This window comes from Euphorbia lathyris, chromosome 1, assembly GCF_963576675.1.
Source record: "Euphorbia lathyris chromosome 1, ddEupLath1.1, whole genome shotgun sequence".
Taxonomy (NCBI): Eukaryota; Viridiplantae; Streptophyta; class Magnoliopsida; order Malpighiales; family Euphorbiaceae; genus Euphorbia; species Euphorbia lathyris.
In genome coordinates, this window is record NC_088910.1 from 141735601 (window position 1) to 141807689 (window position 72089).

The 72089-nt window shown below is 34.8% G+C and overlaps 3 protein-coding genes and 4 long non-coding RNA genes across 8 annotated transcripts; all 7 read left to right on the forward strand.

Annotated features, from left to right (window-relative positions):
• Positions 1-5791: 5791 nt before the first annotated feature.
• Positions 5792-8020, forward strand: LOC136216383 (F-box protein At5g03100-like). 2 transcript variants are annotated; one of them, XM_066002984.1, is made up of 4 exons: positions 5792-6814; positions 6958-6991; positions 7074-7123; positions 7193-8020. In XM_066002984.1, the coding sequence occupies exons 1-3, from the start codon at positions 5861-5863 to the stop codon at positions 7106-7108; spliced, it is 1023 nt and encodes a 340-aa protein (XP_065859056.1). In that variant the 5' UTR covers positions 5792-5860; the 3' UTR covers positions 7109-7123; positions 7193-8020. The 2 variants fall into 2 exon arrangements, with proteins under 2 accessions (XP_065859056.1, XP_065859055.1); XM_066002983.1 differs by having other exon boundaries at positions 6958-7123.
• Positions 8021-9286: 1266 nt separating this feature from the next.
• LOC136216409 (uncharacterized) lies at positions 9287-13281 on the forward strand. The gene is made up of 3 exons (XR_010683312.1): positions 9287-9438; positions 9717-9864; positions 13223-13281. It is a non-coding gene; the product is annotated as an uncharacterized lncRNA (long non-coding RNA).
• A 23020-nt stretch (positions 13282-36301) lies between these two features.
• Positions 36302-37573, forward strand: LOC136216436 (uncharacterized). The gene is made up of 3 exons (XR_010683313.1): positions 36302-36626; positions 37268-37324; positions 37468-37573. It is a non-coding gene; the product is annotated as an uncharacterized lncRNA (long non-coding RNA).
• A 14-nt stretch (positions 37574-37587) lies between these two features.
• Positions 37588-38533, forward strand: LOC136216420 (F-box/LRR-repeat protein At5g02910-like). Its single transcript, XM_066002986.1, has 2 exons — positions 37588-37633; positions 37703-38533. Exon 2 carries the CDS (start codon positions 37897-37899, stop codon positions 38362-38364), a length of 468 nt encoding a protein of 155 aa, XP_065859058.1. The 5' UTR covers positions 37588-37633; positions 37703-37896; the 3' UTR covers positions 38365-38533.
• A 671-nt stretch (positions 38534-39204) lies between these two features.
• On the forward strand, positions 39205-39748 carry LOC136216458 (uncharacterized). Its single transcript, XR_010683315.1, has 3 exons — positions 39205-39452; positions 39524-39615; positions 39718-39748. It is a non-coding gene; the product is annotated as an uncharacterized lncRNA (long non-coding RNA).
• Positions 39745-41345, forward strand: LOC136216447 (uncharacterized). Its single transcript, XR_010683314.1, has 3 exons — positions 39745-39763; positions 40845-40963; positions 41242-41345. It is a non-coding gene; the product is annotated as an uncharacterized lncRNA (long non-coding RNA).
• Positions 41346-64332: 22987 nt separating this feature from the next.
• Positions 64333-66584, forward strand: LOC136219766 (F-box/FBD/LRR-repeat protein At1g16930-like). Its single transcript, XM_066007302.1, has 3 exons — positions 64333-65304; positions 65439-65619; positions 65689-66584. Exons 1-3 carry the CDS (start codon positions 64333-64335, stop codon positions 66489-66491), a joined length of 1956 nt encoding a protein of 651 aa, XP_065863374.1. The 3' UTR covers positions 66492-66584.
• The last annotated feature ends 5505 nt before the right edge of the window (positions 66585-72089 follow it).

Below are 72089 nucleotides of genomic sequence, written 5' to 3' on the forward strand. Positions count from 1 at the left end.
CACTAAATCTGCTTTTTGAGGCCCTAGACGGAGGAATTAGGCCAAAAGAGGGTGGGGCCCACCGCCCATTGGGCCGTGGGTTTTTACCGTTGGCCCGTTTCCGATGAAACTAGGGTTCCGGGACCCTAACCCTAATTCGACGCTTCTCGCTTTTTATTTAAGACGTTTTTTTCCCCCCTTTTCCGTATCAAGTGAATTTTGATCCTCTAATGTTTAGAGCTTATTATTGTTACATTTTAACAATTAATTAATTAGGTCGATAAGTAAAAATAATCATTAATTTGATCAAACAAAAATAAATAAATAATAATGCATTGAAAATTAGGTTAAAACCGCGCGAAAATCACTAAATCGCGTTTTTGACACCCTAGACGTCCGAATTTGGCCAAACGGGGGCGGGGCCCACAGCTTTGCTGTGGGTTTTGACCGTCGGTCCGTTTCCCAAGAGAATGGAACCCCGGAACGCCGAAACCGTAACCCTAATTTGCCGCTTTTTCGGCTTTTTCGAACGTTTTTCGGCGTTTCGAGTGAATTTGGATCCGCTAAATATTAGAGCTTATTATTACGTTTCAAGGATTAATTATTTAGGTCATGAAAATTAAATTTAATTGGTCGAAATCCATGCAAAATTAGGTTAAAAAAAAATAATCCATGCAAAATTAGGTTAAAAGCGCGCACGAAAATCACTAAATCTGCTTTTTGAGGCCCTAGACGGAGGGATTAGGCCAAAAGAGGGTGGGGCCCACTGCCCATTGGGCTGTGGGTTTTTACCGTTGGCCCGTTTCCGATGAAACTAGGGTTCCGGGACCCTAACCCTAATTCGACGCTTCTCGCTTTTTATTTAAGACGTTTTTTCCCCCCTTTTCCGTATCAAGTGAATTTTGATCCTCTAATGTTTAGAGCTTATTATTGTTACATTTTAACAATTAATTAATTAGGTCGATAAGTAAAAATAATCATTAATTTGATCAAACAAAAATAAATAAATAATAATGCATTGAAAATTAGGTTAAAACCGCGCGAAAATCACTAAATCGCGTTTTTGACACCCTAGACGTCCGAATTTGGCCAAACGGGGGCGGGGCCCACAGCCTTGCTGTGGGTTTTGACCGTCGGTCCGTTTCCCAAGAGAATGGAACCCCGGAACGCCGAAACCGTAACCCTTATTTGCCGCTTTTCGGCTTTTTCGAACGTTTTTCGGCGTTTCGAGTGAATTTGGATCCGCTAAATATTAGAGCTTATTATTACGTTTCAAGGATTAATTATTTAGGTCATGAAAATTAAATTTAATTGGTCGAAATCCATGCAAAATTAGGTTAAAAAAAAATAATCCATGCAAAATTAGGTTAAAAGCGCGCACGAAAATCACTAAATCTGCTTTTTGAGGCCCTAGACGGAGGAATTAGGCCAAAAGAGGATGGGGCCCACTGCCCATTGGGCTGTGGGTTTTTACCGTTGGCCCGTTTCCGATGAAACTAGGGTTCCGGGGCCTACAGCCTTGCTGTGGATTTTGACCGTCGGTCCGTTTCCCAAGGGAATGGAACCCCGGAACGCCGAAACCCTAACCCTAATTTGCCGCTTTTTCGGCTTTTTCGAACGTTTTTCGGCGTTTCAAGTGAATTTGGATCCGCTAAATATTAGAGCTTATTATTATGTTTCAAGGATTAATTATTTAGGTCAAGAAAATAAAATTTAATTGGTCGAAATCCATGCAAAACTAGGTTAAAAAAAATAACCTATGCAAAATTAGGTTAAAAGCACGCGCGTAAATCACTAAATCTGCTTTTTGAGGCCCTAGACGGAGGAATTAGGCCAAACGAGGGTGGAGCCCACCGCCATTTGGGATGTGGGTTTTTACCGTTGGCCCGTTTCCAATGAAACTAGGGTTCCGGGACCCTAACCCTAATTCGACGCTTCTGGCTTTTTATTTAAGACGTTTTTTTCCGCCCTTTTCCGTATCAAGTGAATTTTGATCCTCTAATGTTTAGAGCTTATTATTGTTACATTTTAACAATTAATTAATTAGGTCGATAAGTAAAAATAATCATTAATTTGATCAAACAAAAATAAATAAATAATAATGCATTGAAAATTAGGTTAAAACCGCGCGAAAATCACTAAATCGCGTTTTTGACACCCTAGACGTCCGAATTTGGCCAAACGGGTGCGGGGCTCACAGTCCTGCTGTGGGTTTTGACCGTCGGTCCGTTTCCCAAGGGACTGGAACCCCGGAACGCCGAAACCCTAACCCTAATTTGCCGCTTTTCGGCTTTTTCGAAAGTTTTTCGGCGTTTCGAGTGAATTTGGATCCGCTAAATATTAGAGCTTATTATTATGTTTCAAGGATTAATTATTTAGGTCAACAAAATAAAATTTAATTGGTCGAAATCCATGCAAAACTAGGTTAAAAAAAAATAACCTATGCAAAATTAGGTTAAAAGCGCGCGCGTAAATAACTAAATCTGCTTTTTGAGGCCCTAGACGGAGGAATTAGGCCAAACGATGGTGGGGCCCACCACCCTTTGGGATGTGGGTTTTTACCGTTGGCCCGTTTCCAATGAAACTAGGGTTCCGGGACCCTAACCCTAATTCGACTCTTCTCACTTTTTATTTAAGACGTTTTCCCCCCCTTTTCCGTATCAAGTGAATTTTGATCCTCTAATGTTTAGAGCTTATTATTGTTACATTTTAACAATTAATTAATTAGGTCGATAAGTAAAAATAATCATTAATTTGATCAAACAAAAATAAATAAATAATAATGCATTGAAAATTAGGTTAAAACCGCGCGAAAATCACTAAATCGCGTTTTTGACACCCTAGACGTCCGAATTTGGCCAAACGGGGGCGGGGCCCATAGTCCTGCTGTGGGTTTTGACCGTCGGTCCGTTTCCCAAGGGAATGGAACCCCGGAACGCCGAAACCCTAACCCTAATTTGCCGCTTTTCGGCTTTTTCGAAAGTTTTTCGGCGTTTCGAGTGAATTTGGATCCGCTAAATATTAGAGCTTATTATTACGTTTCAAGGATTAATTATTTAGGTCAAGAAAATAAAATTTAATTGGTCGAAATCCATGCAAAATTAGGTTAAAAAAAAATAATCCATGCAAAATTAGGTTAAAAGCGCGCGCAAAAATCACTAAATCTGCTTTTTGAGGCCCTAGACGGAGGAATTAGGCCAAAAGAGGGTGGGGCCCACCGCCCATTGGGCTGTGGGTTTTTACCGTTGGCCCGTTTCCGATGAAACTAGGGTTCCGGGACCCTAACCCTAATTCGACGCTTCTCGCTTTTTATTTAAGACGTTTTTTCCCCCCTTTTCCGTATCAAGTGAATTTTGATCCTCTAATGTTTAGAGCTTATTATTGTTACATTTTAACAATTAATTAATTAGGTCGATAAGTAAAAATAATCATTAATTTGATCAAACAAAAATAAATAAATAATAATGCATTGAAAATTAGGTTAAAACCGCGCAAAAATCACTAAATCGCGTTTTTGACACCCTAGACGTCCGAATTTGGCCAAACGGGGGCGGGGCCCACAGCCTTGCTGTGGGTTTTGACCGTCGGTCCGTTTCCCAAGAGAATGGAACCCCGGAACGCCGAAACCGTAACCCTTATTTGCCGCTTTTCGGCTTTTTCGAACGTTTTTCGGCGTTTCGAGTGAATTTGGATCCGCTAAATATTAGAGCTTATTATTACGTTTCAAGGATTAATTATTTAGGTCATGAAAATTAAATTTAATTGGTCGAAATCCATGCAAAATTAGGTTAAAAAAAAATAATCCATGCAAAATTAGGTTAAAAGCGCGCACGAAAATCACTAAATCTGCTTTTTGAGGCCCTAGACGGAGGAATTAGGCCAAAAGAGGATGGGGCCCACTGCCCATTGGGCTGTGGGTTTTTACCGTTGGCCCGTTTCCGATGAAACTAGGGTTCCGGGGCCTACAGCCTTGCTGTGGATTTTGACCGTCGGTCCGTTTCCCAAGGGAATGGAACCCCGGAACGCCGAAACCCTAACCCTAATTTGCCGCTTTTCGGCTTTTTCGAACGTTTTTCGGCGTTTCAAGTGAATTTGGATCCGCTAAATATTAGAGCTTATTATTATGTTTCAAGGATTAATTATTTAGGTCAAGAAAATAAAATTTAATTGGTCGAAATCCATGCAAAACTAGGTTAAAAAAAATAACCTATGCAAAATTAGGTTAAAAGCACGCGCGTAAATCACTAAATCTGCTTTTTGAGGCCCTAGACGGAGAAATTAGGCCAAACGAGGGTGGAGCCCACCGCCCTTTGGGATGTGGGTTTTTACCGTTGGCCCGTTTCCAATGAAACTAGGGTTCCGGGACCCTAACCCTAATTCGACGCTTCTGGCTTTTTATTTAAGACGTTTTTTTCCGCCCTTTTCCGTATCAAGTGAATTTTGATCCTCTAATGTTTAGAGCTTATTATTGTTACATTTTAACAATTAATTAATTAGGTCGATAAGTAAAAATAATCATTAATTTGATCAAACAAAAATAAATAAATAATAATGCATTGAAAATTAGGTTAAAACCGCGCGAAAATCACTAAATCGCGTTTTTGACACCCTAGACGTCCGAATTTGGCCAAACGGGGGCGGGGCCCACAGCCTTGCTGTGGGTTTTGACCGTCGGTCCGTTTCCCAAGAGAATGGAACCCCGGAACGCCGAAACCGTAACCCTAATTTGCCGCTTTTCGGCTTTTTCGAACGTTTTTTCGGCGTTTCGAGTGAATTTGGATCCGCTAAATATTAGAGCTTATTATTACGTTTCAAGGATTAATTATTTAGGTCATGAAAATTAAATTTAATTGGTCGAAATCCATGCAAAATTAGGTTAAAAAAAATAATCCATGCAAAATTAGGTTAAAAGCGCGCACGAAAATCACTAAATCTGCTTTTTGAGGCCCTAGACGGAGGAATTAGGCCAAAAGAGGGTGGGGCCCACTGCCCATTGGGCTGTGGGTTTTTACCGTTGGCCCGTTTCCGATGAAACTAGGGTTCCAGGACCCTAACCCTAATTCGACGCTTCTCGCTTTTTATTTAAGACGTTTTTTTCCCCCCTTTTCCGTATCAAGTGAATTTTGATCCTCTAATGTTTAGAGCTTATTATTGTTACATTTTAACAATTAATTAATTAGGTCGATAAGTAAAAATAATCATTAATTTGATCAAACAAAAATAAATAAATAATAATGCATTGAAAATTAGGTTAAAACCGCGCGAAAATCACTAAATCGCGTTTTTGACACCCTAGACGTCCGAATTTGGCCAAACGGGGGCGGGGCCCACAGCCTTGCTGTGGGTTTTGACCGTCGGTCCGTTTCCCAAGAGAATGGAACCCCGGAACGCCGAAACCGTAACCCTAATTTGCCGCTTTTCGGCTTTTTCGAACGTTTTTCGGCGATTCGAGTGAATTTGGATCCGCTAAATATTAGAGCTTATTATTACGTTTCAAGGATTAATTATTTAGGTCATGAAAATTAAATTTAATTGGTCGAAATCCATGCAAAATTAGGTTAAAAAAAAATAATCCATGCAAAATTAGGTTAAAAGCGCGCACGAAAATCACTAAATCTGCTTTTTGAGGCCCTAGACGGAGGAATTAGGCCAAAAGAGGGTGGGGCCCACCGCCCATTGGAGTGGGATGATCCGATCTTTGGCGTGATACGAATCCAGGGAAACATTTTTACGGTTGCTCCAAATAGGAGTGAAAGGAAATATAAATACCGTTTTCTTACAATATAAATACGGGATAATACGGTGAAAGGAAATTGCCACCTCTGCTCCAAAATATCCCGTTTACAACCCTACTCTAGTCTCAGCTTTTGATTGCTTGTTTATGGCGGAAACTGGCGGAGCTTCCATGGTGGAAACCGAAGGAAGGTGTGATTCAGAAAATGAAATTAATAGAATCAAATCGGGCGAAGAAAATGAAGACCGCATTAGTGCCTTACCGGATGTCCTGATTCACCGCATCCTCTCCCTTCTGCCGACAACCGATTCAGTGAAGACTATGGTTTTATCCAAATCGTGGAAGTATCGATGGACTCGTGTATCAGTTCTCAAATTCGTCTATAACACGTGTATTTATAATGGTATGTCTATCGATCAATTTTCCAATTTCATCGATAAAACCCTAAATCTCCATGATGATTGCTCCAATATCGACAAATTCGTCATCAAAATGACAAGTTACTCTGAAAGAATTCCTAACAAGGATCGGTGGATACGTTTTGCTGTGAAAAAGCATGTAAAGGAACTCATTGTGTTTCTCACTATCAACTCCCCGTATCCCTTGCCAGAATTTCTTTTCAACAATTCTTCATTAGTTAAATTGAAGTTACTTTATTGTGATCTTATGCCGATTGGAAATGTAAATTGGGGATCTGTCAAGATTTTGCGTTTATATGATTGTGCACTGCAAAAGGGAGGGATTGAGAATGTTTTATCCGGTACTCCTATGCTTGAATACTTGGAATTACACCGCTGCAATTTGTTTGATGCTGTTGTTATTGCTTCTAAAAGTGTGAAAATTCTTCTTTTGGATTCATTTAATTCTAATAACATTGAAATCTCATGTCCCAATGTTGAGAGATTGAGAATTTCAGGTCTAATAGGGCTTACATCTCCTAAATTAATGAATTTGCGGTCTTCAGTTTATGTTACTTTTGATTTTTTCTACGATTACGACCGAAACGACTACAATGTACAACACTGCATAAATTTGGTTAGTCAGACTATTATGCAGGTTCATCATGTTGAGAAGCTAGATATTGGGCCTTACTTGATGAATGTAAGTTTTTGATCAAATATTTTAATGTTTAATATTAGAAATTCAGTCTCAATGAAAGTTGTTTTAAGTTTAATTTCCTTTTAATAGATAAATAATAGCATTTTAAATTTGAATTATTCATTAGCATTTTTTGTACTTTGAAGGTTCTATCATTGTATTCTAAAGATTGCATAGAAGGTTTGCCAGATTCTCTGACTCAGCGAATCCTCTCCTTTATACCGTCAACAAAAGAGGCCTTTAAGTCTAATTTTTATTATAGGTGGGAGTGTAAATGGACCGACGTCTCTATCCTAAATTTCATTTCAAACGGTACGTTTGTCTGATAATTCATCAATTTGATTGACAATATACTAATTCTCTATGATTGCTTGACTGCAGAGAAACTTGTTATCGACTCCAAAGATATCCCTTTGTGTAAGCTGTATTCTAGATTGTCATTGTGGATTCGTTTCGCTGCCAAAAAACATGTAAAGGAGCTCATTTTAGACTGTGATGGTTTTAATTTGGAATCATGGGACAAGTACGAATTGTGGTCTTCTTTTTTCAACAATCCTTCATTAGTTAAGCTGAAGATGTGTGCTTAAAACTTTATGCCGAACGTGAAAGTAAATTGGGAATCTCTTAAGAGTTTGCAGTTAGATCATTCTGAGTTGGGTAATCAAGCGATTGAGCATATATTATCTGGTAGTCCTTTGCTTGAATGCTTAGAATTATGTTATTGTGGCTTTCAAGGGGCGCTTGTTGTTGCTTCTGAGCATTTGAAAACAATTCTTCTAAGGGAATTTGGCAAGAACTGTCCTCTCCTAGAAATTTTATGTCCGAATCTGGAGAGCTTGAAAATAAGGGGAAACGTGGGTTCTACATCTCTTAAATTGACGAACTTGCCTTCTTCACTTCATGCTAATTTGGATTTGTATGTCTTAGAATCAGATGATATCAGTCTTGATGACTCTGCGGATTTAGTTGAGGAGATCAGGAAGCAGATTCTCCATGTTGAGGAGCTAGAAATCGAGTTGAATAGGTTGAAGATAACTGTTTGAGAATTATTTTATTACATCTTTGCATTCGCCAGGATCAGAAATCCACCTGATTTCTTAATATAACTATCTAGAGCTAATATTAGAATTTAATCTCATTTCTTAATCCACCTGAAGTTGTTTAGTGGATGCTTAGCTGCAAATGAATGAATGATTCAATCTGATACTATTTTGGTGCAAATGAATGAATGATTCAATGTGTTGAACTAATTTGGTGCAAGACTTGATTACTTGCTTTTATTTTGGTTACAGTTTTTGAGATAGTAAATCTCTTGCTTCTTTCTTTAATGATTGTGAGTTTATGTTCCTTAGAAAATTGGCTACCTGTAAATGAGCCGAACCGCTCATGAGCGGTTCAATGTTCGGTTCGATAAAAGCTCGATTGATTTATAAACGAGCCAAGCTTGGGCACACCAAAACTTGGCTCAAAAGAGCGCGAGCAGCTTAGGTTATCTATTACAATTTCTGAATTTTTTTATTACTATTTTTTTCCAATCTTAGATTACACAAATCTGCTTCCGATTTTTTTTTCTCAGAGGTTGAAATATTGTAGAATGTTACCGTATTAATACTGATATGAGATCGGCAGCAGCGACCCGATACCTGCATTAATCTTCTTTCATCAAATTCATTATTTTAATCTCACCTACATGCCATTGATACAGCGTCAGTTTATGGCATTTCATATAATGCTTACGGGTCCTATTTTAGCTGATGTGGTTCATGTTTGGTGTATGTAATAAAATACTATAAGTTATAGAATGTGATAACTTTTGGGTGAAGATTGTTAGGCCCGTCTAATTGATTTGTAATGTAGAGCTGGAAATTTCTCAGAAGCAAAGTCTATGATGGAAGAAATGCCTTGTGAGCCTGGTGCTCCTATTTGGTAGGCTGTGTGATGGAAGAAATGCCTTGTGAGCCTGGTGCTCATATTTGGGAGGCTCTGCTCACTGGCTGCAGAATACATTGGAACATTGATCTCGTGGTTCAAGTTGCTGAACAACTTTTCGAGCTAAATCAACAGCATGACGGAACCTATAAACAGTTGTCAAACATGTATGCTGCAGCAGGTGGATGATGTGGCAAAAGCGCGAAAGTTAATGAAGGATCGAGGGGTGAAGAAGGAGCCTGGTTGTATTGTAGCTGTAGATTTAAGGCTTTTCGAATGAGGTTATGGAGTTTATTCTTGATTCAATTTGCATCCAATGATGATTTTCCAGGTTTGCGAGACGCTCAATGTAAAAATTCAGGAAGCTGTTTGAAATCTTCTTACTGAATCCTTATGTGACAGATTTACTACCAATGAGGGACGACATTCCTGAAAACGTTACCTCCTAAAAATGTTATGTGTTCCCAATTCGTTATGGTTTTGTTTTTGTCTGGTCATAAGCAAGGGTGTTTTTTTGGTTTATTCTTTAACTAGTAAAAGAGTATATATATATTTTTTTCTACGTCTCGTGTTCCTCAGGTTCGCGCCTTACGTTGCTCCTTGAGCCTAGGTTCCAAGACCTCTTAGCGACTTATTGCACCTTGCGCCTTTAAGAACTATGCTCAAAATCTTTTGCAGCTTTTGGTTCACTCATTTCGGTAAGGATTTATTTTTATCTACTTCTTGAGCTTTTTTATGATTCAAGTTTCAGTTTCAATTAAATTTGCCTATTTTTTCCCCAAGTTTTATACCTTTTTGCATTTCAAGAATCATCAACAACAAAAGAATATATTGTTCTAATGATTCAAATGATTCTTATTACTCTATCGATACTGTTTTTTTGCATTTTTAGTTCCATATTTTTTTATCTGTTGAGTGTCTTTGAATGAGCCAATTTCAAATTTACACAGCTCAGCTTCATATTTTTTTTCTTCAGAAGGACAAGAAGTTTAAGGACGGAGAAGTGCAGTATATGCGAACAGGCCAGTTGTTACTGAAACCTATAGAGCATGAATCCCCTGATACTCAAACTGCATGATTCTTCCGATGATAAAGGAATTCGGACATTCTGGGAAATCATTCAAGTAAGTACTCCTGTTAACCCTTTCCATCAATTATTATTTTATTTTTTATTTTACTTTTTTGACCTAATTAATTTTACCCTTTGACCTGATTAATTTTACTCATTGACCTAATTAAATTAATTATTCTCTTTGACCTAATTAATTTTACTTATTCACCTAATTAATTAAACGACATGCAATAACTAATAAACTCGCTTTTAGTGTCAAATTAGGGTTAGGATTTCGGGTCCGTATTCCCATCGGAAACGCGCCAACGGGTCTGTATTCCCATTAGACCTAATTAATTTGACTTCTTCACCTAATTATTTAATTAATTAAATATTGATTTGCAATAATTAATAAATTTGCTTTCAGAGCATGCAAATTCATTTCATATATCGAAAAGAAACGTTTATCAAATTTATTCTTATTTAAAAAAAATTACATTAATATATTAAGTACCATCTTCTTAATTTAATCCTCATTTATTATCAAAAGTACCATCCCTACTTTAAGTCACACATCATCTCCACAATTCTCAATCATTAGCTAGTAATCTTCTCAATCATTACCAATCATTTCAAGTGGATCCCTTTTTCATCAAGTACACCAAACTTTAGCTTCGCATATGGGAACTAAATATTCATCAAGTAAACCAAACTTTAACTTCGCATGCTTCGCATAATATCGAATCTGCGAAGTCAAACGGGAGGGGGCGAGACGCGCGTAAATATTGAGGGTATTATGGGAAAGTCACACAAAATCAGTCTAAATATATAGTAGGTTGAGTAAATGGGTTAAATATGTAAAGGAACCTCCAATTTGACCTACTTTTGTAATTTTCCCATATATTTAATTAGTTATTACCTTAATCAGAATAGGGGATTTCTATAATCCCCTCTTAATCTTTATCCTAGTATAGTTAAATAATAAAATAAAATAACATTTGATGGCAATTAAATATAATTAAATTACACAAATAATAAAATAAAATATTGCATGAAAATACCAATTCCAATTCATCCCTTTACGGAACTTTTCTCTCTCCTTTTTTGTGCCACTTCCGCTAACTTTGGAAAAACCTGCAACAACAGACAACATTGACACAGTTCCCCAAAGTTATAATTAAAACACATTTAATCCCACCAATCAATCATTGATTTCATATTTTAATTTCTTAGGTCCTTTCCCTAATTCAGTGTCTAATCATTGTGAGGTTCTCTATATGAAAATCTTTTTCAGTAGTAACACATCAATCAAATCCATGAAATGAGTGGGTTAGGCTCAATTAAATTAATTATAGTTGAGTTGAAATAAAGCCCGACAAATAAAAGTGTCACGTGTCAAATTAAGGTTTATAGTTTTTAGGGTTTCAGAACTTTATTTCGATTAGAAACATGTCAACAGTTAAAACCCCTAAATTTATTGTGGGTCTCATCCTCTTTTGGCCTAATTCAGGCGTTTAGGATATCGAAAATGCGATTTAGTTATTTTCACGTCCTTTTAACAATTCGGAATCAATTATAAACGGTCTAGATAAATGAGTTCAAGAATTAAAGTTGTTTAGAACCGTATTTTGTATGAAACTACTATTTTTTATTTTTCGAATCACAATTTCCAGAACTTTTTATATTTACTGATGACTTAAAAAACGTTAAAAATTAAAGATTCTTACAATAAAGAGTTACCTAATATATAAGCGGTGATTTTAATCATCTAAAATAATTTGTGATTTAATTGGAAAAGGAAATGGGACAGAGATTGTCCTATGTATAGTAATTTATTTATACTTTAAACTTGTACATAACGTGCACAAAATCATACCATTAATTTATATTTAATAGGAATAAGGTACCAAAATAGACATATGGTTTTTGGAAAGTATTAATTTAAGCTCCACGTACAAAATAACACCAATATATGCTTAACGTTTAGAAAAGGGTATCAATTTAGGTCTCAACAACAGACACGCCATTCCTATTACTCCGTTAAGTTTTGATTTCTCCCTCTACTTACAATTAGCAGAACTTAACGGAGTAATAGAAATGACGTATCTAATCTGTTGTTGATACCTAAATTGATACCTTTTTCTAAACGTTAAACCTATATTAGTGTTATTTTGTATGTGGAGCCTAAATTGATACTTCCCAAAAACTATAGACCTATATAGGATTGCTAATTAATATAGGATTCTTTTATTTCAACTCAATTATAATTAATTGAATTCAACTGAGCCCAACATTAGTCCATGTAGTTGATTAATGTGCTAATACTAAAAAAAAAGAAGCATGGATTCACATCCATTTTCAATATTTAAATTACACTATAAATACAGATTATAGTTAGAAATAAAATAAGTGCACTTTAACTTTTCATAAATCTGGTATTTTTTTAAACTCTTTAAAATTCCCTTTGAGAAAGTGGGGTCCCTAACCCTAATTTGACGCTTTTTGCTTTTTCTTTAAGACGTTTTTTTCCCTTTTTTTCCGTATCAAGTGAATTTTGTTTTTAGAGCTTATTAATGCATGCAAAATTAGGTTAAAACCGCACGAAAATCCGTAAATCGCATTTTTGAGACCCTAGACGCCCGAATTTGCCCAAACGGGGGTGGGCCCACAACTTTTTTGTAGGTTTTGACCGATGGTCCGTTTTCGATGGAAATGGAATCCCAGAAAACCGAAACCCTAATTTGTCACTTTTCGGCTTTTTCAAACGTTTTTTCAGTTTCAAGTGAATAAGACAATGCTAAATATTAGAGCTTATTATTATATTTCAACAATTAATTAATTAGTTCAAGACGTAAAATTTAATTGGTCGAAATCCATGCAAAATTAGGTTAAAAAAATAATCCATGCAAAATTAGATTAAATACGAGCGTGAAAATCACTAAATCGGCCTTTTGAGGCCCTAGACGGCGGAATCAGGCCAAAAAAGGGTGGGGCCCATTGCCCTTTGGGCTGTGGGTTTTTACCGTTGGCCCGTTTCCGATGAAAGTGGGTCCCGAGACCCTAACCCTAATTTGACGCTTTTCGTTTTTTCTTTAAGACGTTTTTTCCCTTTTTTCCGTATCAAGTGAATTTGGTTTTTAGAGCTTATTATTACATTTGAACAATTAATTAATTAGGTCAAGAAGTAAAAATAAAAATTAATTAGGTCAAAGAAAAATAAATAAATAATATTGAATGGAAAATTAGGTTAAAACCGCGTGAAAATCCGTAAATCGCATTTTTGAGACCCTAGATGTCCGAATTTGGCCAAACGGGGTTGGGGCCCATGGATGGTAGGAATTTGGACACATGTGATGAATTGTGGGAAAAGACTTGTTTGGGTATATACTTTATTGATGATTATGATTAATTGTGTTGTCCATGGATGGCAGGAATTTGGACACATGTGTCATAAAGCATTGCATATCGTCTGCCGCTGTAGGAATAATTCTGAAATTTATGAAGTTTCAATTAAAGGATTATGAGATTTTGTGAAGTTTGAGATCTCTGATTACTTCTTTTTTTGTCAAATAATAATAATAATAATTTGTAAAGCAAGAATTTATATAAAGGATACTTTATAAAATCAGTTTTTTTCGTTGTTCTAGATTGCTCTTTTTTCGCGTTAATGTCACGATAATATAATTTTTAAACTACACAAAGCAAATACCTCTTTTTGTAAATTTTTGGGATAAGGTACAAAAATACCCCTAACGTTTACATCTAGGATCAATTTTACCCCTAACGTTTAAAATGGTGCAATTTTACCCATAACGTTGGCAGTCAAGAGTAATTTTACCATTAGCGTTGTCAAGTTGGATCAATTTTAGAAATAATTCATCAAAATGTCTCATTGGTCGTGAATCTTGTCATCTAAATTTCATATATGAGTCATTTTATCATTCATTAGTGACAGATCATAAACATATTATTATATGTGGAAAAAAATTAAAAAATATACTATCTACTTTAGGAGTTGGATAAAAAAAAATTCAAAATATTTCGCTAAATTAATAAATGTTAACCTACAATGTTTTTATTAAATCCCAAAAATATGAAATCTTTTTTTAAAACAAACTGATATATAATTGGCGCAGAATAAAGAACAAAATATCTGTGTTTTTCAATAATGTTTGAAATTGACTCAACTTGTCAAACTTTAGAGTAAAATTGCACCATTTTAGACGTTAGAGGTAAAATTGCTCCTAGCTGTAAACATTAGGGGTATTTTTGTATGTCAGAAGACGTCTTTTTATAAGTAATTTTATATTTTTTTCGGTATCATGCATGAATTTGGATCCTCTAAAAATTAGCTTATTATTATATTTCAACCATTGATTAATTAGGTCAAGAAGTAAAACTAACTATTAATTAGATAAAAAATAATTCATGAAAAATAATTCATAAATAAAACTAATGATTTTTATTGAATTTTTTTATGAATTATGTTTGAATTTTTTTACCTAATTAATAGATTTCAACTATTAATCCTAGTGGTTGATTTGACCTAATTAATTCATGACTTTTACATTAAAAAGACAACTAATCATTATACACCCATCATCCTTTTCTCTCTCTTTCACTTCACTATCATTACTTAAAAGTTAGTAATAAATGCATTGTAATTATAAAAAGACAAACTCAATCATTGACAAATAGAAAAAGTCAAATTATACTTTTTAAAGATAAACTAACTATGTCTTTTATTGCTTAATTTGATTTTTATTATTACTTAATTTTTTTGTTATTAAAAAAAGGATAAAATCCCAAAATAGGCCTAAAATTTTTAGGGAAGTACCAATTTAGACCCAACGTTCAAAATAGCACCAATATAGGCTTAATGTTTACAACATAATATCAATTTAAGCTTAACGTTTACAATATAGCATCAATTTAGGCCTCACGTATAAAATAGCACCAATATAAGCTTAACGTTTACAAAATAATACGAATTTAAACTTAACGTTTTACAAAATATATACAATTTAAGCTAAACGTCATAATTAAATTAATCATACTACATTCTTTCATCGCAAACCTTTTTCTAAAATAGGAGAGGGAGAAGTACATGATTGTAATTTTTTAAAATAAGAATAAATTTTATTAATAAAATGTATTTTTTAGAAGAGTTTAACAAAATGTATATATTAAAAAAAAGTAACAGCGTGCAACTTTGATCTGAGGATAAATTCAATCCTCAATAAAAAATAAATAGTCATTATCCATTAAATCGTTGTTTGGATATATTTTTTTTTTTTTTTTTTGGTAGAAAAGGAAAAGAAAAACGAATAACAACAAACTACCCAGGAATTAGCCTAGGGAAGCTAACCCCAATCCTATCTTCTAAGAGAAGATGAGAGATGAAACTAGGGGAAACAGGAAGGGTAGTAACGTCTAACGTCCCTTCATGGCCCGCCGCCGCCAAGCGATCAGCAACACGATTCTGCTCTCTAAAAATGTGTCTGAACTCTACGAACTCAAAGGAGGAGCAAAGCCTTATAATAGCTTTGATGAGGTTGCGACTGTTAAGACCCATAGAATGATTCTCAGAAATCATTTTGATTGCTTCCAAATTATCAGACTCCACAGAGAGCCTCTTAACACCCAGCCTTTTAGCAAGATTGATTCCAGTAAGAATAGCCCAGAGCTCCGCAGAAAAGGAAGAACCCAACCCTAAATTCTGGGAGAACCCAGAAAGCCAGACGCTCCCTACATCTCTAAGCACACCTCCAGCCGCAATCTTACCGTTACTGAGGCAGGAACCATCAGTATTCAGCTTCACAATCTTACCGTTGTTTGGATATATAATTTATCATTGTAATTATAAAATATTTATCCTTTTTTTTCCATAAATATTTAGGAAAATCTATGTTTTTAATAACTGAAATTAATTTACAGTTAAAATTATATTTGGCTAAGTGATGAAATGGAAAACCCTGAGCAATGGATTAAGTTCCTAAATGGTCTCTGAGATATGCAATAATTAACTGGGATTAATATATAATGCGACTTTTTAAGTAAATTTTCTAGTTTTTTATTTTGATTTTATAGCAACGGTGAAAGTGAAAATTTAGGAGCTTTCCTGAAATATTTTTAAAAGAGAGGATCCAATTTAGTACTAATTTAGGTCCAACGTTTAAAATAGCACCAATATAGGCTTAACGTTTACAATATAGCATCAATTTAGGCCTCACGTACAAAATAACACCAATATAGGCTTAACGTTTACAAAATAATATTCTTTCTCTATTAACTTTATATGTTATCTTTTTATTTAGTTCTATATTCTTATTTATTATAATACAATTAATTAGTATTCTTGCCCATTAAAATCTTATATTCGTTTTTCATAAATGATTCTATGACTACTAAATTTCATTGCTCATGTAATATATGCAAACTAAAAGTAATTAAATAAACACTAACATATATCAATATTATTTTAACTAGTGTTCAAAATATTGTGGATATTCAATTACTTTTAGTTTGCATATATTACATGAGCCATGGAATTTAAGAGAGTTGATGAAAAACAAATATAAGGTTTTAATGGGCAAGAAAACTAATTAATTGTATTATAATAAATAAGAAAATAGAACTAAATAAAAAGATAACATATAAAGTTAATAGGAAAAGAATATAATATGGTTAATTTAATTGTGTTGTTTATCTTAAATTGGATATATTTTGTAAACGTTAAGCTTAAATTCGTATTATTTTGTAAACGTTAAACCTATATTGGTGCTATTTTGTAGGTGAGGCCTAAATTGATGCTGTATTGCAAACGTTAAGCCTAAATTGATATTATGTTATAAACGTTAAGCCTATATTGGTGTTATTTTGAACGTTGAACCTAAATTGGTACTTCTCCAAAAACTTTAGGCCTATTTTGGTACCTTATCCCTTAAAAAAATGATACGAGAAATGCATTAAATTAATAAAATAAATTTGTTTTGTAAAGTAATAAATAAAAATTATTGATTTTGGTTAACTATTAAGAAATGGTTAAAAATCGTTAACCAAAATTATCGATTAACAGTTAATTGATATGTTTGGATCGATTTTTATTTTACTAATTAAAAAACAGATAGTTTCGGTTCGGTTCATATAATTATCCAATAGACTAGTTCATCGAAATGTGTCCACCCTAAGACAACCAGTTAGTTCTTGCTCTCCATTCTTTCATTTTATAAGACTCGTTTTTTTCAAACGCCTAAAACTCTGTCTTTTAAAGTGAAAATGCAAACATGAGGAGAAAAATGTGTAATAATGAGTTTTCTTTTGTAGCCCTGTTTGAGACGACTCGTTTGACCCGATTATCTTTTTTTTTGTGTTATTTATATCATATATAATCACGTGGAATAAGTAGATGCATATAACATAATTATAACACGATAACTCATTTTGACACCTCTAATTTTTCAGGATATTGATTTTATTTTGAGTCCATAAAGTGTAAACTGTCACATTAGACCTTTGAAACATTAATAATATCTAAAATATTTACTATATTATTAACACCGTCAAACAAAACTACCAAAGTGTCTAAAATATCTATTCTGTTGGTCACACAATTATAAGCAAATCCGTCAAAATGTACGAAACCTTTTCGTTTTATTGATAAACTTATTTGAAATGTTTGATATTGCAGTCAAATAACAATCAAACTAGTTTATTCAAATACCATTAGGTAGGGATACAATTGATAATATTTGGAAACACTATGGATAAATTTTTACCATTTGGTGACGTTGTAGTTAATTTTCACTTATCATAGTACATTTTTTTCATAAATTACTATTTATTTCTAGGGGTGTGCATCGGTTCAGATTGAACTGTATACTGAACCGAACCGAACCAATTGAATTCAGGTTTTTTAACAATTCGGTTTGACATCGATTTTAATTTTAAATGTATTTTGGTTTTCGGTTCAGTTTGGAAAAAATGTAAAAAAACGAACTGCACCGAATTACACATATTTTACATTCTTATATATACATATATATATATATATATATATTATTTTACAATATTTTTTATTATTATTGTTGAGATAATAGCAATATAGATATATATTTTGGAAGTATTTCAATTTTTGTTGTTATTGAAGTAAATTTAATAAGAAAATATAGTGATTTTTATTTAATTTGGTTTGTTCGGTTTAAACTGAACTGCATATTTCGGTTCGGTTTTAATTCATTTTTATCTATTATTCGGTTCGGTATGAATTATTTTAATCAGTTCAGTATTCCGTTTTTCGATTCTGTTCGGTTTTGTACCGATGCAAACCCCAATCTATTTTTAAGATACATCTAATTTTCACTTATATGTGCATTTAAATTTTATAAATCACTCTTATTTTTGCTTTTGGGAATTGAAAATCTCATTTTCCCCTTTTTGCCTTGCCGCACATTTTTTTGCATTTCACCTTTTGGTTGCAGCTCAATTTTGGGAAAGTAGCTTTTCCATCTTCCGCTTCAATTTTGGTGAATTTGAAGAGTCCAGATTTGGCAACTGGCAAAAGATCCCGTCGCTCCGCCTCACTTCGATCTCGATTTCCACTTATCTGCAATCCATTATTCTCCAGATGCTTTTAGAATATGTGGTAGAGAAGCTGATTTTTGTATCTTCCCATCTCTCCAAACCTGATGCTATCTATCGGAATTTTGTATGCCTCTTCTCTAAATTCATACTCTGTAATCAATTTTATTAAGTCTGTTCTTAAATTACCGATTTTCTAATTTTTACCTTGCAGGACCAAAGGACTGGCGGCTTAGAGAGTAGTAGAAGAAGAAGAAGCCTCACGAGAAAACCTTTGATCGGCTTATCTCTTACTTGGTGAGTTTTTTCATCTCTAACCTAACCATATCGATTAACAATGTCTGTGGCTTGATTTCTCAATTGGAACAAATTGATTGTTTTACGTTAGTGAATCAGAGATAATATTAAGGAACTAGAGGCTATATTTGTTGCCCAGTGATTGTGTTGCAGAATATAGTGAAGTGATTGGAGAATGGTTAAGAATCAAATTAGGAATAAGATATGGTTGGTCTTTAAATGATGTCAGATTTGTAATATCATATTGTAATATCAGATTTGTAGATTTAGCCTCTTAATTGAAATGAAGATGCAAATGTTGTTTGCCTATTTCCACTTGTAGAGCTTTTGAATTAGAAACCATTGTTTTTGGTCTCTTCCTCATATTCATATTCCATATACTCAAGGTTCTTTGTTTCATTTTTACCAAAATGTAAAAGAACATGAAAGACATTAAAATGAAAGACATTAATGTGAAATTTTGGCAGATGATCCAATTGTAGTTTTCTATCTAATGTTGTTTTTTGGCTGTGTACTTGATCATAAAGGGATTTCTGGTTACAGCTGTAGTTACTTCTACATCTGGATTTCTCTCCAACCTATGTTGTACTGCTTCTTTATTGTTTTCTAGTTGGCCTTGGTTTGGGAGGCTATCCTAGGTTTCATGGAAAGTTGGGGATAAATTTATTAATTAGTTTTCATTTCATACTTGTCTATTGTCTTCGAAGTGATTCATGCTGCATATTCGGTTTAATGCTCTTTTCCATGAGTTGATTTGGTTAGTAATTTCATATTGCTAGAGGTTGAGTATGACATTGTGATGAGTAAAATGTTATCATTGGTGTTAATGCCTGCCTTCCACCCCAATTGAATATAACATATTATCTATGACAATTGGTGGTAAGAATGTTGTATAAAACTTGTGGTTTTAGCACTGCCACTTCTATGCTCTTGCATATTGTCGGATATTGAAGGTATTGCAATGTTGAATTGCCTAAATGTACCCCCATCTATGAAGTTAATTTGAAAGATGCTTAACTTGTAGTCAGAGTTCGCATGCGCCCCATCAGACAATATGTTATGTGAAGCAGAATATTGTCTTCCATTTATTACTTAATGTCATTTACATGCTCTCAATGGCAATTGGTAGGTAGTGACCTTCTGGGAAGGTGAGATTGTTGATTGGAAGAATTACACATTCTTTACCAGCAAATGGGAACCATAGTATGCCTCTTTCCTCTGTTTCTTGAGTATTGATCTTATATGTATCGTTTTGGAGGTGGATGCATCCCGGCTTTTAGTCTGTTGTAGAAATTCTTAACATACCAGAAGATGATATGAAGCAATATCTGTACATTGGCTGACTTTGTCCTTTATAGGGCCAAATGGAGATTGATGATGGCAAATCTTTGGATTTGAGTAATTGGCCATACATATTTATGGTAATCAGTTCTCAATCACTACTTCAATTGTGGCAGAAGCTTTTCGTTTCATAAACTTTAACTCTTTTGCGATATGTTCTCCTGCAGAGCATTAACCACAAGTTTTAATGAGGCTTTACCTTAAGTTCCACTCCACTATTCATTGCCATTATGGATGATGTTATCAGGTAGTTGACATTTTTTCCTTTTATGGTGAAAGTGGTCGTGATGATGCAAAAGTATCAATTCCAGCCACTGTTGTTCTCTCTTACTGAAATGATGTTATATGGTAGTAAGACCGAACTCTATGCTGTTTCATCATGTTTTTTTACCATAAGTGTAAAAACGTATTTGGTCTGCTCACATGCTGATTATTGCAATTGCTCATGTCATGTGTCATTGTGTCTCTAAATGATAAGTATGTAGAAGCTTGTGCACATTTTTGTCAAATTTCATTTACTTGACTTGACATAGAATTATAACCTTTTATTAAGAAAAGCTAATTGTATCAGTTTCCTTGTTGGTAGATTTGTCTAGAGAAAAGTTCATCAAATCTTTCCTTGTATACCATATGTCAATAAGAGATAAATTTAAGAGCTATCAAACATAAATTTTATGGAGAGCTCCTTAGGCTGCATTTATATTTACGGTGAATTAAGGGTCAAAATTGACCTTAAAGTTGGTAGTCAGGCTAAATTTAGCCTGTTATCTTATGCATTAGATATCAACTTAGCTTTCAAGTTGGCAATTTTTGTCAAATTGGCCTATATTTATAAATTGTCTGTTAAAAGTGATGATTTTGGATTAATCTGTCAAGATTTACCGATTCAAGACTGAAGTTGAAGTCCAAAGTTCAATTTGGATTGAATTGATCTTAGCTTATAAGGGTCACCCTTAATTTCTTCCTCAATCCTGGATAACTTTCCGATATTTGTATATATTGTATCTGTCCTAGTTTATCATGTATCGTACCGGACAAAGGAATAGTTTTTTTAGACTTAAACCACTGCAATTTAAGATCCTTCATTGATTTCTCAATCTTTTATTGACATCCATCATTTAAAATCCATTAAAACATCTTTTACTCATCTTTAGGATCCTTGATCAATTAGACAGGGATTTAAATTGGTTTTGGAGAAAATGGATTTTGTCATTCACCTTCCAACTTGAAAATGGAAGTTAAAAGCATTGACATCCATCATTTTGGTGTTTAAATTTTAGTTTTATGCATCTGAAGTTGTTATTATGATTTGGTAAAATTAGTTTTTATCATGAGATGCTTCTGCAATATCATATATCTTTTTCAGTCCTGCTGTTATACCATGTATGTTTAATGTTGCTTTAGTTAGTAAAAAATTTATTTTACGTATACATCTTGCTTTATTGTTGATTCCAATGTGGACATGAAGAGTTTTGTCCTTTAGGTTTATTGTTGATTCCAATGTGGACATGAAGAGTTTTGTCCTTTAGGCACCTATAATAATATTGAAGTCTGAATGGAACATAATACCATTTCTGGGTAAATCAATTGGGCTATTGAGATTCTGATTTTGTGTTTTGCTGCTCATTTGTTTGGGGTATTGGAAGAAACAGAAAGAGATAGCTGCATTTGTTCAAGCTGTGAAGAGACCTCGTGCACTTAGGGGACGTCTTATGAATTCATTTTTTTGTTCATTAAGTTAGAACACCTTATGCATCTATCACACATAATTAGAGACAATCCCACTGTTGCGACAAGTTTTTAACTATATGAGTTAGGAGATCATTCGTCTTGGACAACATTTAATATTTTTTGCAGGGAAAAAACAGTTAATTGGATAGGTTAACGGATCCACCCCTTGATGGGGACTTCTGGCTCGAATCTGGATTTAACTGGATGGTAATAAACACAAATTTGTTAAAAATTTGTTTAAGCACTTTACTCCATTTGACACCAACTTCCATTTTGAAGTCATAGGATAATAACAAGATTTGACCGTGACTGTATTTTTTTTTTCCTTATCATCACAATAATTTAGCTGCTCAAGGAAATTCTTTTAACACATCAATGTTCAAATTGATTTTACCGTTTGATTATTCGAATTGGTATATTCCTTAAGTCTATAATAAAAATTTGATTTATTCCTTTATCTAAATTTGTAAGTCAGCTTCCTTATTATTCAAGGAAAGACACAATATAATATAAACATAGATTTCTAGAGTACAAAAGAAAAGGAGAAGACTATGAATAAAACTGAAGTTAAATAATAAAAAGGTGAAGATAAAGAAGCAGCAGAATAGTTGTGATTGGGCTGATATACATAAGGATATGGAGGAGGGGGGATAAATGCAGCACTGTGTGCAATTGGCTTGATTTGATGGAGGATTATTAGGATTTTTAACCCCGATAATTAGATTTAAATGTTGTAGAAAAATCTGGGATTTTTAACCGACTTTAAAAGTGTGGTTTAATGATTTTCATGTTTTTTTATATAATTTTCTTCTGTTGTGTTTTCCTTTTCTTCATTGGAAATATATTTGGACCCCTCACAAATAAAATTACTCATTTTTCATTCCTGCATGCATTATGCAAAAATCCACTTAATTTTAATTAATAAGTAATAACTAATATTACTTTGTACTCTATCCAATCCTTCTTAATGTCCCCATCAACTTTCCTAATTCTCATAGGTTTGTCTTCCATAAATCAATCTCTATTTTTAAGAAAAGACAAGTTCATCGTTACTAGTTTTGTCTCCCATAAATCAATCTCTACTTTTACAAGTTCATCATTACTCTAATCATTGGATACTAATTTTAAGGAAGTGTCACATCAATCAATAACTTTTTCAATTTGGATCCATTGAACAATTAAATATTTAAACATTAATTAATTAATGTATCATGTAATAAATCCGCACTTTCCTTGAAAATTTAGAGTTAAATTTGCCCTTATCCTTAAATTTGCCAATTTATCACAATGTAAAGAATAATATCATTTCACTCTCAACGTTTATGAAACAGTACCAATTTAATCGGTAACAATTTAATTCTAGATAATAGAACTTGATATATCAACGTTTGTGAAATGGTACCAAATTAGTCCACAGCTTGTTACCCATAACAAAATTAATACCAATTTACAAAGGTTGAGTCTGAAATAGTACTATTTTATACGTTAGGCTAAATTGATACTTTCCTACAAATTTTAAGATCATTTTAATACCTTATAGAAGCAACAAATAAAACACAGAATTTAGTTAAAAACAGAAGCAACAATGAATTATGGGAATTTAGGATCTAGGTACGCCAAAGGGATATCTTTGAAGTTGACAACAAATTTCTCTGTATAGACCTAATTGATGCTTTTGATAGTTTAGTGTCCTAATTGACTTTAAAGCTTCAGTTTGAGGATCTAAATGGAATGTAAAATGCCATTAAACTAGAAAATACCAATCACAATTCACCCCTTTATAACGTTCCCATCTCTCTTTTTGTGCCAGTTCTGCTAAAAAGTTAATTTTGAAAAAAAGGTACTGCAAGACATGGACACAGCTGCCCAAAATTATGACTGAAACACACATTTAATCTGACCAATCAATTATTAATTTCATGTTTTAATTTCTGTGACTTGCTCTATTGTTTATATCATTGTTATTCTTTTCAGCAATATTTTTTAACTTGTACAGATATGACTATCTTTTTCATTATTAACACATTAATCAAATGCATGAAGTGGGTGGATTAGGTTCAATTAAATTATGCACAAATTGATTTCATTTATAGATGAAAATTGCAATAAACAGATCTAAATAAATGTAATAAATTATTCCAAATAAAATTTAGGCACAATACTCATTTTAACTCTTAAACTAAATCATCAAACTTAATTAGTACCTTAAACTATCAAAATCATCAATTAAGCTCTCGAGTTAAGCAAAAATCATCAATTGAGTCCTTATGTTATCCTAAAATAGAAACTCTGATTATTTGATATGGACTATAATGATATCTGTGTTGGTTTAAATTGAATTTAGGGAAGAAAGTCTGAAACTGTTCAACTTAATTATTTTCGAGAGGACTCAAATGATAATTTTTGCTTAAAATAAGGATTTAATTAATGATTTTTACTTAGTTCAGAGTCTGATTGATGATTTTGATAGTTTAAGGTCATAATTAACTTTTAAGCTTCAGTTTGGATATTCAAATGTGTATTATACCTAAAATTTAATGTTTGATCCAGTGGGAAAAAATCTACTACTGCATAATTGGTGAGAAAGGAATATAAAAATAAAGTTGTCCCTGAAAGCAAGGCCATTTATTTACTTTAGCAGCTTTTAATCTGCTAGGATCAGGTTTTTCCGTATATACTTAATTAATATTAAAATATAAACATACGGAGAACAAAGTCTGAAGAATGTTACTTTTATGTTGGGATAAAGTTTTAAAAAGTTAAAACTATATATACATATATATACCTATTAATTTCGATTTTGACTATAAGCACATTCCAATCATACAATTTTATAATAAGTTCCAAATTAAAAAAATAAAATTTCCGAAACAATAAAAAATTTAACATTCCGAGACATCGAAATCCTACTTCGAATTTGACACTTTTCATTTTTTTTTTATATTCCTAAAAAGTTCATTTTTTTACTGTTTTGATCTCAAACCAAATATTCAAAACCTGAACTTTAAACATTTCAAATTAATGGTTCAAAATTAAACCCTAATTGCACATGCGTTGCTTTTTTTAACGTAATGCTTGATCGGATGATTTTTTTTAAATGTTTTAATTTCGGTATCAAGTGAATTTGGATCCTCTAAGAGCAAGCTTATTATTACATTTCAACCATTAATCAGGTCAAAAAGTAAAACTAATGGTTGAAATCCATTCATTAGGTCAAAGAAAACTAAATCTGATTTTTGAGGCCCTAGACGGAGGAATTAGGCCAAATGAGGGTGGGGCCCACCGCCCTTTGGGCGGTGGGTTTTTACCGTTGGCCCGTTTCCGATGAAACTAGGGTTCCGGGACCCTAAACCTAATTCGACGCTTCTCGCTTTTTATTTATGACGTTTTTTCCCCCCTTTTCCGTATCAAGTGAATTTTGATCCTCTAATGTTTAGAGCCTATTATTATTACATTTTAACAGTTAATTAATTAGGTCGATAAGTAAAAATAATCATTAATTTGATCAAACAAAAATAAATAAATAATAATGCATTGAAAATTAGGTTAAAACCGCGCGAAAATCACTAAATCGCGTTTTTGACACCCTAGACGTCCGAATTTGGCCAAATGGGGGCGGGGACCACAGCTTTTTTGTGGGTTTTGACCGTCGGTCCGTTTCCCATGGGAATGGAACACCGGAACGCCGAATCCCTAACCCTAATTTGCCGCTTTTCGGCTTTTTCGAACGTTTTTCGGCGTTTCGAGTGAATTTGGATCCGCTAAATATTAGAGCTTATTATTACATTTCAAGGATTAATTAATTAGGTCAAGAAAATAAAATTTAATTGGTCGAAATCCATGCAAAATTAGGTTAAAAAAAATAATCCATGCAAAATTAGGTTAAAAGCGCGCGCGAAAATCACTAAATCGGCTTTTTGAGGCCCTAGACGGAGGAATTAGGCCAAAAGAGGGTGGGGCCCACTGCCCTATGGGCGTGGGTTTTTACCGTTGGCCCGTTTCCGAGGAAACTAGGGTTCCGGGACCCTAAACCTAATTCGACGCTTCTCGCTTTTTATTTAAGACGTTTTTCCCCCCTTTTCCGTATCAAGTGAATTTTGATCCTCTAATGTTTAGAGCCTATTATTATTACATTTTAACAGTTAATTAATTAAGTCGATAAGTAAAAATAATCATTAATTTGATCAAACAAAAATAAATAAATAATAATGCATTAAAAATTAGGTTAAAACCGCGCGAAAATCACTAAATCGCGTTTTTGACACCCTAGACGTCCGAATTTGGCCAAACGGGGGTGGGGCCCACAGCTTTTTTGTGGGTTTTGACCATCGGTCAGTTTCCCATGGGAATGGAACACCGGAACGCCGAATCCCTAACCCTAATTTGCCGCTTTTCGGCTTTGTCGAACGTTTTTCGGCGTTTCGAGTGAATTTGGATCCGCTAAATATTAGAGCTTATTATTACATTTCAAGGATTAATTAATTAGGTCAAGAAAATAAAATTTAATTGGTCGAAATCCATGCAAAATGAGGTATATGTACGCTCTCCTTGAGAGATATGGCGGGTCTCTGCTACTTGCTCTTATTGGGCGTATCTCGTTATGGCGTATCTCGCCATGGCCCACGTGGCGTGGCATAGTGCTAGAAACTCCTTTTTTTCCTCATTATTTACATATTCTCCCCTGCATTAATTATCATTAATGCCACATTAATCATGTATAAATATCTCTTTTAGAAGGAATAATGGTTTGTCATTATTTCTATTAATTTTCCCTTATTCTTTATTCAAGAATAATTTGGGTTGTTATCAGAAGCCCCCCTAAAGGTATAAAAAGCTATTTAGGGCTGTCTAATCGTATTCCATGCTATTGATCTTTTAAGTGTTCAAACTTCTTCTGAATTTTCTCAAGGTTTCAAACTTGTTATGTCTCGAGGTAGGTGGCCAGCCATATCCTTGTATGAAAACCTTTGTGAAGGCTTGAACCTTGGTGAAGGTTTGTGTGCTTGGTATTCCTTTTGAGGGAATCAAGCTACCGTAAGCGTTTGATCTGCTTCCTCTCTTTGAGGTGGATCCATCTGCCATAGGTGTAGAAAACTCCTCTTTTTGAGAGAAGTTTTTGAAGGATGTAAAGATCTCACGTCTGAGAAATGTTTTAATCCTGGCGGTGATCAGGGCTTGATCCGCCGTGTTTTATTTTTCTATCTTGGAGGAAAGTGGACCTGCCCTAGATGGGGCCATTTGTTCCTACCGCATAGGATTATGATTCGCCTTAGGGACTTCTTTTCTTCAGTTCTGCCATATTGAGGAGAATGACCCGCCCTTAGGGATCAGTAAGAATGATCAGCCATTTAGGGACTTTTGTGCATTTTGTGGAGGCGAGACTTTGTTATTTCTATGATGAAGATGCGGATTCATTAATTTGATGAAAACGAGACTTCATTAATTGGATAAAGACGAGGCTTTATGAATTGGATGAAGACGAGGCTTCATTAATTGAATTGGATGAAGACGAGGCTTCATTAATTGAATTGGATGAAGGCAAGGCTTCATTAATTGAATTGGATGAAGACGAGGCTTCATTAATTGAATTGGATGAAGACGAGGCTTCATTACTTGGAGATGAAGACGAGGCTTCATTACTTGGAGATGAAGACGAGGCTTCATTACTTGGAGATGAAGACGAGGCTTCATTACTTGGTGATGAAGACGATACTTCATTACTTGGTGATGAAGACGAGGCTTCATTACTTGGTGATGAAGACGAGGCTTCATTATTTGGAGATGAAGACGAGGCTTCATTACTTGGAGATGAAGACGAGGCTTCATTACTTGGTGATGAAGACGAGGCTTCATTACTTGGTGATGAAGACGAGGCTTCATTACTTGGTGATGAAGACGAGGCTTCATTACTTGGAGATGAAGACGAGGCTTCATTACTTGGAGATGAAGACGAGGCTTCATTATTTGGAGATGAATCCTTTTGCTTTCCAGAACTATTTTTACTAATGCATTATATCTTTTAGCAAGTAATTTTCTAGAATCTGGTTTACGATTTCTCCGATTGTTTAGGGTAGGTGGCCAGCCATACCCCAATGTGTGAACCTTTATGAAGGTTTAGAAGCTGTTCTATTCCTTCTAGAGGAAGTAAAGCTGCCCAGGGGATTAACTTGCTACCTATCTTTGAGGTGAAGCGATCCGCCCGTAGGACTTGTGAACCCTTCTTTGGGAAGGGAGTGAGAGAGTGTAAAGTCCTTGCGTCCAAGGAATGTTTTAACTCGTTTATGGTGTCCGACCGAATGGTGTCCGACCGAATAGTGTCCGACCGAATGGTGATCATCTAAAGATGGATCCGCCCATGAGAGTGTTCTCCTATCTTTGAGGAGAAAGTTGAGGGTGTAATGATCTCATGTTTGATTTTAACCCGCTTTTGATGGTGGTCAATCCTTTTCCTGTCTTTGAGGAGAGAGTTGAGCTCATTTGAAAGCTCCTGAGGGTCTGTGCTTCTTACCTTTATGGAAAGGGGATCCGCCCGTGATGGGATCAATTGTCCTATCTTTGAGGTAATTGATCCACCTGTGGAACTTATGATTCGCCAGCCACTGGACGTATATCAGCACTAAAAGCTAGGCAAGTGAATATAAGAAGTATGGCGAGAAAGAATAAATTATAAAATATAGGATACTATAACAGTTTAATGCACATATAAGAATATGTAAAAATACTGATTTTTAGGCCCATGGTTTCGCACATCCTTAATGATGTTTAACTTATGAGTGATCACATCTGGGCTTATTCTTGTACGGATCTCATTCTCCTATGCAAATAGGCTTTCAGACTCAATGATGTTTAATCCTTTGGCGATTCGTACCCGCTTTCCATCAGCAATAAGGAGCGTTTCTGTGTCGCCCAAAGCTGTAGTGATAAGTTAATATTTCTCACCTTCGTCCTCTTTGGATTGTGGGCGAATTGATAGTGACGCTGAGTAGGTCTCTTGAACCGTCTTTTGGTTCCCGCTAATCATTACTCCTCCTTTGTTGGTGAGAATGTACCTATGGTGATGATATTGCAAGAACTGCCCGTGTCTATCATTACCCGCCTCATTTCATCTTCCATCCTTCAATTGTCAACGCATCTGTATGTGGAGAGATTACTGGACCTGTTTCTGCAAAAGGAGCAATGGAGGGATGTTTTATCTAGAGCGGATATTTTTTGCTTTTTCCACGGGTGGCCGATACCCTGGTCCATCCGCCATGACATTAATGACACTTTTGAATTTGTTTTTGGGATCTGTCTTCTGCTTGTCATCTTGTTATTTGTTATTCTGGACAAAGCTATCTAGTTTGCCAGCTCCCAGCAAGCTTCAGCGTGGTGGCCAACCAAAGGGTGGTAATAATCTTAGATTGGGTACCCCCTCAAATTTGACCACTGGAATATTTATATTACTTGTACTAAAGTCCTGTTTATGGAGGAAGAACCCCGATTTTTGTCTTTCTCACGATCTCGATTGTGAGATTCGCCTTTGGTTTTATGTGATGGAGATAACGATTCGCGGCGTATGTCATCTACCTCCATGAATGCTTTGCATCGTTCAATTAGATTCGCCATATTGCGGGGTTTTCTCCGGATCAGATCCTCCTGTAAGCTTTTACAGGTTGTATTTTTGGCCAATGCTTCTGCAGCTGATCCACCGCCGCCTGAACCGCCTATATGTAATCGGTCATGACCTCCCTGGTTTTCTACGGGGACATGACCAATGTCTCCTGGTCGGGAGGATGATGGTGGTGGGCCGGTACTCCGGGGTGTATCAATAGGCCTCTTACTACGTCAGCGTATTGGAGAGGGAGGTGACCTACCTCTGTGAGAAGAGCCTTGTCTTCGTGGCGAAGATGTTTTACGATGCTTCTCATTCGAAACTGACATTTGCACAGTTTTGTAGTTAGCTCAAGACATGAAAGTTTTGTTTATCCAATTTGGCAATTCATCAACCCATAATGACCTTAATAGTTAGGGACAGTTACATGATGATCACAAATTGATTTAATATGTTCAATTCTCTTACGTCGGTAAAAGAAATTCTAATAATGTCAGATAAACAGTTTTTATATGAATAAACACATCCTTGTAAAAAAGGGAATGAAATAACTGTTTGACAAAACAATATTCAAAAATATGAATTTTTGATATTAAAAGTACTAAATAGGAGAAAAGCCATATATAGATGGTGAATTGTACAAGGAAAACCAAATATGATTTTTTTTGCAATTTCTTCTAATAGTTATATGCATGTTCACCCAAAAGACCGACCAGATCTAAATCCTTTGCAATTACATGAGCAATTTTATGATACTTTAATATCAAATGACAAAATCACATTGAATGGATGATTTTTTCCTTTTGTAAATCCCAAGATCACGGGTCTTATACATGCGTTTGTACTGATTCAATGATAATATCATATTACACTTGTCATGCATAAAAATATGAGGGCATAGTAAGCATGCAAGGTTTAATGAAAGATTTGCGTCTATGACTTCATCTTTTACAATTTATTAGATTTATCATAATAACATGTAACGATATTCATAGCACTTTATAAGAGTGAGGGATCTCAATTTTCTTTAATAAAAAATGGAATAAGAAATGGGAGGAAACTTATCTTTTTCATCATAAAATTCCAGATTTAATGTAGAAAACTCTTTCCCACCAATAAATGGAGAACCGTATCTTTGGATAGATTTGTTGTACTGATTGAGCCAAAGTTGGAGATTGTGATTTCTATTCTGTTGACTCCATTATTTTGTTCTTTGTGAAACTCTATACAATCAAGATTTTGTGATCTTCTGTTTGTTAGAGATCCACGTTCACCGCACCAATTGATAACACGGGAAAAAATCCTTGATCAGAGCACGTCCCTGTGAGGCGCCGTTGGGATCGGCCGGGGACACTCCGATGCCAAAGTCAGTAAGGAAGATCAAGAGAGCAAACTGAATTGACAAAGAATAAGTGAATGTGTGTACCTTGATAGCCTAGGGATGTAGGCTATATATAGTTGGGGAATTCGTAACCTCTAGGTAACTAGAAAGTCTCCATTAATGCTCATTTAATGGCGGTTACAAGTTACTCTTAACCTGGTGGTTTAAGACTATTAATGATTCATTTAATGATCTTTATGGCCGAGTTGGCGGTTAGCCGTTACTGTGATGAATCATGTGAAAGAGGAGATTCGCCTCATAGGTTCGCCAGCGGATCTCACTGAGCTGAATCGTGGAGATCCGCCATCTGGTTCTTCTTGCGGCGTTCTCAAGGTGAATATCCCTTTTGGTCCTTGGGATAATATTCTTTGATCCGTCAAGGCATATGTACGCTCTCCTTGAGAGATATGGCGGGTCTCTGCTACTTGCTCTTATTGGGCGTATCTCGTTATGGCGTATCTCGCCATGGTCCACGTGGCGTGGCATAGTGCTAGAAACTCCTTCTTTTTCCTCATTATTTGCATATTCTCCCCTGCATTAATTATCATTAATGCCACATTAATCATGTATAAATATCTCTTTTAGAAGGAATAATGGTTTGCCATTATTTCTATTAATTTTCCCTTATTCTTTATTCAAGAATAATTTGGGTTGTTATCATACTCTATCCAATCCTTCTTAATGTCCCCATCAACTTTCCTAATTCTCATAGGTTTGTCTTCCATAAATCAATCTCTATTTTTAAGAAAAGACAAGTTCATCGTTACTAGTTTTGTCTCCCATAAATCAATCTCTACTTTTACAAGTTCATCATTACTCTAATCATTGGATACTAATTTTAAGGAAGTGTCACATCAATCAATAACTTTTTCAATTTGGATCCATTGAACAATTAAATATTTAAACATTAATTAATTAATGTATCATGTAATAAATCAGCACTTTCCTTGAAAATTTAGAGTTAAATTTGCCCTTATCCTTAAATTTGCCAATTTATCACAATGTAAAGAATAATATCATTTCACTCTCAACGTTTATGAAACAGTACCAATTTAATCGGTAACAATTTAATTCTAGATAATAGAACTTGATATATCAACGTTTGTGAAATGGTACCAATTTAGTCCACAGCTTGTTACCCATAACAAAATTAATACCAATTTACAAAGGTTGAGTCTGAAATAGTACTATTTTATACGTTAGGCTAAATTGATACTTTCCTACAAATTTTAAGATCATTTTAATACCTTATAGAAGCAACAAATAAAACACAGAATTTAGTTAAAAACAGAAGCAACAATGAATTATGGGAATTTAGGATCTAGGTACGCCAAAGGGATATCTTTGGAGTTGACAACAAATTTCTCTGTATAGACCTAATTGATGCTTTTGATAGTTTAGTGTCCTAATTGACTTTAAAGCTTCAGTTTGAGGATCTAAATGGAATGTAAAATGCCATTAAACTAGAAAATACCAATCACAATTCACCCCTTTATAACGTTCCCATCTCTCTTTTTATGCCAGTTCTGCTAAAAAGTTAATTTTGAAAAAAAGGTACTGCAAGACATGGACACAGCTGCCCAAAATTATGACTGAAACACACCGTTTAATCTGACCAATCAATTATTAATTTCATGTTTTAATTTCTGTGACTTGCTCTATTGTTTATATCATTGTTATTCTTTTCAGCAATATTTTTTAACTTGTACAGATATGACTATCTTTTTCATTATTAACACATTAATCAAATGCATGAAGTGGGTGGATTAGGTTCAATTAAATTATGCACAAATTGATTTCATTTATAGATGAAAATTGCAATAAACAGATCTAAATAAATGTAATAAATTATTCCAAATAAAATTTAGGCACAATACTCATTTTAACTCTTAAACTAAATCATCAAACTTAATTAGTACCTTAAACTATCAAAATCATCAATTAAGCTCTCGAGTTAAGCAAAAATCATCAATTGAGTCCTTATGTTATCCTAAAATAGAAACTCTGATTATTTGATATGGACTATAATGATATCTGTGTTGGTTTAAATTGAATTTAGGGAAGAAAGTCTGAAACTGTTCAACTTAATTATTTTCGAGAGGACTCAAATGATAATTTTTGCTTAAAATAAGGATTTAATTAATGATTTTTACTTAGTTCAGAGTCTGATTGATGATTTTGATAGTTTAAGGTCATAATTAACTTTTAAGCTTCAGTTTGGATATTCAAATGTGTATTATACTTAAAATTTAATGTTTGATCCAGTGGGAAAAAATCTACTACTGCATAATTGGTGAGAAAGGAATATAAAAATAAAGTTGTCCCTGAAAGCAAGGCCATTTATTTACTTTAGCAGCTTTTAATCTGCTAGGATCAGCTTTTTCCGTATATACTTAATTAATATTAAAATATAAACATACGGAGAACAAAGTCTGAAGAATGTTACTTTTATGTTGGGATAAAGTTTTAAAAAGTTAAAACTATATATACATATATATACCTATTAATTTCGATTTTGACTATAAGCACATTCCAATCATACAATTTTATAATAAGTTCCAAATTAAAAAAATAAAATTTCCGAAACAATAAAAAATTTAACATTCCGAGACATCGAAATCCTAATTCGAATTTGACACTTTTCGTTTTTTTTTTATATTCCTAAAAAGTTCATTTTTTTACTGTTTTGATCTCAAACCAAATATTCAAAACCTGAACTTTAAACATTTCAAATTAATGGTTCAAAATTAAACCCTAATTGCACATGCGTTGCTTTTTTTAACGTAATGCTTGATCAGATGATTTTTTTTAAATGTTTTAATTTCGGTATCAAGTGAATTTGGATCCTCTAAGAGCAAGCTTATTATTACATTTCAACCATTAATCAGGTCAAAAAGTAAAACTAATGGTTTAAATCCATTCATTAGGTCAAAGAAAACTAAATCTGCTTTTTGAGGCCCTAGCCGGAGGAATTAGGCCAAACGAGGGTGGGGCCCAGTGGGTTTTTACCGTTGGCCCGTTTCCGATGAAACTAGGGTTCCGGGACCCTAAACCTAATTCGACGCTTCTCGCTTTTTATTTATGACGTTTTTCTCCCCTTTTCCGTATCAAGTGAATTTTGATCCTCTAATGTTTAGAGCCTATTATTATTACATTTTAACAGTTAATTAATTAGGTCGATAAGTAAAAATAATCATTAATTTGATCAAACAAAAATAAATAAATAATAATGCATTGAAAATTAGGTTAAAACCGCGCAAAAATCACTAAATCGCGTTTTTGACACCCTAGACGTCCGAATTTGGCCAAACGGGGGCGGGGCCCACAGCTTTTTTGTGGGTTTTGACCGTCGGTCCGTTTCCCATGGGAATGGAACACCGGAACGCCGAATCCCTAACCCTAATTTGCCGTTTTTTCGGCTTTTTCGAACGTTTTTCGGCGTTTCGAGTGAATTTGGATCCGCTAAATATTAGAGCTTATTATTACATTTCAAGGATTAATTAATTAGGTCAAGAAAATAAAATTTAATTGGTCAAAATCCATGCAAAATTAGGTTAAAAAAAATAATCCATGCAAAATAAGGTTAAAAGCGCGCGCGAAAATAACTAAATCGGCTTTTTGAGGCCCTAGACGGAGGAATTAGGCCAAAAGAGGGTGGGACCCACTGCCCTATGGGCCGTGGGTTTTTACCGTTGGCCCGTTTCCGATGAAATTAGGGTTCCGGGACCCTAAACCTAATTCGACGCTTCTCGCTTTTTATTTAAGACGTTTTTTCCCCCCTTTTCCGTATCAAGTGAATTTTGATCCTCTAATGTTTAGAGCCTATTATTATTACATTTTAACAGTTAATTAATTAGGTCGATAAGTAAAAATAATCATTAATTTGATCAAACAAAAATAAATAAATAATAATGCATTGAAAATTAGGTTAAAACCGCGCGAAAATCACTAAATCGCGTTTTTGACACCCTAGACGTCCGAATTTGGCCAAACGGGGGCGGGGCCCACAGCTTTTCTGTGGGTTTTGACCGTCGGTCCGTTTCCCATGGGAATGGAACACCGGAACGCCGAATCCCTAACCCTAATTTGCCGGTTTTCGGCTTTTTCGAACGTTTTTCGGCGTTTCGAGTGAATTTGGATCCGCTAAATATTAGAGCTTATTATTACATTTCAAGGATTAATTAATTAGGTCAAGAAAATAAAATTTAATTGGTCGAAATCCATGCAAAATTAGGTTAAAAAAAATAATCCATGCAAAATTAGGTTAAAAGCGCGCGCGAAAATCACTAAATCGGCTTTTTAAGGTCCTAAAACGTTTTTCTCTCAACGAATTCAACAATTTATTCATTTAATGAAAAATTAATCTTAGTGAATCCATGTTAATAACAATTAAAACCATTGGAACCACTAAGCTATTTTACAAAATTAATGACGAACATTACTTCAATTTAATTCTCAAGTAATTATCATTGAGAATTTAATACGAATTTTCACAGCTTCATTAATATTGCACCAGAAAAATCTGTTATCATGTAATATTCTTGCAAGATCAAGATATAGTCAAGCAATAATATAGAATTAGTATATTATCAATCAAATTGATGAATTATTCGACAAACATAACGTTGGAAATGAAATTTAGGATCGAGAAACCATTTACACCCATGCTTATGGTAAAGGTTAGTCTTAAAGCCCTTGAGTTTTTTTTTTTCAATTAGATCACTGGTTAAAAAGGCATCAGAATGATGACATAGCTTACACGTTAGCATGAGTTAACTCGGTTTTGTTTTGTTTTGTTTTCATAAAAATAACGGACATGTGACTCCTAGGTGACGCATATCTGGATGTCACTTATCGGTTCGGTCTGAGATCTGAGTTGACTCATACTAACATATCACTCATGTCATTATTTTTATGTCTTTTAATCACTGAAATCGTAAGAGTGACTTGATTGAAACAAATTGAAATTAAGTGACTATTTTGAGACAATCATGTAAGTTCAGTGACTAATAGTGCATCACAATTGAATTGTAGTTGGATGAAACAATTACCGACTTAAAACTAATTGAAACCATCGTGACTGAAATTTATTCTAGTATTAAATTAATGGTGATTAAAGCAACTTAAAGTTTACTTTGTTTATAATAAAGTAACAGTATATAAATTTAATTTAAACATTAAATATTAGTACTTCTTAATTTTTCAACTAATAAATATTAAGAAAAAGAAATTTGGAGAATGCAGGGACTGATAAAGATTTTGTTGAAATAATAAATATATAATGGCTTAATACATAAATAACTCCTGAACTTGGTCAAATATTGCAATTGCCCCCTTCAACCTTCAATTGTAACAACTTACCCTTTAAATTTGTCCAATTGTAAAACATACCCTAAATTGCTGACATGGACTGCAATTGAAGAAACACATAAAATACAAAAGCTGCAACATTCGTGGAGTGGGATGATCCGATCTTTGGCGTGATACGAATCTAGGGAAACATTTTTACGGTTGCTCCAAATAGGAGTGAAAGGAAATATAAATACCGTTTTCTTACAATATAAATACGGGATAATACGGTGAAAGGAAATTGCCACCTCTGCTCCAAAATATCCCGTTTACAACCCTACTCTAGTCTCAGCTTTTGATTGCTTGTTTATGGCGGAAACTGGCGGAGCTTCCATGGTGGAAACCGAAGGAAGGTGTGATTCAGAAAATGAAATTAATAGAATCAAATCGGGCGAAGAAAATGAAGACCGCATTAGTGCCTTACCGGATGTCCTGATTCACCGCATCCTCTCCCTTCTGCCGACAACCGATTCAGTGAAGACTATGGTTTTATCCAAATCGTGGAAGTATCGATGGACTCGTGTATCAGTTCTCAAATTCGTCTATAACACGTGTATTTATAATGGTATGTCTATCGATCAATTTTCCAATTTCATCGATAAAACCCTAAATCTCCATGATGATTGCTCCAATATCGACAAATTCGTCATCAAAATGACAAGTTACTCTGAAAGAATTCCTAACAAGGATCGGTGGATACGTTTTGCTGTGAAAAAGCATGTAAAGGAACTCATTGTGTTTCTCACTATCAACTCCCCGTATCCCTTGCCAGAATTTCTTTTCAACAATTCTTCATTAGTTAAATTGAAGTTACTTTATTGTGATCTTATGCCGATTGGAAATGTAAATTGGGGATCTGTCAAGATTTTGCGTTTATATGATTGTGCACTGCAAAAGGGAGGGATTGAGAATGTTTTATCCGGTACTCCTATGCTTGAATACTTGGAATTACACCGCTGCAATTTGTTTGATGCTGTTGTTATTGCTTCTAAAAGTGTGAAAATTCTTCTTTTGGATTCATTTAATTCTAATAACATTGAAATCTCATGTCCCAATGTTGAGAGATTGAGAATTTCAGGTCTAATAGGGCTTACATCTCCTAAATTAATGAATTTGCGGTCTTCAGTTTATGTTACTTTTGATTTTTTCTACGATTACGACCGAAACGACTACAATGTACAACACTGCATAAATTTGGTTAGTCAGACTATTATGCAGGTTCATCATGTTGAGAAGCTAGATATTGGGCCTTACTTGATGAATGTAAGTTTTTGAGCAAATATTTTAATGTTTAATATTAGAAATTCAGTCTCAATGAAAGTTGTTTTAAGTTTAATTTCCTTTTAATAGATAAATAATAGCATTTTAAATTTGAATTATTCATTAGCATTTTTTTTACTTTGAAGGTTCTATCATTGTATTCTAAAGATTGCATAGAAGGTTTGCCAGATTGTCTGACTCAGCGAATCCTCTCCTTTATACCGTCAACAAAAGAGGCCTTTAAGCCTAATTTTTATTATAGGTGGGAGTGTAAATGGACCGACGTCTCTATCCTAAATTTCATTTCAAACGGTACGTTTGTCTGATAATTCATCAATTTGATTGACAATATACTAATTCTCTATGATTGCTTGACTGCAGAGAAACTTGTTATCGACTCCAAAGATATCCCTTTGTGTAAGCTGTATTCTAGATTGTCATTGTGGATTCGTTTCGGTGCCAAAAAACATGTAAAGGAGCTCATTTTAGACTGTGATGGTTTTAATTTGGAATCATGGGACAAGTACGAATTGTGGTCTTCTTTTTTCAACAATCCTTCATTAGTTAAGCTGAAGATGTGTGCTTGTGAGTTTATGCCGAACGTGAAAGTAAATTGGGAATCTCTTAAGAGTTTGCAGTTAGATCATTCTGAGTTGGGTAATCAAGCGATTGAGCATGTATTATCTGGTAGTCCTTTGCTTGAATGCTTAGAATTATGTTATTGTGGCTTTCAAGGGGCGCTTGTTGTTGCTTCTGAGCATTTGAAAACAATTCTTCTAAGGGAATTTGGCAAGAACTGTCCTCTCCTAGAAATTTTATGTCTGAATCTGGAGAGCTTGAAAATAAGGGGAAACGTGGGTTCTACATCTCTTAAATTGACGAACTTGCCTTCTTCACTTCATGCTAATTTGGATTTGTATGTCTTAGAATCAGATGATATCAGTCTTGATGACTCTGCGGATTTAGTTGAGGAGATCAGGAAGCACATTCTCCATGTTGAGGAGCTAGAAATCGAGTTGAATAGGTTGAAGATAACTGTTTGAGAATTATTTTATTACATCTTTGCATTCGCCAGGATCAGAAATCCACCTGATTTCTTAATATAACTATCTAGAGCTAATATTAGAATTTAATCTCATTTCTTAATCCACCTGAAGTTGTTTAGTGGATGCTTAGCTGCAAATGTATGAATGATTCAATCTGATACTATTTTGGTGCAAATGAATGAATGATTCAATGTGTTGAACTAATTTGGTGCAAGACTTGATTTCTTGCTTTTACTTTGGTTACAGTTTTTAAGATAGTAAATCTCTTGCTTCTTTCTTTAATGATTGTGAGTTTATGTTCCTTAGAAAATCGGCTAACTGTAAATGAGCCGAACCGCTCATGAGCGGCTCAATGTTCGGTTCGGTAAAAGCTCGATTGATTTATAAACGAGCCAAGCTTGAGCACACCAAAACTTGGCTCAAAAGAGCGCGAGCAGCTTCCGTTATCTATTACAATTTCTGAATTTTTTTATTACTATTTTTTTTCCAATCTTAGATTACACAAATCTGGTTCCGATTTTTTTTTCTCAGAGGTTGAAATATTGTAGAATGTTACCGTATTAATACTGATATGAGATCGGCAGCAGCGACCCGATACCTGCATTAATCTTCTTTCATCAAATTCATTATTTTAATCTCACCTACATGCCATTGATACAGCGTCAGTTTATGGCATTTCATATAATGCTTACGGGTTCTATTTTAGCTGATGTGGTTCATGTTTGGTGTATGTAATAAAATACTATAAGTTATAGAATGTGATAACTTTTGGGTGAAGATTGTTAGGCCCGTCTAATTGATTTGTAATGTAGAGCTGGAAATTTCTCAGAAGCAAAGTCTATTTCTCGTGGTTCAAGTTGCTGAACAACTTTTCGAGCTAAATCAACAGCATGACGGAACCTATAAACAGTTGTCAAACATGTATGCTGCAGCAGGTGGATGATGTGGCAAAAGCGCGAAAGTTAATGAAGGATCGAGGGGTGAAGAAGGAGCCTGGTTGTATTGTAGCTGTAGATTTATGGCTTTTCGAATGAGGTTATGGAGTTCATTCTTGATTCAATTTGCATCCAATGATGATTTTCCAGGTTTGCGAGACGCTCAATGTAAAAATTTAGGAAGCTGTTTGAAATCTTCTTACTGAATCCTTATGTGACAGATTTACTACCAATGAGGGACGGCATTCCTGAAAACGTTACCTCCTAAAAATGTTCTGTGTTCCCAATTCGTTGCTTCCTGAAAACGTTTAAGGTTTATTTCTTTTCTCACATTCTTTAACCCTCCCTTCTCTCATTGGTGATTCTCTTTCTTTAATGGCTCTTTATTTCTTTTAATTGTTTTCTTTTCTATTAGAATTAGGTTTGGACGAAGGATTCTGCTGTGAGCTTTCTTTTCAAAGGTAATCTTCTTTCTAATGTTCATTGTCATTATGCAGTATACTTTTAGAAGTCTGATCTTATTCTCTCTTTTTTTCCTAATTGCAAAATGAAAATACATTTATTCTTTCGCTCACTATTTCATGTTGAATTCTGTTTTTTTATGTTAAATTTTGAAACATGCTAAATTTTGGGATTAATTCTGTAAACTTTATGATTTTAGCTACTCATTTACAGTGGATCTGTTCTGTTTATCTGAATTATGGATTGACAGGAATTGTTTATCTGTCTTATACTATTCCCAGAAGATGAGTTGTTAGTGTTTAATTGTATCATAAGCATTTCATGCCAAGCGTTTCACCGTTTCCGGCAGATGTGGGAAATGGAAATTCTTACCACACGTTTCTGGACACGTTCCGTAATTATACAAAATATGAAATACGTCTCTCCGTTTTTAAACGGGTTCCTTTGCCTATTTCGATTAAGATTAGGGAAATTGGAACTTTCTATTTGACTGATAATTTCTTCATTGTATCCTTCAATTTAAAGAAGGTCTAATGCTCTTCGATCCCCCTTAACTTGTCCAAATTGGTCATTTTACCCCTCCAACTCATCGAATGTCCTATTTAGCCCCTTAACTCATGGTTTTTGGGAAAGTATCAATTTGGGTTCCACGTACAAAATAGCACCAATATAAGTTTAACCTTTAAAAAAGGTATCAATTTAGGCCTCAATAACGGATTGTAAGGGACGAGAAATACCACTTTTATGGAGTTAAGGGGTCAATAAGACATTCTATGAGTTAGGGGGTAAATGGACAAGTTGATGGGGTGAGAAATACCACTTTTATGGAGTTAAGGGGGTAAATAGAACATTCGATGAGTTGGAGGGGTAAAATGACCAATTTGGACAAGTTAAAGGAGCTGGGAAGCATTAAGCCTTTAAAGAACTTATCTATATTTCATTCTTTGTTCTTGTGGTTTATTATCATGTTTTTATATTGGTTTTGTTTTTGTCTGGTCATAAGCAAGGGTGTTTTTTTGGTTTATTCTTTAACTAGTAAAAGAGTATATATATATTTTTTCTACGTCTCCTGTTCCTCAGGCCCGCGCCTTACGTTGCTCCTTGAGCCTAGGTTCCAAGACCTCTTAGCGACTTATTGCACCTTGCGCCTTTAAGAACTATGCTCAAAATCTTTTGCAGCTTTTGGTTTACTCATTTCGGTAAGGATTTATTTTTATCTACTTCTTGAGCTTTTTTATGATTCAAGTTTCAGTTTCAATTAAATTTGCCTATTTTTTCCCCAAGTTTTATACCTTTTTGCATTTCAAGAATCATCAACAACAAAAGAATATATTGTTCTAATAATTCAAATGATTCTTATTCCTCTATCGATACTGTTTTTTTTGCATTTTTAGTTCCATTTTTTTTATCTGTTGAGTGTCTTTGAATGAGCCAATTTCAAATTTACAGAGCTCAGCTTCATATTTTTTTTCTTCAGAAGGACAAGAAGTTTAAGGACGGAGAAGTGCAGTATATGCGAACACGCCAGTTGTTGCTGAAACCTGTAGAGCATGAATACCCTGATACTCAAACTGCATGATTCTTCCGATGATAAAGGAATTCGGACATTCTGGGAAATCATTCAAGTAAGTACTCATGTTAACCCTTTCTATCAATTATTATTTTTTTTTTTTTTTACTTTTTTGAACTAATTAATTTTACCCTTTGACCTGATTAATTTTACTCATTGACCTAATTAAATTAATTATTCTCTTTGACCTAATTAATTTTACTTATTCACCTAATTAATTAAACGTTGACATGCAATAGCTAATAAACTCGCTTTTAGTGTCAAATTAGGGTCAGGATTTCGGGTCCGTATTCCCATCAGAAACGCGCCAACGGGTCCGTATTCCCATTAGACCTAATTAATTTGACTTCTTCACCTAATTATTTAATTAATTAAATATTGATATGCAATAATTAATAAATTCGCTTTCAGAGCATGCAAATTCACTTCATATATCGAAAAGAAACGTTTATCAAATTTATTCTTATTTAAAAAAATTACATTAATATATTAAGTACCATCTTCTTAATTTAATCCTCATTTATTATCAAAAGTACCATCCCTACTTTAAGTCACACATCATCTCCACAATTCTCAATCATTAGCTCGTAATCTTCTCAATCATTACCAATCATTTCAAGTGGATCCATTTTTCATCAAGTACACCAAACTTTAGTTTCGCATATGCGAACTAAATATTCATCAAGTAAACCAAACTTTAACTTCGCATGCTTCGCATAATATCGAATCTGCGAAGTCAGACGGGAGGGGGCGAGACGCGCGTAAATATTGAGGGTATTATGAGAAAGTCACACAAAATCAGTCTAAATATATAGTAGGTTGAGTAAATGGGTTAAATATGTAAATGGACCTCCAATTTGACCTACTTTTGTAATTTTCCCATATATTTAATTAGTTATTACCTTAATCAGTCAAATAGCGGATTTCTATAATCCCCTCTCAATCTTAATCCTAGTATAGTGAAATAATAAAATAAAATAACATTTGATGGCAATTAAATATAATTAAATTACACAAATAATAAAATAAAATATTGCATGAAAATACCAATTCCAATTCATCCCTTTACGGAACTTTTCTCTCTCCTTTTTTGTGCCACTTCCGCTAACTTTGGAAAAACCTGCAACAACAGACAATATTGACACAGTTCCCCAAAGTTATAATTAAAACACATTTAATCCCACCAATCAATCATTGATTTCATATTTTAATTTCTTAGGTCCTTCCCTAATTCAGTGTCTAATCATTGTGAGTTTCTCTATATGAAAATCTTTTTTAGTAGTAACACATCTATCAAATCCATGAAATGAGTGGGTTAGGCTCAATTAAATTAATTATAGTTGAGTTGAAATAAAGCCCGGCAAATAAAAGTGTCACGTGTCAAATTAAGGTTTATAGTTTTTAGGGTTTCAGAACTTTATTTCGATTAGAAACATGTCAACAGTTAAAACCCCTAAATTTATTGTGGGTCTCATCCTCTTTTGGCCTAATTCAGGCGTTTAGGATATCGAAAATGCGATTTAGTTATTTTCACGTCCTTTTAACGATTCGGAATCAATTATAAACGGGTCTAGATAAATGAGTTCAAGAATTAAAGTTGTTTAGAACCGTATTTTGTATGAAACTACTATTTTTTATTTTCCGAATCACAATTTCCAGAACTTTTTATATTTACTGATGACTTAAAAAACGTTAAAAATTAAAGATTCTATACAATAAAGAGTTACCTAATATATAAGCGGTGATTTTAGTTATCTAAAATAATTTATGATTTAATTGGAAAAGGAAATGGGACAGAGATTGTCCTATGTATAGTAATTTATTTATACTTTAAACTTGTACATAACGCGCACAAAATCATACCATTAATTTATATTTAATAGGAATAAGGTACCAAAATAGACATATGGTTTTTGGAAAGTATTAATTTAGGCTCCACGTACAAAATAACACCAATATATGCTTAACGTTTAGAAAAGGGTATCAATTTAGGTCTCAACAACAAACACGCCATTCCTATTACTCCGTTAAGTTTTGATTTCTCCCTCTACTTACAATTAGCAGAACTTAACTGAGTAATAGAAATGACGTATCCAATCTGTTGTTGATACCTAAATTGATACCTTTTTCTAAACGTTAAACCTATATTAGTGTTATTTTGTACGTGGAGCCTAAATTGATACTTCCCAAAAACTATAGACCTATATAGGATTGCTAATTAATATAGGATTCTTTTATTTCAACTCAATTATAATTAATTGAATTCAACTGAGCCCAACATTAGTCCATGTAGTTGATTAATGTGCTAATACTAAAAAAAAATGCATGGATTCACATCCATTTTCAATATTTAAATTACACTATAAATACAGATTACAGTTAGAAATAAAATAAGTGCACTTTAACTTTTCATAAATCTGGTATTTTTTGAAACTCTTTAAAATTCCCTTTGAGAAAGTGGGGTCCCTAACCCTAATTTGACGCTTTTTGCTTTTTCTTTAAGACGTTTTTTTCCCTTTTTTTCCGTATCAAATGAATTTTGTTTTTAGAGCTTATTAATGCATGCAAAATTAGGTTAAACTGCACGAAAATCCGTAAATCGCATTTTTGAGACCCTAGACGTCCGAATTTGGCCAAACGGGGGTGGGCCCACAACTTTTTTGTGGGTTTTGACCGTTGGTCCGTTTTTGATGGAAATGGAATCCCAGAAAACCGAAACCCTAATTTGTCACTTTTCGGCTTTTTCAAACGTTTTTTCAGTTTCAAGCGAATAAGACAATGCTAAATATTAGAGCTTATTATTATATTTCAACAATTAATTAATTAGTTCAAGACGTAAAATTTAATTGGTCGAAATCCATGCAAAATTAGGTTAAAAAAATAATCCATGCAAAATTAGATTAAATACGAGCGTGAAAATCACTAAATCGGCCTTTTGAGGCCCTAGACGGCGGAATCAGGCCAAAAAAGGGTGGGGCCCATTGCCCTTTGGGTTGTGGATTTTTACCGTTGGCCCGTTTCCGATGAAAGTGGGGTCCCGAGACCCTAACCCTAATTTGACGCTTTTCGCTTTTTCTTTAAGACGTTTTTTCCCTTTTTTCCGTATCAAGTGAATTTGGTTTTTAGAGCTTATTATTACATTTGAACAATTAATTAATTAGGTCAAGAAGTAAAAATAAAAATTAATTAGGTCAATCAAAAATAAATAAATAATATTGAATGGAAAATTAGGTTAAAGCCGGGCGAAAATCCGTAAATCGCATTTTTGAGACCCTAGATGTCCGAATTTGGCCAAACGGGGGTGGGGCCCACATCTAAGCTATGGGTTTTGACCGTCGGTCTGTTTCCGATGGAAATGGAATCCCAGAACGCCGAAACCCTAACCCTAATTTGTCGCTTTTCGGCTTTTTCGAACATTTTTTCGGTTTCAAGTGAATTTGGATCCGCTAAATATTAGAGCTTGTTATTACATTTCAAGAATTAATTAATTAGGTCAAAACGTAAAATTTAATTGGTTGAAATCCATGCAAAATTAGGTTAAAAGCGCGCGTGAAAATCACTAAATCGGCTTTTTGATGCCCTAAACGGCGGAATTAGGCCAAAAGAGGGTGGAGTCCACCGCCCTTTGGATGTGATCTATTACTAATTTGTGATGAAAGGACGCATATGTGAAGTGTAGACAATAAGATTAATGACAGAAAAGACAGTTTGATGAATTATTTCTCAAATTGACCCAATTTATCAATGTTATGGGATAAAATGGTTTTTTATTACCAACGTTAGAGGTAAAATTGCTCCTGATACACCTTATCCCTTGTATTATTTATTATATTTATTGGATGAATGGAATATCCTCTATTTAGTTTTCCCTAAAAATGAGCTATAAATGGGATAATCATATTGTATTTGTATAAATAGAAAAAAAAAGGACAAAATGTGATGAATTGTGGGAAAAGACTTGGTTGGGTATGTACTTTATTGATGATTATGATTAACTGTGTTGTCCATGGATGGCAGGAATTTGGACACATGTGTCATAAAGAATTGCATATCGTCTGCCGTTGTAGGAATAATTCTGAAATTTATGAAGTTTCAATTAAAGGATTATGAGATTTTGTGAAGTTTGAGATCTCTAGTTACTTTTTTTTTTGTCAAATAATAATAATAATAATTTGTAAAGCAAGAATTTATATAAAGGATAATTTATAAAATCAGTTTTATTTCGTTGTTCTACATTCGAAAGATTCCTGATGTAGTAGAATGACTGATACGAAATGATTCTTTCTTTTGTTTTGCTATTTGATATCATGTTGTTTCCTCGAGAGATTCAATCTATCTGAAGATAAATGTCCTAGTCTTGAGTATCAAATATTATCTTTATGGGATAAGGATAACGTTTTTGGGAAGTGCAGATTTAGCCTTGACTTATGAAATGATGCAAATTTAACCCTAACATTTCCAACTAAGATCAATTTTAGCTCTACATTACCAAAAATTTGAAAAAAAAATGGTTTGCCTGTTATTTAACTGTCACATCAGACCTTCCAAACAAGTTGTTCAATTGCTTGAAGCAGTTTTATTTGGTTATTGGTTGTAACTATATCACTAACATAGTAAAACGTTTTAGATACTTTGACAATTTTGAGTGTGATTAACTTATATGTTGCTGACTTAGTTGTTTGCATAAGAGGTTTTTTTGTAACTGTGTTAGTAACAAATTTAATATTTTAGACATAATTGATGTTTGGAAGGTTTGTTATGACAGTTAAATAACAGTTAAGCCATCGTTTTCAATTTTTGATGGAGAATTCCTTTTCAACCACATGTTGAAATAAGGTTGAATTGTTACTTTGAAATGACCATTTCATGGTGGTGTTTGAACATAATCGTTGATGAAGAATTCCTTTTGAACCACAGCTGAAACAAGGTTGAATTCTAGGCCATTGTCATCCCTTGTTACTTTGAGCTTTTTCTGAAACTGAGTTGAGGTGAACCGAGAATAATCATCTACTATTGTTAAAAAAGATTATAACCTTGAAGAGAAATAGATGTTGACCTCCATATGTATGTCCATGTGCACCATTTCATAGATTTCTGATGCAGTAGAATAGGAAATTACGGGGTTAAATGTATCATTGGTTACTGAACTTACATGGTTGTCTCAAAATGGTCAATCAAGTTCAATTTGTTTCAATAAAATCGCTCAACTTTGAGTTTTGTTTCAGTTAGGTCACTCTAACGATTTCAGTGATTAAAAACCATTGAAATGATGACGTAGATGACATGTCAGCATGAGTCAGATCAGATCTCTGACCGAAACAACACATGAGATCAACGTGTCATGTGTCGTTTCAGTCAGAGATTTTAGTTGACTCATGCAGACGTGTCATGTAAGCCATCATTCTGATGCTTTTTAATCACTGAAATCGCCAAACTGATTTAATTGAGACAAAACTCAAAGTTCAGTGACCATTTTAAGACAACCATGTAAGTTCAGTGACCTATGATGCATTTAACCCGAAAATTATGCTTTCTTTTGTTTTGCTATATGATATCATGCTCTTTACTCAAGAGATTCAATCTATCTGAGGATAAGTGTCCTAGTCTTGAGTACCAAATATTATCTTTATGATGCAGTAGAATAGGAAATTACGCTTTCTTTTGTTTTGTTGTATGATATCATGCTGTTTAGTCTTGAGTACCAAATATTTTCTTTATGGATAAGGATCAAATTTTGACACTAACATTTTTGAAAAAGTGTAGATATGGTGCAAATTTAAGCTTGAAGAGAAATAGATGGTGAACTCCATATGTGTGTCCATGTGCACCATTTCATAGATTTTTGATGTAGTAGAATAGGAAATTAAGCTTTCTTTTGTTATGCTATATGATATCATGATGTTTACTCAAAAGATTCAATCTATCTGAAGATAAATGTCCTAGTTTTGAGTACCAAATATTATCTCTATGGGATAAGGATCTAATTTGACAGTAACTGATAGAGAATATGCTAATAGGCATAAGGGTAATATGGGAATTGAGGGACACGTGGTTTAGGGTCGGACTAGTGAAGAGAGAGAGTGGTAGTTAGTATATAGGGATAAGGTACCAAAATAGACCTATGGTTTTTCTGTGAAGTATCAATTTATGCTTGACGTATAAAATAACATCAATATAGTCTCGATAATGGAACGTGGCATGTTATTAATATTACTCCGTTAAGTTCTACTTAAAGAAGTAATATAAATGACGTGTCACGTTCCGTTATTGAGACCTAAATTGCTACCTTTTTAAACGTTAAGTCTATATTGGTGCTATTTTATACATGGAGCCTAAATTAATATTTTCCAAAAACCATAGACCGATTTTAATATCTTATCCCTAGTATGTATGTATGTATGTATATATATAGGGTAATTAATTTATTAGTCCCTGTATTTTGATAAAACACACTGTTTAGTCCTTGTATTTTTAAAAACACATGGTAAGGTCCCTAACCTTTTTCTCAGTGAACTGTTTAGTCCTTCCGCCTGTTTGTTAGATTTTTTACCATTTATGACTTCGGAAATGACTAAATTACCCTTTACTATTTACCTTCAAACTTTAGAAGAGGAAATCCAATTTAGAAGAAGAAGCTATTTGTATGGAAAACAAGAAAAATAACAGACTTAATGCTTACGAATTTGAACGATTAAGAAGAAAATCAAGAAGAAGAACACTCAAAGTTGATTTCAGATGTATTAGAGTTTAAAGGAAAGGAAAATAAAGGAAAAGAAGAATGCAAATCCAAATTGACTAACAAAATCTTCATGAGGGTCTGACGGCAGGGACTAAACAGTTCATCGAGAAAAACGTTAGGGACTAAACAGTTCATCGAGAAAAAGGTTAGGGACTTTATCATGTGTTTTTGAAAATATAGGGACTAAACAGTGTGTTTTGTCAAAATATAGGGACTAGTAAATTAATTATCCATATATATATATATATATATATAGCAGTAGGGAGAGAAGGAAATGATATGCAAAATCATGTTGTTGAGGGTTGAGTTTAGGCTTAATTCATTATTTATCTTTGTCTTTCATTTTATTAGCATTGTAAGTTCTTCAATCTTCTTCTCTGTGTTTGTATTTTGTTTCTATCACCGACGTTTTCGAAAAAGTGCAGACTTAGTCCGTGTTTGTATTTCGTTTCTATCACCAACGTTTTCGAAAAAGTGCAGATTTAGTTCTAACGTATGATATGATGCAAATTTAATCTTAACGTTTCCAATTAAGATTAATTTTAGCTCCACGTTACTGAAAATTTGAAAGAAATGGGCTGACTGTTATTTAATTGTCACATCAGATTTTCCAAACAAGTTTGTTGATAAATGGGATTAATTTCATATATTTTTTTATTGGGCTGACTGTGTTGGTTGATGAGACGAAAGAAGGAGTGGAGAGGAAGTTGGAACTATGGAGAAAAACTCTAGAATCTAGAGGCTTTAAGTTGAGCCGAAGTAAGACAGAATATTTGGAGTGTAAGTTTAGCGGTCATAGGAGTAGGGAGACAGGGACAATCACCCTAGATGGGAGAGTTGTTCAGGCCTCGGATTGCCCGGTATTTAGGATCTATTATCCAAACGGATGGAGAAGTAGATGGAGATGTTGCTCATAGGATTAAAGCTGGTTGGGCGAAGTGGAAGAGTGCTACGGGTTTCCTTTGTGACCCCGGCATGCCTAATAGATTGAAGGTAAAATTCTACCGCACGGCAATTAGACCAGCATTGTTATATGGTATGGAGTGTTGGGCAGTGAAACACTGTCACATCCATAAGATGTCGGTGGCGGAGATGCGTATGTTGAGATGGATGTGTGGTCATACGAGAAAGGATCGGGTGAGTAATGAAATAATTAGGACAAAAGTAGGGGTCACATCTATTGAGAATAAAATGAGAGAAAACCGACTAAGGTGGTTAGGCCATGTGAGACGTAGAGCGCTTGATGCGCCGGTTAGGAGAACCGAAGAGTGGCAAAGGGATGTAGTGGTGAGGGGTAGGGGGAAAACCTAAGCAAACTTGGAGGAGGGTGATCGAGAGTGATATGAGTTTACTAGGAATTGAGGAAAATGTGGTAGTGGATAGGACGGAGTGGAGGGAGCGAATTTGTGTCGCTGACACGACTTGATTTTACGGTTTTATATGATGGTTCATGTTAGCCGACCCCGAATCATTTCGGGACTAAGGCTTTGTTGTTATTGTTGTTGTTGTTTGTTGTAACTATCTCACGGTAAACATTTTAGATACTTTGACAATTTTGTATAGATACTTTGACAATTTTGTATAGATACTTTGACAATTTTGTGTGCGGTTAATTTATATGTGGCAGATTTAGTTAGCATCTGTCATTACGTAAGCAACAAATTTAATATCTTACACATAATTGATGTACGGAAGGTTTGATGTGAAAATAGGCTAAAATTGATTTTAAGTTTTTGAGACAAATCTAAAATCCAACCCATTTCATATGTGGGGTCGAACATGTTTGGATTGACTAATTCTCAAATATGTGTAGCCAAGCTTAACTCATGAGAGACGAGTTTGGATGGGGGTGGGAGGGCCAACAGGTCTTGAACAAGTTTTAAGTTAATGTAAGTTAACAAATAATTTTGTGCAGGAGTTAAATGCACCATTCACCGTTGGTCACTGAATTTATATGGTTGTCTCAAAATTGTCACTCAATTTCAATTTGTCTTAATAAAATCATTCAATTTTGAATTTTATCTCGATTAGGTCACTCTGATTATTTCAGTGATTAAAAATGATCGGAATGATGATGTAGGTGATACATCAGCATGAGTCAACTAAGATCTTTGACTGGCACACATATGACATCCACGTATGCGCCACACTATGAAAGAAAATTAGTTTTTTTTCATTAAAATAACCGACACGTACTGTCACGTTTCGTTCGGTCAAAGATCCGGCTTGACTCATGTTGACTTGTCACCCATGTCATTATTTCAATACATTTAATTGCAGAAATCGACAGAATGACCTAATTGAGACAAAACTCAAAATTGAGTGATTTTATCTATAAATAGATTATTTTATTCGTATTATATTTGCATGGTTGTCTCAAAATGGCCACTCAAGTTCAATTTGTCTCAATAAAATCACTCAACTTTGAGTTTTGTCTCAGTTAGGTCACTCTGACGATTTCAGTGATTAAAAAATATTGAAATGATGACGTAGGTGACATGTCAGCATTAGTTAGCTCAGATCTCTGACCGAAACAACACATGAGATCAACATGTTATGTGTCATTTCAGTCAGAGATTTTAGTTGACTCATGCAGACGTGTCATGTAAGTTATCATTCTGATGTTTTTTAATCATTGAAATCGCCAAAGTGACCTAATTGAAACAAAACTCAAAGTTGAGTGATTTTATTGAGACAAATTGAAGTTCAATGACCATTTTGAGACAACCATACAAGTTCAGTGACCAATGATGCATTTAACCCGGAAATTATGCTTTCTTTTGTTTTGCTATATGATATCATGCTCTTTACTCAAGAGATTCAATCTATCTGAGGATAAATGTCCTAGTCTTGAGTACCAAATATTATCTTTATGATGTAGTAGAATAGGAAATTATGCTTTCTTTCGTTTTGCTACCAAATATTATCTTTATAGATAAGGACCAAATTTGACACTAACGTTTTTGGAAAAGTGTAGATATGGTGCAAATTTAACTTTGAAAGAGAAATAGATGAACTCCATATGTGTGTCCATGTGCACCATTTCATAGATTTCTGATGTTGTAGAATAGGGAATTATGCTTTCTTTTGTTTTTCTATATGATATCATGTTGTTTACTCAAGAGATTCAATCTATTTGAGGATAAATGCCCTAGGATCGAGTACCAAATATTATCTTTATGGACAAGGAACAAATTTGACACTAAGGATGCAAATGGGGCGGGCGGGGCGGGGCAGGGAATGCATTTCCCATCCACGTCCCCGACTAATAGGGATTCCCCATCCCCATCCCCGCAAGTTAGACGGGGACAGATTTGTTTCCCATCCCTGTTTAAAAACACTTTTTCCCTATTCCACATCCCTGTCCCCACGGAAAATCACCATTTATATTTGTTTTTAAAAAATCAGTATATATTTCTTTTTTCTTCTCCTTTCTAGTTGTAGGTTTTTGTCAAAAGAATGACAGAGATACTATGCCTTTAGTTTAGTTTACGTTAGGAAAAATATCCATTTAGTCCTTGGCTAATATTTTAATTATCCCATTTAATTTTTTATTTGAAAATAAGTATATTTTTTTTTGGTAGAAAAGGAAAGGAAAGCAAAGCAAAACAAGCAACTACACCGGGATTAGCCTAGGAAAGCTAACCCCAATCCTATCCTCTAAAAGAAGAGGAGAAAGAGCGATAGGGGGAACGGTAAGGGTAGAAACACCTAACACCCCCTCATGGCCTGCCGCCGCCAAGTGATCTGCAACACGGTTCTGCTCTCGGAAAATGTGGCTGAACTCAAGGATATCAAATGAGGGGCTAAGCCTCTTAATAGCTTTAATAAGGTTGCGGCTATGAAGACCCATGGCATGACTACCCAAAATCATATTGATGGCCTCCAAATTATCAGACTCCATAGAAAGCCTCTTAACACCCAGCCTAATCGCCAGCTGGATCCCAGAGAGAATGCCCCAGAGCTCCGCAGAGAAGGAAGAACCCAAACCCAAATTCTGGGTAAACCCAGAAAGCCAGGCGCCTCCCGCATCCCTAAGAACACCTCCGGCAGCAATCTTACCATTACTGAGGCAGGAACCATCAGTATTCAGCTTCACAACCCCCTCTCTCGGCCTGCTCCAGCTCACGAGGTGGACATCACTACTCGGGAAAGATCTGGCAAGGGACTCACCTTTGAAACTATCAATAATAGATGAGAGTTTCTTCAAGAAGAACTCATCTAAGTTAGGCAAAAACACAGCTTTATTATCAAAAATCTCCTCGTTCCTCCATTTCCACACTTGATGACAGATAATGGCAAAGAAAATGTCCTCATGCTCCATATAAGACAATAACTTTCCCCTAATACCATCTGAGAACCAGTCGTTCACAGAATGGGATATGAAGGAAGAGAAAGTATGATGAGGGAGAATTTTCTTCCAAACCTCTTCACTCTTAGGGCAATCCCTAAGAGCGTGGCACAACGATTCAACATGGCCTCTACATCTACCGCAAGCTCCAGAGGTCGCCAAATGCCTTCTGTATCTATCTGAGTTAGTAAGTAATCTGTCTTTAACGCCCAGCCACAGGAAGCTCCTCATGCGGTAGGGGATTTTAAGGGACCAAATGGTCTTCCAAATATCCGAGGGATTATCAGTCCTGTTAAGGGAAAACGCTTCAAAAGCAGATTTGCAAGAATAGACTCCATTGTTAGTCAGCGCCCAGCAATGCTTATCCATGTCTTCCTCTTGATTACTCACCTTCACTCCTCTAATTCTAAGGAGAGTCTCAAGGCTAAAAAAAGAATCAAATTTAGGCCAAACCCAGTCCCCTTCAGAGTCCACCACATCGGCTAACCTCCAGTTTTGGATATCACTAGGCGGGGGGGAAGTGCACACATCCACTAAAGGTTTATCCCCAATCCAGGTATCAAACCAGAAGCTTATGGACTTACCATTACCCACATCCAGACCAACCCCCGAGCAAAACTCAGTAAAAACGGCGCTAAGCCCTTTCCAGAGGAAGGAACAATTGATAACTCTCTTTCGGGCCCCCAAAGATCTTATCTTTTCGATACTTACCACAAAGAAGGCGAACCCAGAGAGAGGAGGGGCATTGCCACATTCGCCAAAGGAGTTTCATTAATAAAACTTTATTATTATCCTTAGCTCTCCTAATGCCCAAACCCCCTGAATCTTTGGGCTGACAAACCTCACTCCAAGGCACCAGGTGGATCTTTCTTCCCTCCGCAGCTTCCCCCCACAGGAACCTTCGGTTAATCTTATCAAGATCATTAAGCACAGGATTCGGAAGCTGACAAGCCTGCATGATGTGGTTGGGAGCAGCGGAATTCACAGATTGAATTAAAGTCAGATGGCCAGCGAGGGAGAGAGTCTTGGCTTTCCACGTGGCACACCTCGTATTGGCTTTGTCCAAAGTATCTTTAAAAGAAACTTTAGACACTCTCTCACTATGGAGAGGAATCCCCATATACTTCCCAAGAGAATTAGTAAGAGAAATACCAGACAAATCACTTAATCTTTTACAAATTCTCGGATTCATATTCTTAGAGCACATCATCCTAGATTTCTGGATATTAAGTCTCTGACCAGAGGCCGAACAAAAACAATCCAGAATATCCATAATGACACTCAACTGTTCCTTATTACCTTTAAGAAAGATAAGGACATCGTCCGCAAAGAATAAGTGGGTCACCTGGGGACAAAAACTGTTGATGGCCACCGGGTGGAAACTCCCAATATCAATGGCATCTTGAATAAGGTGGGACAGCCTCTCCATAGCAATAACGAAAAGGAAGGGACTCATAGGATCACCCTGACGGATGCCCCGACCCGGAGAGAACTCCTCCGACATATCCCCATTCACCATAACCTGAAACACAAGAGAAGTAATACAAACCTTAATAAGATTTCTCCAACTGTCCGGGATCCTAGCTCTCTCCAGACTCTCCATCAGGAAGTTCCAGTTGATGTGATCATAGACCTTCTCCAAATCCAGCTTAAGAGCCACAATGCCTTTCTTCCCTTTCCTAATCTTCATAGTGTGCACCATTTCTTGGGCAATCACCACATTATTCATCATTTGTCTACCGGGTACAAAACTACCCTGATTCTGACAAATGATATCCGGAAGAATGCCACGGATTCTATTAGCCACAATTTTTGTAATCGTCTTGTAAAGAACATTACAAAGACTGATGGGTCTCATATGCAAAAAGGAAGAAGGCTTATCAATTTTAGGAATAAGGACCAGGAGAGTTCTATTAACCAGCTCAATATCCTTAGACCCATTGAACACACTTATGATAAACTCATAGATACCCTCCTTCACAACACCCCAGTGCTTGTGGTAGAAGCCAGCTGGAAGACCATCAATACCAGGCACTTTAGACGCCCCAATGCTGAAAATGGTATGGTCAATCTCTTTTCGGGAAATAGGAAGAAAGGCACTCTGACTGATATCCTCACTGGTCAAAGGAAAGGTAGCAATAGAGTGAGCCCTCTCCAGCTGAACATGATCCTCTTTGAAAAGCTCCTTATAGAACTCCAGAGCCAAATTCCGAATCACCTCATCTTCATACACCCACTCCCCATCAGAATCTTTAATAGCCTCAATTCTATTCCTCTGCCGCCTGATCATAGTAGACAGATGGAAGTACCTGGTATTACGATCCCCATCCCTAATCCAGGATTTCCTAGACTTCTGGAACCAGAGAAGCTCCTCCTGCCTAAGCACAGCTTCCAGCTCCTTCTGAAGGGTTCTAAGGAGGCCATCTAAACTATGATCAAACCTCACATCCAACCTACGCTGAACGCCCTCCATCCTTTTTAACAACTTATACTTTCTTCTAATAATGTGCCCAAAGACATTCTTATTCCAACCAAGCACCTTCTTCCTGAACCCTTCAGAAGCTTGCAGGACATTCGAATGAGGTTTCCAATTATCTTGGACGAACTCCTTAAACTTAGGATGGGACTCCCACGCCAGCTGGTACCAGAATGGTCTCTTCCCCCTAGGCCGGTTGCCTCTCAAAAGTCTAAACAAAATAGGGCAATGGTCCGAATGACGGAACAGAAGATTTAAAATAGAACACTCAGGGAAAGAAGTCAGGGCAGCCACATTAGCATAGACCTTGTCCAAACGAACAAAGGTACTATTGCGTTTCCAAGTGAATCTATGACCCGAAGCCCCCAAGTCGGAAAGCCCACATAAATCCATATTATTTTTGTGGTGAAGACATCGATTAACATAATGATTGGAACCTCCTCTCTGGTCACTCATAAGGCCGATATCATTAAAGTCTCCCGCAATAAACCAGGGCTCAGAGATGCTGCCACTCATCGAAAAGAGGATCTCCCACGGCCGTTTGCGATTAACTAAGATCAGATCAGCATACACAAGGGTAGTCAAGAAGGGAGTAATACCAGAAATGCTCACTTTACAGTGAATGAACTGCTTATCGATACTAATAACATCAAAATGAATCCGATCTGGCCTCCAGAAATGCCAGATCCCACCAGCTCGGCCAGTAGCCTCCGATCTAACACACCTCCAGTTCTTAAACTTATTAACCACCTCATCTGCTTTCTCTCCACTAATCTTAGTTTCCAGTAAAGCAAAACACGAGGGGTTAAACTGATTAATTAGGTCATTAATATGGATACGGGTAGCCTTGCTAGCCGCACCCCTAACATTCCAGCACAACAAGTCCATAGAAAGGAGGAGACTGACCCGCACCAACCTACCTAAGCCATGTATTTACTAAGGGCTCCTGAGAGCCTCACCGAGGTACCCGCATGTCCCCTCTTCTCTGAAAAAGCCAAGGAATTCTGGATGCTTTTTTGTTTGCCCTTTGGCTTTTTCAAGCCAGGTTTAATAACCCCCATTGGATTCCCAATTCCAGGTCCACCAGTAAGAATAGAAGAACTACCCTCATTAGTTTCCTTCATCTTTCGGGCCGCCTGAACCAAGGGGCCCCCCTGAGCTTCATTCTTGGAAGCAAAGAGGGGATTAACAGAATCAACCACTAGCTCAGAAGACACAACAGACTCCAGACCCGGCAAACTGTGTTCCATAAGCTCATCTCCCTGGACAGGCTCATGAACGTCTTCAATAGATATAGCACCAAACCTAGAGCCAGACCTAAGAGCTAAGCTGGTACCAGCCTCCTCCCTAGCCTTGGGGATAGGCTTCTCCTTCACACTAGGGGCAGCCATAGGCTTAGAAGGAGCGGAAATCCCCTTCTTGATAATATCAGGAGGAAGATTCTGAATAATAGGAGGCTGAGTTCTATGACGAGTAGTCCGTTTAGCTACCATCCAAGGACCGAAGTTTCCTTCATTCCCTTGGTTACCTACAGAAATACTCCCACTCTCCATAACAGTCTCCTTCAAAACACTCTCCCTTTTGGGGCAACCTTCCTGAGAATGACCATAAATGCCACAATCATAACAAATGTTATGTAAGCCTTCATATTCGATAAAGAACACCTTGTTCTGAACACAGAACTTAGATAATAAGGGTTTCGCAAGATCCACATCCACATAAATCCTAGCAAACTTGCCCCTAATGGCACCAATAGTAGTCTTATCCACATGGTGGACCTTCCCAACCATGCCTCTTATTTTGCTTAGGAATTTCTCACTGTAATACTCAATGGGAAGGCCCGAAAACCTAACCCAAGTCAAAATCCTGTTAACAGTAGAATCATGGGGATTAAAATTAGGAACCCAAGGCCGTAAAGCCAGAACGTGGTTAGAAATAATATATGGGCCCCCCTTGATCACAATATTGTAATCCTCAACTCTAGTAAACTTGATGACATAGAAGTCATTTTCAAGGTCAGTAATACTGACTTTCCCTTTCCTAGCCCACTGGGCTTGAATCCTTTGGGCAAAATAATTAAAGCTGATCCTCTTCCCCAACACCTTAACTATCAAAGACACCTTCCACTTCTCTCTGAGTTCCCTCTTCTCTTCCGAAGATAGTCTAATAACCGGACAAAGAGGATCATCCTGGACACCATCCTCCTCGTCCGAATCAGAGAAAAGATCCGCAGAATCCCCTACCATCTCCACTTCCTCAAAGCAGAGCTCCTCCTCAACCACTCCCATAACAGTGTCTTTCTAAAACCCTTTACCTATCCTGTTATTGCCAACTGCAGTCCTGGGGGAGGCCATGTTCCCCTGTCCCTGAATATCATGCCCAGCCTCAAAAGGGCTCTGACTCGAGGCAACCTGCCCCCCAAATGCAGCCTCAGCCTGCCCAGCACTGACCGAAATAGGACAATCAATGCCAGGCACAATGCCGAAAAAACCAGGCCAACGCCCAGCCCTAGCATCGGCAGGCCCCCTGCAGTGCCCGGCGCCATCGGCAGGGAGGACAGGCGTCGCACAGTCCGTAGGCGGCAACTTGCCCACCCGTCCATCCGGGATCGCGGGGAGCAAGGGGCGGGCAACCGCGTCACCCGATCCCATGCGCCCACCCCCCAAACATCCTGCAACCACTGCCCCAGGCACAGGGCACCGCTCGTCCAACCTCCCTGCCGATGAATCCCCCTCCAGCGGCGCCGCCTGCGTCCCAGCCGAATCCGCAAGCAAGGCAACCGATCCAGGCGCCACGCCCCTGTCCCCACGATCCCAGGCCCCTCTAGCCCCCCAATCCCCTAAACCAGCGCCGCATCCTACCGGATCTAACCCATCGGACCCTTGCCAAGCCCCCCGACCCCGCTCCCGGGAGCGGTCCCTCACCCGCTCGCCATGACCCCTCTTCTCCCTTGCATCCCCTGCCGAAGCCACAACGCCGCCAGCCGACACTCCATCCTGCACCAGATCCAACGCCCGCCCTACCCCAGCTGCCCGATCCGCCTCACCAAGATCGAAATTGCCGCCATCACCGCCCCCCTCCAAGGTCCGCCTAACCCTAGGTCTCTCTCTCTGTCTGTCTTTCGCCATCAGATCTGCGAGAGAGAAGACAGATCTGAGAGAGATAAGATAGATTTGAGAAAGAGAAAACAGATATGAGATCGAATGAAGACAGATCTGAGAGAGAGAAGACGAATCTGAGAGAGAGAGAAGACAGATCTGAGAGAGAGAAAATAGATCTGAGATCGAATGAAGACAGATCTGAGAGAGAGAAGACAGATCTGAGAGAGAGAAGATCGATCTGAGAGAGAGAATAGATCCGAGATAGAATGAAGACAGATCTGAGAGAGAGAAGACAGTTCTAAGAGAGAGAAAACAAACCTCAAAATAATCAAACCACAAGCCGTAGCTCCCACGAGATGGAGAAAACCATAGCTCCCATGAGAAGGAGAAAACTTCTCTAATGAAAGAAGGAGAAAACTTCTCTCAAGGAAAATTATCTCTATAAATTATAATATTTAAAGTATAATTTTAATTATAATGGGGAATAATTGGAGATCCGTCGGGGATTCCCCATCCCCTCCTCATCGCCATCACAGGGGATAAAATTATCCCAATCCCCATCCCGTGGAGATTCTTATCGGTGATTCCCTGTCGGGTGGGTCACCGACGGGACGGGCATTCTTGTTGGTGATTCCCGTTCCCGTCGGGGCGGGTCACCAATAGGGACGGGGAATTCCCGCCCCACTTGCATCCTTAGGTGAACACCATATGATGTGTGTCCATGTGCACCATTTCATAGATTTCTGATATAGTAGAATGATTGATAGGAAATGATGCTTTTGTTTTGCTATATGATATCATGCTTTATGATATTTTACGATAGGAAATATTTTATGCTTTCTTTCGTTTTGCTATATGATATCATGCTGTTTACTTATCTGAAGATAAATGTCTAGTCTTGAGTACCAAATATTATCTCTATGGTATAAGGATCTAATTTGACACTAACTGATAGAGAATATGCGAATAGGCATAAGGGTAATATGGGAATTGAGAGACACGTGGTTTAGGGTCGGATTAGTGAAGAGAGAGAGTGGTAGTTAGTATATAGGGATAAGGTACCAAAATAGGCTTATGGTTTTGGGGAAGTATCAATTTAGGCTCCACGTATAAAATACCATCGATAATGGAACGTGACATGTCATTCATATTACTCCATCAAGTTCTATCAATTGTACGTGGAGAGAGAAACAGAACTTAACAGAGTAATGTGAATGACGTGTCACGTTCCATTATCGATGGTATTTTATACGTGGAGAGAGAAACAGAACTTAACGGAGTAATATGAATGACATGTCACGTTCCGTTATCGAGACCTAAATTGCTACATTTTTTAAACGTTAAGCTTATATTTGTGCTATTTTGTACGTGGAGTCTAAATTGGTACTTTTCCAAAAACCATAGGCCTATTTTAATGCTTTATCATGTATGTGGTTGAGGGTTGAGTTTAGGCTTAATTCATTATTTACCTTTGTCTTTCATTTCATTAGCATTGTAAGTTCTTCAATCTAATAGACTATTGTTTGGTAGTTTCAATCTTCTTCTCTGTGTTTGTATTTCGTTTCTATCGCTAACTTTTTTGGAAAAGTGGAGATTTAGCCGTTACATATAAAATGATGCAAATTTAATCTTAACTTTTTCAATTAAGATCAATTTTAGCCCCACATTATCGGAAATTTGAAAAAAAATGGTTTGACTGTTATTTAACTGTCAGACCTTCCAAACAAGTTTGTTTATAAATTGAAATAATTTCATATATATTTTTTAATGGTTTTAACTATATCAGTAACATGAGGTAAACATTCTAGATACTTTGACAATTTTGTGTGGTAGACTTAGTTGTTAGCATAACGGGTTTTTTTTCTGTAATTGTGTAAATAACAAATTTAATATTTTAGACATAATTGATATTTGGAAGCTTTGTTATACATGTTCATCATCGCATAGAGATCGTTTGGATCTTCTAAGCTAGAATATTGAGACATACGAAGAATTTCCAATGAGGTGGAAAAAGAGTGTCGATAATGCACTGCGAAGGGGAGTGTGGGATGGTATTTGGTAACTCACAATTCCATAAAACATTAGAATAGTACTTCTTAGGACTTTTCTGTCGAAGTATTTAGTTTTCATTATTATTTTTATTGATTATGGTTCAATTTATTCAATTTTTAGATTGATGATTTATTAAATTTATACTTTGTTAAATTTGTAATATTTTTTATTTTATTTATTGATTCTTAACGGGTAAGGGTACCCGCGGGTACTCGTGAATTAAATGGGACGACTATGGGATGCAAAACATATACCCGGTAGGGTAATGAGAATGATACGGGTAATTAAAAAATAAATGAGTAAGAGTTTGGGATTGACACTATCCGCGAGTACCTTACCCGTTATCATCCCTAGGTAAGGTAATGCATTGTTGTTGGCACTCTAATCATGGATTTTAGGGATATCCCTCTTCTCTATTGTGTCCAAAGAAGGATATCTAATCATTTGTTAGATAAGTCCATAGCGGTTGATTTTCCTGTCGTAACTACAACTGAATGTCTGCCATATATAAATGAGTCTATTGCAGATCCGTTTGTTTTATCTGATGTTTGTTGTTACTATTTGCTGATGTTATTTGTTGTTTGATTATTAGTGTTTGGTAAAATTATGGTTGCTTATTGCTATTAGTATGTAAAATTGACTAATATGGACATGTTTTAAATAAATATATAAATGTAATTTTAACTTTTTAAGCAACCGAAATCAATTACGTGTCACAAGCAAACTATGTATATTAGTCGAATATATTGTTTAGTTCCCCTATTTTAAAAAATATATTATATGGTTCCTATCTTTTGTTAATATTAACCATTTAGTCTTTCTATCTATTTTTTAAAGATTTTTAATAGCTATATGTGGCATAAACAGACAGAGAATAACAGAGTAACATGATCTTTTCGTACTATGTATGTCTTGAAAGTTAAGATATGTTCGATTAAAAATCTAAAAAGAAAAATAGACAAGGGACTAAAGGATTAATATTGACAAAAGATAGAAACATTGTGATTCTTAAAATAAATGGACTAAACATTGTGTCATGTAAAAATGTGGCACTAATAAATTATTTACCCATTGTAAAAAGGTAAAAGAAATACCTATATACTACTCTTAAAAAAATTGTTTGTAAAATACCTTTCATCATTTTTCATTAGTTTTTATTTTCTCTACACACTATATATAAAGCCAAACAGTTAAATAATATTTTATGACAATTTTGGAAGGGTATTTGAGAGAGAAAAATACAAATCGTGGTAGCAGCTACAAAAAAGTAGCAATTTCTTACTGATACAAACAGCAGCTAGTAGCCTATAAAATAACAATCCGCAATTGTTTTGGATTTATAACCACACTTTTAATACCTCATGTTTAGGCTCAAATTGCAAACAGCAGATGGATAAGGGTAAAACAAACACCCTTTGCATCTTTTAGAATGTGGCTGAGTAACATTGCATTAAGATCTGTCGTAGGGTTTCGATTTGTATCTCGCTTTTCAGCTGTATCATCATGTGTCTCAAGATCTTTCTTATTATGGTTTGAGATCATTTCTTTTCCTGTCCCCTTTTGGGTCCTCGGGTCGAGGAATGGACTTCATTTGAGTGGTATCTCTAAGCAATTAGTCATCTATGCTTTTGGACAATGTCTCGAGTTGTGCGGACTGAAGATCTAGAGGTTGCAAAGTAGGATCGTGCTCACTGCACCAAATCTTGGGTCTATTCCAATCTTTGAATTGACTTTCACGAATGCTGGTTTAGATCATTGGGTTGGACCCTTAGGTACACTCCGATGCTAAAGTAAGTGACCGGTTAGAATATATAAAAAAGAAATATCACATAATTAATATAAAGAAAGCAGATAACACTTATTTATAGAATACCATTAGTGTGAAAGCACTATTTTACTCTAGACTGTACGGTGGGGCGGCTCCCGCCATTCAAGATGTTGTTGCCTTCCCTTTTATCATTGGATTTTTAAAAGATGGATGGGCCTAATAAGATAATTTGGACTTCTTATTATTTTATATTTTCAATTTGGTTTGATAAATATTTTTTATTATTTTAGGTTTTAAGTTATTTATTCAGATTTAGCTTAAATTGAATTAAAATTAATATATTATATTAAAATAAAACCCATTTTAAATTTTTGGGACCTTGTAATAGATTTTTATGGAATTTTTAATATTTAATATAATTTTGCATTAAGCTACAATTTTGAATTGTTAAATTATACGTGAACTCAATATAGCGGGAAAGGTGAAAAATGAAGGATGTTACATTTCTCGTTTCAAGTTAAATTTATATTTACATTCAACGTGGCCTATCTTAAATTTAGAAAAAATATAAAACTAAACCTTGTGTTTGACCAATTTGCAAAGATATTTCTTCCGGTTTAAAATTTTGTAAATATGTGTATGTTTTTTGTTTGCAATTAAACGATGTGTGAATCAATTTTTCATCCAAATAATACTTGTGGTTTAGTTAATTTACAAGCTAGACTTTGAATTTTGAATAATTTGTAAAGTCATTTTTTTTAATTGTTCCAAATTGCTCCCTTTTGAGATAAAATAGTCACGATAACAATTTTTGAATGCTTGAATTTGTAAACTGCAAAAGGTACATACCTTTATTTGCAAACATGATAATCGTCATAGTAAATCGATCAAACTACAATATTGATTTTATAATATTTATTTTAGTTTCTTTTAGCATTTTCTAAGTAAAATTGAGCTGACAATTAAAAATGTAATACTATAAATAGATTAAAATTTAATTGAAAATATAAAATAGTCAATTTTTTTTTAAAATTTCAGATACAAAAGGGATCAAAGCACAATCTACATATATAGATGGAGCTAATGTATTATTTCCTTTTTTTTTTTTTACTTATTAAAAATATAATATATAATATTTTAATTTTAATTACATTATTATATTTATCTATAAAAAAAATATTTTATTCGTTTATATTTAAGGGTTCTATAGAATTTAGATTAGTTCCTACAATCTCTCATATTCTCTGCATATCTATATATATATATATATATATATATATATATATAATATAAAAACAGTAACGATTGCGTTGACGTGTCACTTCCTTTTTTTTACTGATAAAAATACAATATAATATATAATATATTAATTTTAATTTTATTACTCTCTCTATTCCTTTTTATAAGTCATTCTAGCAATTGAAATTTTTTCCAGAATATAGTTTTCCGGTCTAAGTATTAAATTTTTTGTTTTGGTTCATGTGTTTTTCAAAATTACAAGACTAGTTCACCAACCATTACATGAGAGAGAATTTTTTTAGTTAATTAATGTAAATTCATTAATTTCACTCTATATTAATTGCATTTCTTAATTTGTGTAAAAATATTTCATATTAAAAATATTTCGTATTATATCTAAGAGTTCTACAGAATTTAGATGTCCCTAAAATCTCTCTAATTCTCAACATGTCTATATATAATATAAAATAGTAATAGTGGAGTAGATGTGTCACTTTCTCTTTTTTACGGATAAAAAAAATATATAATATATTAAATTATTTAAAGTAAATATAAAAATAAAATAATAAGATTTACTTTAGATAACATCTTTATATCATTAATTTTAATTATTAAATTACAAATATTTTTAATATTTATATGTCAAGATGAATCTGTGCATCGCACCGGTAAAAAACTAGTTTTAATATATATTAGGAATCTAATCCACGATTTTAGATGGTTAAACACCAAATTAACTTTTACACTGGAGATAATGTACAAAAATACCTCTAATGTTGACAGTTAGAAGCAATTTTACCTTTAACGTTTAAAATGTTAAAATTTTACTCCTAATGTTAGTAGTGAAGAGCAATTTTACCATAACGTTATCAAGTTGAGCAATTTTACCTAAACGTTATGAAAAACAAAGTATGGAACGGGCGAGGACTGAGCCTGAAATTAAGGGTTTTTTAATTCAGATCAATCCAGCTTGAGTCTAAAGCATATTTAATACGAGTTAAGCTGGACTTGGACATACGTTTTTATTGAAAAGCCCACCACGGCCCGGCCCGATCCAAAACCCATATGTAAACTTTTAAAACTTAAGCAGTGTTTTTGCAAATCTGTCACTAAACCCTAGACCTTAGTTTGCCTGAAATAAATATTGAACTATAGTTTTCTTTCTCTTTTCAAAAATTGTCCGAATTCTACCATTTTGTAGATTTTCAAATCACAAACCCATACATACACCTACTGAATAGCTTCGCAATCTCAGTTTTTGACTGTTTGTTTATGGCGGGAACGGATGGAGCTTCCATGGTGGAAAGCGAGGGAAGTGGAGTTGGAAGCTGCGATTCAGAAAATGGAAATAAAAGAATCAAATTCCGCGTAGAAGAAGAAGAAGACCGCCTTAGTGCCTTGCCGGATTTCCTTATTCACGGCATCCTCTCATTCCTTCCAGCAACCGATTTAGTCAAGACTTTAGTTCTATCCAAATGGTGGAAGTATCAATGGACTCGTGTTCCTGTTCTCAGATTCTTTCCTAATGATGGTATGTCTCACGAAATTTTTTCCAATTTCATTGACAACACCCTAATTCTCCATGATTGCTCCAATATGGACAAATTCATCATCGAATTGAAACGTTTCACTAAGCAGTATGAATATCCCAATTTAGATTTGTGGATCCGTTTTGCTGTGAGAAAAGATGTAAAGGAGCTCATTCTCAATTTCAACAACAACTTTGTCTACTACTCGTTGCCACAATTTCTTTTCAATAATTCTTCGTTGGTTGAATTGAAGTTATGTACATTTAGTTTAACGCCGATTGCGAAAGTAAATTGGGAGTGTGTCAAAACTTTGTGTTTATATAATTGTGAAGTGGAAGATAAAAAGTTTGAGAATGTTTTATGTGGTAGTCCTCTCCTTGAACACTTACAATTATGGAACTGTTATTTGTTTCGAGAGCTTGTTATTGCTTCTAAAAGTTTGAAAACTATTATTTTGGATGGAGTTGGCCGCGAATGTAGTGTTATTGAAATTTCATGTCCTAATGTTAAGAGATTGAGAATATCAGGTTTGGTGTGGTTTAAATCTCTTAAATTAGTGAATTTGCCTTCTTCACTTTACGGTACTTTTGATTTCTACTTCGACGATGTGGAGATTGATGACGAAATGAGTCACAATGACTGCATAAATTTGGTACAGACTCTTTGGCAGATTGAGCATGTTGAGAAGCTAGAAATTGGGCGTTGGTTGATTCAGGTAAGTTTCATATTAGGAATTCAGTCTCATTGAAAGTTTTTTAAGTTTAATTTCGTTTAACAGATGAATAGTAGCATTTGAAATTTGAATGATTATATAATCGTTACTGATTATCCATTGCGTTGTTTTTGAAGATTCTATCAACCTTCGAGCATGATGACTGCATAGATGACTGCATAGATGACTTGCCAGATTCTGACATCCAGCGGATCATCTCTTTTTTGCCATTAACAAAAGACGCATTTGAGAGGGACCTTTACAAGATGTGTCCGTTTAAATGGACTGATGACCCAATCCTCAACTTTGTTTCCGATGGTATGTATATCAGATAATTTATCAGTTTGATTGACAATATACTTATTCTTCCTGATTGCTTGAATACAGAGAAATTTGTTATCGACTCCAAAAATATCCCTTTGATGTACCTGGATATTAGATTGTCCTTGTGGATTCGCTTTGCTGCCATCAAAGCTGTAAAGGAGCTCATTTTGGATTGTGATTATACTAACTTGCAATTTGGAAGGGAGTACATATTGCCGGAATTTGTTTTCAACAATTCTTCATTGGTTAAAATGAAGTTATGTGGATGTTATTTTATGCCGAATGGGAAAGTAAATTGGGAATCTCTTAAGAGTTTGCAGTTAGATCATTCTGAGTTGGGTAATCAAGTGCTTGAGCATGTTTTATCCGGTAGTCCCATGCTTGAATGCTTAGAATTACGCTGTTGTAGCTTTGAAGGTGCGGTTGTTGTTGCTTCTGAGCATTTGAAAACATTTATTCTAGAAGAATTTGGTAAGGACTGTCCTGCCCTAGAAATTTCATGTCCTAATCTTGAGAGCTTGAAAATATGGGGACAGGTGGGTTCTACATGTCTTAAATTGACGAACTTGCCTTCTTCACTGCATGCTACATTGGATTTGTACGTCCTAGAATCAGATGATGTTAGTCGTGATGACTGCATGAATTTGGTTGAGGAGACCATGAAGCAGATTCTACATGTTGAGGAGGTAGAAATTGCATTGACGAGGCGAGGAGCTATAAATTCGGTATTGGTTCTTAAAGGTAATTGTTTGACAAAAAATTTAATACTTCTTTACATTCTTCAGGGTCAGAAATCTGTTACCTACAAACGTATGGCAACTAACAAAATTGTGGGGCAACTAAATCCGCATGATTTCTTAATTTAACTGTCTAAAGATAATATTTTACAGCTAAATATGAGAATTAATTCTCATTAAGTTTTAGCTTATTGTAACAGATATATAACTGCTTCTCTCAACTCTCACATATTCTTAATATAACTGTCTGAAGATAATATTTTACAGCTAAATTTGAGAATTCATTCTCATTACAAGTGTGTTTAAGTTTTAGCTTCTTGTAACTGATATTAGAGTTCGAAAAGATGAGTTTACTTGAAGCTCCTAGCTGGTAGATCAGATGGATTTTGTGCTTCAAGTTTGTAAGAAAATGGTATCTTCTCCGCATTACCCATTGTGCAAATTTTAATGATAATTTTGTGCTTCCCTTATGTTTTACTCATGGAAGTTGGTACTTTAGTGGTGGGGTGGATGCTTAGGTTATGGTGTCTCATACTTTTAGCAAGAGTTGCTTGCTAGATAGTTATTGACTTGTTGTACTCTCAATGAATCTTATCAACTTTGCTCTTATTTTGGTTCCATTTTTTAAGATAGTAATTCACTTGCTTCTTTCTTTGATGATTGTGAGTTTGTGTTCGTTAGAAAATTGAGTAACCATTTAATTCTATGAGTCTCCTCATTAGGTCATTGTGGTGCTTCATCACTTTTTTTGTTTTTGTCTCAAAAGTTGTGCTGGTTTCTTCTTAAACTATCGCATCTCTTGGCTAAATTACTTATCGGATTCTGCTACTCTCCTGAACCTTGGCTGTCCATTGTTCAAAATCACCCATGACGATAGGCTCCTCTTCTTCGTAGAACCTATTTTGAAAACTCAGTAGCGATTTGTAAGAGATCGCTTAACTCCGTGTATTGGTTTTTAGTCTGTAAAAATTATCCTCCTCTTTATTCAATAAACATCCCCTTTTAAAGAGGTACAATGGTTCCTGATCACACAAGTATTCTTCCCCAAATAGGATTCTACCAAAATAGCATTCTAAATGGTAAATACTAAAAATATTCCTAAATAATAATAAAAACATGTTAATCTTCCTAAATAATAAAAGACTCCTAAATATTAAAGACTCTTAAATAATAAACTGTACCGTGAAAAGTTGTCCGAGTCAGATGATACAATCAATCGATTTCTGATCTTAGCTGCCCTAATCTTCTTCAAAGTTTGTGAATTGTGTATTAAGAATTGATTAAGAGAAAAAAATTAGGATCACAAGACAAAGTTGACATTAACTTTGTAAGTTAGACTCTAATAATCTTTGTGTTGGTTCAAAATGAATTTAGGGAAGAAGGTCTGAAATTGTTCAGATTTTCGATGAGCTCTCAATTGGTGATTTTTGTTTAGAATGGGACTCAATTGATGATTTTAGTTTAGGGAGCCAAATGGGTATTATGCCAATCTTATTTTAGAAGAAGGAACATATAATGCATCATACAAAACAAGACTATCAGCCAATTTAACAGTTCCCATATGAATAGCAGACTATGTTGCACGGACACTTCTAATTAATAGTGTTTCTGCATTTCCTGTCGGTGTCCATTTTTGTTTGTAGACTATTTTATAAAAAATATGTTTTAAAAATAATGTTTTCCGTGTCCGTTTCTGTGTCTATGTCCATGCAACATAGATAACAGATAAGCATTTAGGAAGGATTTTGTGTGACTTGTGAAGTACTTAGTGCAATGGTTCAACCTGATCTTGAGATAAAGTTAGTGTATCTGTAGTCTGCACATTTGAAACTCATATGAACAGGATAAGAACCTGATCTTTCATTTTCATGTTTTTTTTTATAGGCCTAATACATCTGTTGCCCCCTGTACTTGGCCCGATACTTCAACTGTCCCGATAAACTGTTAGAAGTTACAAATGACCCCATTCTTTTCCAATTGCATTCAATAACCCCAATTCTTCTTGTCTATTGTCCTGTTTTTGGGGATGAGATTGCTTGTGTCCTTAGTATATTCTGTTTTTCTAATGTCGTGCGGTTGCGAATTTGCTGTTAAATGGTCAAAAAGCTAATCAATTAGGCAGATTCTTCACAAATTTCGAGGTTAGCTGATAATTTTTATAATATATAAACAGAGAAATTAAATCACAGATTCATTTGGGAGTTTAATTCTGAATAAAATAAAAGATGAACTAGATGTCTAGAAGTAGCAGGAATTAATACTCTAACTGCACATCAAGCTACTATCTTCTGTTTCTGATATAAAGCTAAAAGCTTGTTTGTTCCCTTTTTCTTCAGCTGACATTGTTAAGAAAAATAGAAGAGTTTCATGACTTCTAAAGTACTTTTCTTTGAAGTACCTGAAGAACCGTTTTTAGGTACACTTCATCTTTCAACACAATCTTTGATGCAGAATTCCTTTTGAACCACAGGTTGAAATAAGGTTGAATTCTAGACCATTCTCTTCCCTTATTACTTTGAGCTTTTTCTGAAACTGAGTTTCAACCATACTAACATATCTTTGCGCTAACACGGACACCTCAAACTTAGCTTCTAACATAAACTTAGTATATATGTTGACGCATCCTTTCTACTTGACCATTTTGCAATGGTGTTTGAACACAATCTTTGATGAAGAATTCCTTTTGGCTGAAATAAGGTTGCATTCTAGACCATTATCTTCCTTTATTACTTCGCGCTTTTTCTGAAACTGAGTCGAGGTGAACCGAGAGTAGTCATACTATTGTTAAAAATATTTATAATCTTTGAAGATAAATAGATGTTGACCTTCAAATGTATGTCAATTTGTACCATTTCATAGATTTCTGATGTAGTAGAATGACTAATAGGAAACTATCATGCTGTTTAATCAATAGATGCAATCTATCTGAAGATAAATGTCCTAATCTTGACTCACATAACGTCTGTTTTTGTGTCCATGCCCGTGCAACATAGATAGCAGATAAGCATTTAGGATTTTCAGTGACTTGTAAAGTAATTAGAGCAATTGTTGAACCTGATCTTGAGATAAAGTTGGTGTATTACACATTTGAACTCATATGAACAGGATAAGAACCTGATCTTCATTTCCATGTTTTTTATAGGGTTAAGGTGCAAAAATACCCCTAACGTTTTGGGTCAGGAGCAATTTTACCCCTAACGTCTAAAATGGTGCAATTTTGCCCCTAACGTTTGTAGCCAAGAACAATTTTACCCCTAACGTTGGTAATTTGGGTCAATTTCAGACACTATTATAAAACATAAATATCGTTGTTCATTATTTTGCACCGATTGTATATCAATTCATTTTAAAAAAAGGATTTCATGTTTTTTTGTAATTTAATAATAGAATTGGAGATTAATATTTATAAATTCGGTAAATTTTTTGAATTTTTTTGTCTAATTCGTACAAAAGACAGTATATTTTTTTATTTTTTTTTTATTTTTTTTCACATCCCAACATATATTTATGATTTATTACTGATAAAATGACGCACATGGAAGTGTAGATGATAAGATTCATGACCGAGAAGATAGTTTGATGAATTATTTCTGAAATTGACCCAAATTACCAACGTTAGGCGTAAAATTGCTCTTGGCTACAAACGTTAGGGGCAAAATTGCACCATTTTAGACGTTAGGGGTAAAATTGCTCCTAACCCAAAACGTTAGGGGTATTTTTGTACCTTAACCCTTTTTTATAGGACTAATACATCTGATAATACATTCCGTTGACCCGTGTACTTGGCCCAATATTTCAACTGTCCTCCTAAATTGTTAAAAGTTACAAATGACCCTATATTCTAATCTAATCAATCAATGTTATAAAACTCAGACTGGACCGGCTGGTTCGACCAGTTGAACCAGCAACTGGCCAGATCTCTGGTACAATTTGTTGCATTTGCAACAAACCAGTTAAAAAGACCGGAGTCACTGGAGTCAGACCGGGAACCGGCGGTTCAGCCGGTAACCAGCGGTTCGCTAAAAAATACTTAGCAGCAAGCGCTCACAAAGCAAGGCTTTGTGGTTCAACTTCATTTATAGAATTTTTTTTGGGTTTCTTTTTCTCCTGCTTCCTTCCGATGTGGGATATGTTATTTGAGAAATCTTTCTCCCAACATCACGCAGCCATTCACTTGTACCAATTAATATTTTTTAAATTTTTTTTTTCTAAAAGAAGGGATCAATAAGCAGCCAATGAATGGTAGCAAACCAATTGATTTTTTTTAAAGGGCATGTGCATACAGTTTGGTTCCAATATTTTTCTTTAAAATCAGTATATTATTATTAATATATTATATCCAGATTATATATAATTTATGCTCTCTATTGGATTATGTATACTTTATGCCTATTGGATTATATATAATTTATAAAAATAATTTCAAAATAATTTCATAAATATATATATATATACATTTATATATTTATTTATTTGTTACGTCATCCGGTTTGACCAATCCGAGTCATCCGATCCGACCAAGTGACCCGTGATGCAGTTATAAATTCGGTGTGAAGTCCGGTTCGGTTCTGATAACATTGAGTCTAATTGCATTCAATAACCTTTTATTTTCAATAGAATTTGTTGGGTGCATAAATGAGAGACATGTTCTGTTACGTGTCAAAGTGCACACCACATATAAAAAAGAAAATAACAAATAATTAGAAACTTTTGAAAGTTTACGAGGCAGTTGGAGTTTTGGGGTTACTGAATGAAATTTGACGAGAAATGCAATTAGATAAGAGAAGAGGTTATTGAATGCAGTTGAATAAGAATATGAGGTCATTTGAAACCTTTGAAAGTTCAAGGGCAATTGATGCAATTGGTAATAGTAAATATGTTTTTTCTTATAATATTTTATTTTATGAGGTGCTTGTAATATATGTACTATTATTTTCATAAATAATTATAAACAAAAATAATTATAAATGAAAAATTCCTATCTATCATAAATTAGTTTAGTATTTCATATTGATCGATAATATATTAACAAATCAATAATGTAAGATTTTAACTATTTTTTACTTAGTCAGTTATATAATATTGGCTTTACTAAATCAATTAATATAATGTTGGCTTTAGAGGTTAATGTTGGTTTTACTAAATCAATTATATATTGGTGGCTTTACTAAATCAATTAATATTACTTTTCATTCTTATATTAAAATAATAAATACAACTATATATAAAACTTAATTAAACATATATGAAAATTAATTAGTAATAAAAGGGGTTAAGTAGTTCGTTTTGTTAAAATGGAAGAGTGTTATAGTGTGTTTTTAAAAACCGAGGACTAATAAATTATTTATAAAAAAATATATATATAAAGGGAGAAAGAGATGAAGCCGTGAAAGAAAAATATGAGAGGTATAATAGGAAAAGACGGAAGTTAACATGTTGAAGAGGAAGTCAAAGATAAAATAATTTGGGTATAATAGTGCTTATGGATGTAATTTAATGTAAAATTATTTTTTAAAAAAAATATACAATCTTTTACACGAGTTAGACAAAAAAATTCAAATATTTCATCGAATTTATAAATATTAATCTCAATTTTATTATTAAATCACAAAAAATGTGATTTTTTTTTTAAAAACCAACCGATATGCAATTGGTGCATAATAAGGAACAAAATATTCGTGTTTTATAATAATGTCTGAAATAGATCCAAATTTTAGCCATTAGAGA

Bases quoted from the DNA above. Each gene is read 5' to 3' on its own strand.
- LOC136216383 (XM_066002983.1), top strand. From the start codon at position 5,861: ATGGCGGAAACTGGCGGAGCTTCCATGGTGGAAACCGAAGGAAGGTGT. The intron at 6,815-6,957 runs GTAAGTTTTTGA...TGTACTTTGAAG, and splicing joins TTGGGCCTTACTTGATGAAT to GTTCTATCATTGTATTCTAA. The intron at 7,124-7,192 runs GTACGTTTGTCT...GCTTGACTGCAG, and splicing joins CCTAAATTTCATTTCAAACG to AGAAACTTGTTATCGACTCC.
- LOC136216420 (XM_066002986.1), top strand. From the start codon at position 37,897: ATGTGTGCTTGTGAGTTTATGCCGAACGTGAAAGTAAATTGGGAATCT.
- LOC136219766 (XM_066007302.1), top strand. From the start codon at position 64,333: ATGGCGGGAACGGATGGAGCTTCCATGGTGGAAAGCGAGGGAAGTGGA. The intron at 65,305-65,438 runs GTAAGTTTCATA...TTGTTTTTGAAG, and splicing joins TTGGGCGTTGGTTGATTCAG to ATTCTATCAACCTTCGAGCA. The intron at 65,620-65,688 runs GTATGTATATCA...GCTTGAATACAG, and splicing joins CCTCAACTTTGTTTCCGATG to AGAAATTTGTTATCGACTCC.